Raw genomic sequence first — 68333 nt, 5'->3', positions numbered from 1 at the left:
CCTAATTAGCATATAATTAAGTATAAAAGATGGCAATAATAACCCACTAATTAACTCAAGGTTACCTCTTTTAACCCCCAAGTAATTAGACTTATTAACATTAACCCACTAACTTTATAATTAAAGCAGGAATAGTCCAAAACGCCCCTTAAATTACTAAGCAGAAATCCGACCCAGCCTGGGATTACGCAGCCTGTGACGGCCCGTCGTGCCTGCGACGGTCCGTCCTGCTGCTTCCGTCACAAAGTTCAGAGACTCAATTTCCTTGAAGAGTCTGTGACGGTCCGTCGTGCCCACGACGGTCCGTCCTGCCATGTCGTCACAAAGTTCAGAGAGTCGATTTCAGTACCCAATTTTCAGAATTCTAAGTGTTTTGGAACGAGGCACCCTCGACGGCCCGTCGTGCCCATGACGGTCCGTCGTGGGTTCCGTCGACTTAGACAGTTTTTCCAGAAATAAAATCTGCTACTCAAAACGACTAAACAGGTCGTTACAATTCAACATCATATTAAAATAATGTATTCAACATCAAACTAAATAAACATATATATGAATTTCTAGAATCTACAAAATCTGAAAAATTAAAAGGGAATCACAAAAAAATTTGAAAATTATAAATATATGATGAATATTTAAAACAAAATCACCTGAAAATTTGAAAAATTTGGCGGAAAATCCGTAATGTGTATAATCGGTGCTTTAAACATCAAATCAAAAAAATAATTTTGGATGATGAAAATTACCTTACCAATCGAGAAATCTGTTTGAATCAATAAATAGTTTTAGTTTAACAATAAAGAATTTCTTATTATTTATATGATAACATTCAATATTCATGTGCTAATTGTTAGTATTATTATTTTTGGTATCTAATGGCCAAACGTATTTTCACTTGATTTAGTAGAGAGAATTTTTAATTAATTGACAATTTATTTTAATGAGATTTTTATGACCTTTTATTACACGTTTAGAACCTGTGTTGATAAAGGAATTTTTTTTTATTTGGCAACTTGTTTTCAATGATCTATATTTCTTTTTATAGGGCGTAAAAAATGAGCCTAATTATAGTTAATCCATCTAATCTATTAAAATTTTAGGAAATATTTTCAAAATAATTATATTTTAGTTTTTTGTGGGACTCCTTAGCAACATAATTCATTATTTGTTTAAAATGTTATTTTTTTTAGTTTGTCAAGAGATTAGTTATGTGTTTATTTTATTTTGATTAATTTAAAAGAATACATATAATTAATATCATAACAAAGAAATTCATAGAACAAAAAAATTCAACAAAGGTAAAAAAGATTTTAAATACAAATTAATTACATTCTGAAAATAGCATAAATAGTCATCTTTCTATAAGCGTTTTTTTGCTTTTTTTTTCTTAAGAACATTATTGTGTTTTCCGAATAATTCATCTGATAACTTTCAAATTCATCAATTTTAATACGACATATTTTTATACGAAATTTTTTAAAATTGACGACTATAAATTTGTCACACGAATTTTTTAAAATTGACGACTATAAATTTGTCGCATCCTGAGAATAATAAAAAAACAATCATGTGTTTTTTTTCGATTTTTTATTTCTATGGATGAAATATTCATATGAGTACAAGAGTATTTTTTTTTATCGATTGAATTAGTGAAATCTTTGTATGTTATTGGGATTTATAGCCTTTTTTTAGATATTTTGGATTCAAATTATGATGTATAATGAATGAAATTGTTTATTTTCATTTAGTAGCTGTTTTTTCTATTTGAATGCATACAATAATTTGTATCTCATTGAGTTAATGTAACTAATCGATCATGAACTATACGTTGAATACAATAATATATGAATACAAAAGTGAGATGAAAATACAAAGTTATAAATACAAAATGAAATTAAATATAAAGTCGTGAATACAAAAGAAATACTTTATTCATTTAAAATACAAAGTGACTTTGATAGTGAAATACAAACAAATCGATCATGAACTATATATTGAATACAACAATGTATGAATATTGAAGTGAGATGGAAATACAAAGTTATAAATATAAAATGAGATTGAATATAAAATTGTGAGTACAAAAGAAATACTCTTTTCATTTAAATTACAAAATGACTTTGAAAGGTAAAGTACGCACATAAATACAAAACTTGTTGGTATACAATTAGGTTGAATATAAAATAAAAGAGAAATACAAAACTTGTTCACATATAAATTGAGATTGAAATACAAAATGAATACCCAATAAAATATAAAAATTTTAGGATGAGGTTAGAACAAATAAAAATTAAGAAAGAAATACAAACATGTTGGTACACTAATTGAGATTAAAATACAATGTAAAAGCAAAAAATGTAAAAAAAATTTATATGTAGATAGAATGAATACATAAATAAACAGTTGATTCAGACATTGTAGACAGACAAATATAAATGTACTATAAATCAAACAAAATAAACATATGAATGGATTTGTATATTTTAATAAATCTGAAATATTAAAACTAAATCAGAAAAAAATGAAAAAAAATATTTAATTGACTAAATATCTGAGATACATAAATATTAGATGAATATGTAGATAAACTTGCATAAAAATAGAAAAAAATGATAAAAAATCTGTAATATGTACAATGCGAAATATAAACCATAAACATTGATATTGGAATCCGTAATATGTAGAATTCGAAATAACACCATAATCGATGATTTTAAACATCAAATCAAAATAAATAATGAAAATTACCTTTCCAATCGATAAATCCACTTGAATTAATAAAGAGATTTCGTTTAACAATAGTGAAAATTTCTTAAATTAACATATATATTTTGGTGAACAATTTGTGAGCATCTTGAAGGAAGAGAATCTGAAAATGTGAAAAAAGGATAGAACCGTGAAAGGTGAAGAAGGAAAGTTAATGGGTATTGGTAACTCATTGGTTTAGAATTTGGTTCAATATAGGACTATTTTCATAAATAAAATTAATTTTAAATACTATAATTTGAATATAGATTATTTTTTAAAATATTGTCATTATGATATTTTAAATAATTTTTGTAAAGTATCATTATTTTGACTAAATATGTTAGGTATAATTTTTTTAAAGTATCGTTATTTTGACTAAATATGTTAGGTATTATGATTTAATTGTTAATTTTCTCAAAGTTAAATTGGTGTTGTATTATTGAGGATAGTGTACCACATTTATGAAAGTTTTAGTGATTTTTGATATTTTAATACAACAGGCTTTTTAAATTTAAAATACCAAAATTATGAAAATTTTAGTGATTTTTAATATTTTATAGCAATAGGCTTTTTAAAAGTAAAAGTAATCGAATCAAATCAAATCGATAGTAACAAAATAGATTGAATTATATTTGATTTTAATAATTAAATGTTGAGATTTAAGGATTTAAAAATAATATATATTAAAATAAGGTATAATGTGAATTGATAAATAATAAAGGAAAAAAGGAAGGGAGAAATAAACTTTGCTAACACTTTTAAAGAGTTTAAGAAAAAAGTCTCCCCTGATTATTTTTGTGCAATATTTTTTTTTCAAAAAAGTACAAATATTTTAAAATTTCACGAAATTGTTGACTAACATACACTGCTCTTCACAAACAAGTACTTGTTGACTGTTTAATCAATGACTATAACTTTTGAGGCTTTGTTTGGATTTTGAAAATAAAAAATTAAAAAAAAATGTTTTTTCATTCACTTTTGCACTTTATAAATTTTTTTTCAAAGGCAAAAATGTAAGTGTCCAATGTGATTTTGATCCAATTTGTGGGTTTGTCTGAATTTTGTAATTTGTATTGCCACTATTGTAATAAATTTTTTGTCATTTTATCCTATGAGAGAGTAACTCAATTTCTTGAAATTAAATAGCGAGAGGGTTGTAATCTCTTAAAAATACTCAAGCAAATTGTGAGCTCAAAATATTTAGAATTTTCAGTATTATTGAATATGAACTAGATTTTATAAAAATGTATATGAATTCTATTTAGCATCTACCAAAAACTTATATATACCAAAATGTTATCGAGTGTTTATTATACATACTCATAATACAAAGTTGAGAATAAAAATAGATACTTGAATCAGAATCATATATAAAGATAATTTTATGTATGTATTCATACACATACAAAATTGACATAGTATGTGATTGTTCGGAACAAATTTTCATAAGCACTAAAAGTTAACTGCAAGCAAAATAAAAAATAAATAAATATGATTTTCATTGATGAATCTTTGTGAGTATAATTATGCTCTTCTCTTGATTCTTCTCTCCTAAGTTTCTCCGTGATGCGAGGACCTTCAACAGCGTATTTCTCGAAATGTTAGATGATGTAAACCTCCTTGAGATGTATTTGATCTCCGAGAACGTCGAAAAGGACTTCATTGTTGCAAGTGGATCTCCGGGAAGAACTCTGATGATCACTCCTTCAAAGAGCTATGTAGTTGATATGTAGCTTATGTAGACCTCCTCGAGATGTGTTTGATCTCTGGAAACGTCAAGAAAGCATTTCGTCGTTGCAAGTCGATCTCCGGAAGAACTATGTTGATTACTCCTTGGAAGAGCTATTCTCCAATTGCAGAATGCTTGTTGAAGAGTTTTCTTAATCCCCTCAGAATGTCATCTCCATCCCCTATTTATAGTCATTGGAGGTGAACAAGATTGTGTATTGACCAAAGGATGTCATTTTGACAGTGCATATTGTGATTGGTTCTTGCACTTGATTGAGACTCATTTGGACACTCGACATCACCTTGTTGGTCTTGGATTCCTAGTCACTGTGACATGTGATATGAGTTTGGACTTCAAGGTGAAATAAACTCTGGACTTGAATTTAATAAAAACTGACTTATTTATTTTTAAAGCCCCAAAGTAATCATTCAACCCAAATAAACATGAATTTAGTCTAAATTTTGTATGAATTAAAACTAATAAAATTTATATATCTACAATGATTCATTAATCAAAACATGGGTTTGCTGCATAGTTATACAATATTTAGTTTGTCATACCCATATATCTAGCGCATTCAGACGTATGTATTTTAGTTATATTTAAAGCATATATATAATTATGTGTACTTTAAAAATAAAATGTAACTGAACCTAAATTTTAAGAGTAGATCACTTGTCTAACAGCTACCTTTTTTTGAATTATATCTCTTATTAAAAGACAATTTCAATAAGGTATCTTGTCAAAATTTCAGTATTATCGTGTATGGATTAAATTTTATAATAATGAATATAAATTATACCTTTTTGCATGTATCTAGAACGTATATATTGTATATAAATGCTATTGAGTATTTACCTTTCATTAAAAAATGTATCTAGATTAGATTATATATATAAGATAATTTGATTTACAGATACAGAATCAACATTGTATCAGATTCATCTAAACTATGATATAAGCTTATTACATGATTATTGTGTATAGTATCAAATTATGTCTGAACAATTTTATATAGTATGTATCAGATTCATAAAGTGTATACGTATCATATCTTAGATACTGCCGCGAATGTATTAGATACATATAAAAATTTGATGAAATACAAATAGATACATATCGGATACATTATTGATTCATGAAGTATGTATCTGCTATGATGTATAATTATAACAATGTCATAATTACCACTTTTAGGAACATTGATAATAACAGTCGAAAAATATATTCAACAATAAAATGTATGTATATACCTGAAATCCAAATCAAAAGAAGGTTTCTTTTAGTAACTTATTGTTGATGTGTTGTACCTCTATTAACAATTATACTGATTAAAGATTTGTTGGCCATCAAAGCAAGTTATCAAAATTTTAAATCAATGAACTTTTAAGGAAAGATTTGCATGACTATTAAAACTTAGAAGAAACTACATAGTAATGACTATAGAAAAATCAGATACAAGACTTAAATAATGGATAAAATGAATTATGAACCTCAAAATTGTATTGCTTTATTTACATTCAAATATTGGTGAGTAATTGAAGAAGTATGTGGAGGGGAAGAAGGAGAAGAAAACTAACATTATCACTCAACATTAATCATTAATTACGTGAGCTGATCTTTAGTTTGTATAGTTAGCCACGTTGTATATGTATAATTCGCGATATTTGTATAATTTGCAACTAACAATTTTTTGTTTGATTTGTATTTGTATACGATAGTTTGTATTTGTATATAACAATGATTTCCTTTGTTTTTCAGATTTGTCATCATATATATTCAATCTTTTTGTATGCAACTTTTTAAAGTTTGTATAAACGTATAGTTTTTGGATTTTGTATAATATAATTTATATAATGTAATTTGTATAATATATTTTGTATAATTATTTAAAGTTCATATGTTTATGTTTGTATCAATTTGTTATTTCGAGTTTTATCATATTTGTATAATTTTAGACTTTATATTACTCGATTATACAAAACAAGGTAATTATACAAATATACCTGCGAATTATACAAAGGAGATGTGAATTATACATATTATTGTCCTCTCTCGCACGCCTCTCTCCTCCCTTTCCCAATCTCGCTCGTCTCTCTCTTCCTTTCCCAATCTTGCTCGCTTCTCTGCTCCCTCTCCCAATCTCGCTCGTTAAAATATACAAAGACGTATGTATAATATACAATTATCTAACTGATATACATATACAATTCACCTTTTTCCAATTCTCTGCCCTATCTCGGTCGTCTCTCTCCTCCCTCTCCCAATCTCATTGCCACTCACCTCCCTATAACAAGTAGCTACAAATCGTAATTAGCAAACTATAGCTATGGCGCATAATTAGGATATTTTTAAGTGATTATATATGAAAGTTCCTCATATTTAAAAGTATAGATTAAATTTGTATATAAGGTATGGATGTTTGTGTTACTATTTAGTTTTATCTTCTTCTTTTTTTTGTATATAGTACAAAATTTCATATATTTGGAGCTAATTGTATCTTATCACGAAAGTTTTTCAATTTACAAAAATTCAAAATTTTCATTGTTCTCAGATACATTCCTTGGTTATCCAAAACACCGCAGATGATACATTACTAAATGAGGGGAATGTATCTGAAAGGGGATAAAGATATATCTAAGAGAGAACATATGTTTAGCAAGAGGGGATAAAGATGTATCGGAGAGAGGATAGTGATGTATCGGAAAGAGTTTTTCGTTATTTTTAAAATCGTCGAGTATTTTAGAGATTATGATATCTTTAGTTGTGTATGTAATATTATTTAAAAAGACCATTAGAAATGGTGGTGTACATCGGTCGGCTCATTTCAGTTTTATGTATTATCGACTTAAATACACTAAATTTATAACCAAATTAAACTAACAAGATTCTTTTTATCGTTTTTTTGATTATTGATTTTGTTCCATAACAGTTCGATTTTCGATTTAACCAATAAGACTTCTTCAAAAATATGACTCGATAAGATAATCTAACTTTACAAATGTTCATAAAATAGAAATAATAATAACTAACATCAAAAGTTCTATAAAAGTGTAACACAAAGAGAAATTAAGAGAAATATAATTTTTAATTAGATTTTCACGTTTTGTATAATGTTGAGTTGTGAACTCAAAGTCAAATTGGAGGCTAAAGAAAAAAGAGAATAACTAGTAAAGTATGAAAATTTATATTTAATATATATGTACAAATAATAAAATAAATTACTATAATTTTAATAGATTGTCAATTTACCCAATAATCTCTTTATATAAAGTAAATGAAGGGCCAAGAAGAGCCAAAAATCTCAAAAAAAATAAAGAACACATTCTTTTGTCTTGATTTTGTTTGAAAGGACTCTTCTATACTCATGACTATGGTCTGATCATTACCCCAACCGAGCCTCTTTTGTTCCAACAAATTTGATTTTGAAAACAAGAATGTTGTAGTATTTCATTTTAATTGAATAGTTAATAGGGAAAAGGGTCTGATATACCCCTCAACTTTGTCATTTAGAGCTGATATACCCCTTGTTATGAAAGTGGCTCATATATACCCCTACTTGTAAACAAATGGCTCACATATACCCTTTTTCTCTAACGGAAATGGAAAAAAAATAATTTTAATCTAAATTTTTATTATTTTTTGCTAAAAAATATAATCCCATATGAGTAAATTTAATCCTTGTCAAACATATTTTTTTTGACTTTATTTTGTTTCAATGACTAATTTATCATTATTATTTTGATAATTAAATTTATTTATGTTTCACTAATATTCTTGTAAAACTAATCGTAGATGACCAAATTTTTTCTTCGAATACGAAATTAAATTACAATACACACAAAAAAAATAGTTTAATTTTTTATTCTTTAAACTAAGGAATGAAAGAAAAAAACAAAATAAGAATAAGAAATTCAAATAATTATAATAAAAGAAGTCAAAAAATAATTTATGGATGAAGAAAATTAAAATATACCTTGAACTTTGATTATAGAATCATATATACCCCTAAAAAAAATTTTAAAAAAAATTAGAAGTAATAAATATAAATTTAAAACTAATTTTTTTAACTTCCGTTAAATGAAGGGTATATGTGAGCCATTTTGTAACGGCAGGGGTATATGTGAGCCGTTTGTATAACGGTAAGGGCATATATGAGCCACTTTTATAACGAGGGGTATATCAGCTCCAAATGACAAAGTTGAGGGGTATATCAGACCCTTTTCCCTAGTTAATATTCAAGCAACAAGAAAAAGATTCTTTTTTTTCCACATTAAGTCAAATAAAATATATGAAATATAAAATTCGATCCAAAAAAGTCTCATTTTTCTTTCTGTTTTTTGATTTTATGTTTACCACCTTGCTAGACTAAAAAGAAGAAGTTGTCGAGTATTTCACAATGCATTTTTTATATTATGATTTTAGTTTCTTTAATGAATCTATCTTAATTACTACAATATCCCTATTTGATAAAAGTTGCATTTGTATACGATAATCAGACTGTAGCGAGTATAGTCTAGTGGTAAAAGCGTGATTTGTTCCATTATCCCTTAAATAGTTAACGGGTCATTTATTGAATTCGTATTGCAATAAAAAACTTTATTTTTAAAAATGATTTAATTATTTTTCTCTCAATAACAAATTCGAGAACAAATACATATTATCGTAATTTGTATCAACTCTTCGCATACAAAAACTAAACCATAAATTGAATCAAATCACAAATCAAGTCTACCCGAAAAGAACCCGATTAATAATTTGATTTGACTTAATTTGATATTGGAACAATTAAGATTTTGCACACCTCTAAGTAGAACATGTGAGGACCGATTGTGTGATTGTGGCCCAAAAAGAACGCCGCCAAGAGGTTAATCGTCGTTGAAGGGCATTTACGTAAATTACAATCCTCCCCGATAAACTTTCTGAATCGTCAAAACTTTTCTTGATAATCAAGACGAGTCTCTCTATTATACAGTGTAAAAAATTGATACCCAAATCGCCTTAGTTTCTTCATCCAAAAACTGAAAAAGAAACCTTCTGAAACAAATCTTGTAGGATGAAAAGTGGTTCATCAGAGACCAAATTGTTACAAGAATTGATTCTTTATGCCGCAAGCGCAGCTCTTAGTTGTCTCGTATTGTTTGTGGGGCTCCGGCAGCTTGACCCGAATCGAGAGGCATCCAAGAAGGCTCTTGAACACAAGAAGGAAATTGCTAAGCGATTGGGTCGACCCCTCATTCAAACCAATCCCTATGAGGTCTGTTTTTCCACATTTAAATTTGATGGGTTTTTAATTCTTGATGGTACGAGCTTATGGGGCTAATTCCGCATTTAAATTTGATGAGTTCAATTCAATTTATAGGTTCTTATAGCTAAACCCATTACATTAGTGAAATTGTGGTTTCAAAATTTAATAATTTTTTAATATGTTAGTAATCTTTCACATGTACCCGTTGAGTGTATCTGCTACGAGAGAAAAGAGCTTAGGTAGGGTACACGCAAGAGTGTGGCCTAGTCGTCAATGATGTGGTTGAGAGCCCTAAGGTGTTAGGTTCAAATCCCAAAATGGAGTCAAAAACACTAGCTGATTTTTTTAATCTTTCTTAACCTTGATGCCTGGTGGGAGGTGACAGTTATTTCCTGGAATTAGTCGAGGTACATGAAAGCTAGCCCGCTCACCACTCAATGATAGAAAAAAGAGCTTACGTAGGTGACATGGTAAAAATGCTGCATCTAATTGCTAGTTGAATAAGAGTAAGCTACTTTCCTAATGTTAGCTGGTAGTTTGATTTTGGATATTTCAGCTCCTTGAAGTTATTGTTTTGGGGCTTAATTGATATCGGGGTTTATTTTTTTTTTTTTAAAAAATGGTTTTTTGGTTTGAGCTTATGTTGAAAGGAACCGTCTTTTCTGCATGCATGTGCTTATTTGTGTGTGAGATGAAGTTATGAGCAATGGCATACCAACCCTTGCAGATGAAAGTTGTGCGGTGATTTCAGTCTTCAAATCTTGATTAATTTGGCAAAGATTAAGATTTAGATGTTCACTTGTTATCAATTAATACTAGTATTTATTTCGTGTAATCCTTCATTACATTGGTGAGACAACTCTTTTGTTAAAGTAATATTGATGGTGTTGGCTGTGTTGAAGAGAGTAACCTAGTTTTCAGAACTTGTGCCCTTATACTTCTTGTGAAATTGTGGTATTTGTGTATCTGACTCAATTTTCTGAAAATTTGGTTTAAATGATATTTTTCAGTTGAAGATGAAAGTGTACTTCTGTTTTTCTCTACCTGTCTGAATTATTTAGAGTATTGAACAATGCACATTATATTTACTTCTGTTATTAAGATCATTTTCCTATTGATTTGTCAGAGCTTCCTCTCGTGCTCCATCTTAGTACCTAGCAGTATGAAAAACCTGTGATATATGAAAATTTAGGTTTAAAAAGACAGATCAGTTTATGTTATAAGGAGTAAATTTAAATTCAAGTAGAATATTTCTTTCTTGGCCTGAATAATTTCAAGAATCAGACTTTGTAGAATCTTCTAGCTTAGTAAAAAATGATCATTTTCATATTGAATTCAATCATTCTCATTATTGAGATGGGATAACTTATGTCTCTTTTGTACATTGTGTCAACAGGATGTGATAGCCTGTGATGTAGTGAACCCTGATCATATAGATGTGGAATTTAATTCCATTGGCGGGTTAGAATCCATTAAGCAAGCATTATGTGAATTAGTAATTCTTCCCATGCGAAGACCTGAGCTGTTTTCTCATGGAAAGTTACTCGGCCCACAAAAAGGAGTCTTGCTTTATGGACCACCTGGGACTGGAAAGACCATGCTTGCCAAAGCAATTGCTAAAGAGTCGGGTGCTGTTTTTATTAATGTGAGAATATCAAATTTGATGAGCAAATGGTTCGGTGATGCACAAAAATTAGGTGAGTGTAGCTTTTGCTTCTAGTCTTGCAAGGTTCATTTCTTAGTATTATTCTATTCTCGGGTGTGTTGCTTGACTTGCTGAAAGTCACATGACTGCATTATATTTTCTAAATATTGTTTCAGTGTTTGTTATTGAAGCGCTCTACAAGCATTATACTGTCCAAAAGAGCATTAGTACTGTGTCATGTAAATATATCTCACAAGGAAGTTGCTTGTTTGCTGGTCCTTTCTACATTCATGATTCATCTACACACTGACATTCTGCATGACCTCAACATGAGAGATGATCTGCTAATTTTAGAAATCTCTTTCAAGATTTTGTGATCGATCGGAGTTCTTTTGCTGTGAACACGCTGTATGAACTAGTGAAGTTGGAGTAGTAAAAAAACTGGAAAGCCTAGCTTTGTTAGTAGTTATTAGGAAAAACTTTCAAGATAATGTCGTCTAAAACTCTAAATCACCGATAGTAGCTTGATGATATTTTTGAGGGATAAACATAAACATCGAATCAAGACTTCTTTCTGTGAATTTTTGGATAGGTCGTGATTCTTGGCTTGCTCTATTGGATTCGTGAAATTGCCTGCTATTGGTTTATATGATGGATCTGAAATAGGAAAAAAAGAAGGCTTGTCACACTCGAGACTAGTTTTAGACTCATTATGGTTTAGCATTGATGTTATCCAACCCTGGAACATTTCAAGCTTTCAATAATGTCTTGTAGCTTTTTTCTTAGCTCATTAAATTGCTTTATTGCAGGAAGTATGTCATTAGCTTGTTGACATGTTTATATATTGTTTGAATTTTAGTTTCATCTTGCAGCTCTTTTTTTACCTTTTAGCAAGACTTACGAGCTTTAGGCATCAGTAAGGTTATCCTTATATAAAATGATGGCTGTTTAAATGGCTTGTGTTAAGTGCAAAGAATGGCAAACCACATCACTAAGGATTTTCGGGAGTAAAATATTGCAAGAATTACAAGAAAAAGTAGATAATAGGATTTGATGTTTTATAGCCTTGTTAATCTACCTTACACGGACACTGGCTCAAGGGATGATATGGGGTATTAAAGGTATTAGTCATTTTTCAAAAAAAAAAAAAAACACTTGAAATTTAAGATATATAGGTATGAATAGTATATATATTATCTTGTATATTACGATATAGTTGTACACTTATCTAGCTTGCTTATCAAAAGAAGTACACTATCCTGGCTTAAGCATTTAATTTTGATTATGAAAATTAAACTGGCTTCTCTTTACCATTTAGTGAATCGTAAGCTTTCGTACTTCCTTGCTTCGTATGTTTTGTTGCTGGAATTAGTTTATACTGTAAGTTCCATGTCTTCTATCAAGCCACCGGCTTACATATAGTCGAATGATAACTCATTCACGGTCATCAACTTATTGCTCCATACAATTTTATTTCCTCACAGAAGTATCAAATCCTCACACACATACCCAAAAAAAATCCTCACAACAGGGATACCTTCGTCTTAAGACCAAAAGTAATGTAAGAAAAGTGGCACCCAAGTGCGCGGCCTAGTGAAGGCAATAAAAAAAGTCAGGTGATTTTTTTTCCATCTGCCTAAGCCCTAGAGAGTTAACCCGCTAGTAGGTACCTGGAATAGTCATTGAACAGAAGGCCCACCATTGTCATCCAAAAAGAAGGTAAGAAAAGTGAAGCATTCATCACCATGGATTCTTTGGCTGATTTGAGGGTTGATTTTGGGTGGAAAGGTAGAGAGTGGAGTTAGACCTGATTCCATTGGTTCTGGTGGAGGGGAAGGGCTGTAGGTAAGAGAATTGCTTTTGTTGAAGAAGCAATAATAAATAAGCTCTTGCTCATTGAATCTCTCTCGACATGTGAAAGCTATAAACAGTCTACTAAGCCAATACAACAGTGCCATGTGCAAATGTGGATGCACACCCAATGGATTATTGGATCCATATTAATGTACTTCGGCCAGATGAAGAAGACTGGAACATACTGAAATAAAGGAGTGTAAATGATGCAGGCTAGATTTAAGGTTGCATTGTCCATGGAGAACCCATGGAAACTAACGGGCTTTCATTTGTCTAAATAGCAATATGGATTCTCGAGGAAGGAGAAGTGTGACCTTTGTCATGCTACAAAACTAGGATGCCTAGAAAATTCGTCTCAGATTCCTCATGAACAGCCCTAAGTTGAGATTATGTAAAGCCTTACACCCATAAGTATCATATCACAGTAATAATTATACGATGAGGATGCCCTTTAACTTGAATTCTCTGTATGATGGCTCATGTGGATGATTTGTATATCCGTCATGTCTTGTAATGTCTTAGAAGTCCTTTAGTTCTATATAGTGTTTCAACATGGTGTTATACTTATCTAATTTTGATGATCTTCTGAAAATTGCAGTTGCTGCTGTATTTAGTTTGGCACATAAACTCCAGCCAGCAATTATATTTATTGATGAAGTTGATAGCTTTTTGGGCCAGCGCAAGGCCACCGATCATGAAGCATTAACAAACATGAAAACTGAATTCATGGCTTTATGGGATGGTTTTACCACAGATCGTAAGTAGACCGCTGAATCATTGAATGCTTTACCAATAGTTTTCTCCCACCTAGCGGAAGAAATACACGCATACATATGTATGTATATAATGTGTGTGTGTGTGTGTGTCCACTGTATATGTATATGCTGTAGAGAGGAACTGATTGGTGAACTTTATATCACTTTATACTCCTCAATCCTAAGATAGTTGGTTTCAGCATATAAATCGTCACTATCCATTTCTTTATTTTGAGGATCCATCATAATTTGAGATGGTCCATCTTTTATCTAAGTTAATGTGGTCTAGCTACTGTGTTTTGTCGGCTTTAATCATTGTCAAATGCCTGATGTAGAGAATGCACGAGTGATGGTTCTTGCTGCAACTAATCGCCCATCTGAGCTTGATGAAGCAATCCTCCGACGTCTTCCTCAAGCCTTTGAGATTGGGTTCCCCGACCGTAAAGAGAGAGCAGAGATTCTGAAGGTGATTCTGAGGGGAGAGAGGGTGGAAGATACCATCGACTATGACCGCATTGCTAGTTTATGTGATGGTTACACTGGTTCAGATCTTTTTGAGCTCTGTAAAAAAGCTGCCTACTTTCCTATCCGTGACCTTCTTAATGATGAGAAAAGTGGAAAGCCTTCCGCGGTTAGTATTGTGTTATTTAATGTTTTGTTGAAATGCTAAGTTGAATTTGTATTGGCTTAGAAATATAAGCAACATATGGCTTATCTTATCCATTGATACTTGTTGCTTAGGGTTCCCAAAAAAATAGAAAAATGAAGGGAAAAAGAAGATGAAGATTGCTTTAAAATATAAATTTATCTTTTGGGGGGTTATGAGGAACCTTGGCTGATCAACTTGAACTGCTCTAGGTTTGAGCTGGTCTGTACACTGCTGACATTGAGGGAGGCATTGATACCTAGAAAAGGAACCTCTTATAGATGTCCGTCCCCCTCCTTCATGGCTCATTAAAAATAGTTTGTGCATATCTGGCCTTGTCATTTTCCTTTAATTTTACCTCAAACCTTTTTTTGTTGACATACCCAGTGGCCAGTGTAATCCTAAAAGTGGGGTCTGGAGAGGGTAGAGTGTATCTTGGGAGTTAGGGAGAGACTTTCTGCTAGACCCTCGGCTTAAGGAGACAAAGCAAATACTATGGAAAGCATGACAAAGTATTCTTGAAAAATAGGAAGGATACTACAACAAAATCGTGCAACAATCGAAGTAGAAGAGATAGTAGAATGTAACAGAAATCGGAGGACAAGAAATTGCAGGAGAAATACTATGACTACTTGTAAGGAAGGATAATCAAGACGACACTCTTCTACCTACTAACCTTCTTACCTCAATCTGTTTCCTCCACAACCTCCTATCTATAAGGTCATGTACTTGGTAAGCTGCAATGCTCTACCAGCCAATTAACCTTCTACCCTACCTTTTACCTCAACTCTGATTTTAATATGTCCTTGAAGAAAAAGAAACACATTATCAAAAAAGGTGGAGAATCCTTTCTTTTTTGTTTTGTTACCTTTACCCCAAAAAAGCAGCAAGTTTGCAACTGCTACTGTGATATAGTTAGTGCTTGACCCTGGATTAGTGGACTTGTAATCTTGAGCTTGATGAATTGTAGCACCTATTTGTGATGTTGATTTCTGTATTGAGAAGATTTGCCAGGAAAAATTGTCAGCAGTGTGTTTGCACGGGATTGTTGGAATATGTTTGTTTTTTCTATTATCTTCACAAGATTGTCATGGGACGAAGCTCTTTGGATGAATATATTTTTATTTTTCTTTTAGCAGGAGCCAAGGCCATTATCAGAATCAGATTTGGAGAAAGTTATAGCTACATCAAAAAAGACACAGGTTGCTGCAAATGAATACAACTCCTTACGTTCACAACTTGTTGGATTGTCAAGGCAAACAGATACAGATGATTATCCAGTCCAAGCTGCTATCAGCGAGCTATCCAAGCTTGTGGTTTCTCAAATTTTGAATCTCCAGGCAGAGAACCAAGATTCTTAACTGCCACTAGCAATTGCCATACAGTACTATGGACTGTAAGATTTTGATAGTTTCTTGGTTATGCCGAGTGCCAATATGCTTTCTTTTCAAGCACCGTGCTGCGTGCTGTTATCTACCTTGTTAAATTTATAACTCTAGTAGTCATTTTATCATTGCTTGATGTTCACTGCAAAGTGTGAACTGTTGTATGCTCATCTAATGTGTCACAAGTACCCGAGCTATACATAGGCGGTTAATCTTATTTTTCACTTCATTTTGGTGGTGCCAGGGACTTGCATGCATATATGGGAAATTGCACGGTTCTTTACGGCTCTGCTGTGTCTTGGAGAATGTCGTATTCAGGTTTTCTGCTAGTGTATTATAGAGGGTATTGATTGACAGACTCTATTTTTGCCAGGTGAAGTTAATGTTCAAGCTATAATGTACAATATATTAGGCTACCTAATATAGTTAGGTCTTGCATCCTCTATTAAATGAATGATGTTGTAGCTCTACAGTCTAATTCAATATCTCATTTCTCCCCTTGTAGATGTCCTATCTTTTATTTTATTTTTACAAATACATCTAAGTTACAATATAGCTGCAAAGAATTAGGTTAAATTTTTTTCTTTACACTAACAATGAAAAAAATAAATAAATAAGAAACTCGAATAATGATAATCAAAAAAGTCAAAAAATAATTTTTGTATGAAAAAAATTAAAACATACCATAATCTTTGCTAGAAGGATTATGTATATACCCTTACATGAATTTTTTAAAGTTAAAAGTCAAATAAATAAATTTTAAACTAGTTTTTTCACTTTCATTAGATAAAGGGTATGTGTGAGCTTCTTTTGTAATAATAAGGGTATATGTGAGCCATTTGTATAACGATAAGGATATATATGAACCACTTTAATAACGAGAGGTATATCGATTCTAAATGAGAAAATTAAGGAATATATCAGAACTTTTTTTTTTTAAAACTATTTTTTCAAAAAAAAAAAAAGAAGATTATAGTCAGTACTGTCTTCTAAGTTAGAAAATGCCATTTCGGCCTAACCATAAAAAACAGACAGCCCCCTGTCCCATTCTTCATCTGCTACTTTTTGGGGGAATGGATAGAAAATATGATCCAATTTCCAAGCATATACATGTAAAACTTTTAGAATTTAGAGGTGTTTTTAATTTGCTAAAGTTTACCAATCTTTCCTGATGTCAGACTCTATACCGAATTTCAGCCTACTCTTAGTGGAAGTAGTTCATGTTGAAATGGACAAAGTGACCAATATAGTTTCCGAATGAAATGAGCCTGTAGTGCTTGATTTGAATTTAGTCAGAGCTCCAATGTGGATCTCGGAGGAAAAAGAAAAAAATGGACAAAGTGCATGCATGCAGTTGAAACTTGATTATGTGGTCAAACAATTCCGTCCATTTCGCAATATAATATTTGTGTTGTTTTAGTGTTTAGTGATGGTTGTTGACTAGTTAAATAGAAAATTTTAAGGAAAAGCTTAGCACATGCCAAAGCTATCGTGAAAATCATGGTCTTTAACTCTTAAATATGTCAAAACAAATTAGAAGAGTATGCCAATAATTAAGGATCTAATAAGAAATTTACAGGTGAAAAGTTCTTAAAACATAAAAAGTGTGATTCCCTTTTAAAACGGTAATTTAAATTGCAACAATTATAGGTTATATAAATGATTGAAAAATCATAGTAAAAATATAATAAACAACTACTTTATCTTAAAAGGTTGATATAAGCCTTTAACCTATCATTCTTTCTTAAATCCCACTTCGGGTTTATTGAGTATGTATTGTTTTGACGAATGAAAAAACTAAGTACCAATGATTGAAAAAAGACGTATAAAATTTAAATTTGGTCGACTATATATAACATGCTATAGTCAATACGGACGAGTATGAAATTAAAAGTATCAAATATCAATGTATAAAAAACGTGATTAAACTTTAAAACTGGAAGTAGCTGTATATATAGCTGCTGAAATAGAAAAAAATGCTCCTATGTACATCCTGGTCACAGTCAAATTGGTCTAAATACGCTACGTAACGATGAAAATTCTGCTCATCTAATTATTAGGAAAGAAACTAGAAAACACATTTATTGTCCTACTATAAACAAGAATTTTCCAGTAGGAAAACACTGACCATAAAAATGAAATTATGTTCATCGTATTAATTGTGTAAATAATTTGTATATCACCTGAGTTAAAATTTTATAGATCATCAATGCATATAATTTTTTACGCTATTAAATCATTTAAAAGAATATTTCTAAAATTTGATATCTCAAAAATAAATGTATTACAATCTTATAAATGCACTCACTTTATTTCATATTAATTGAATTTGTGAGACAATAGACATATTAAAAAAAAATTTAAAAATATAATTTGAACCATAATTTTCAATTGCTTTTTGTGAAATCATACATATTAACTTTGTAATTAGTACTATAATTTATCTTGAATATATAAAAACATTGAACATCAAATAATGAAAAATATAATAAAGAGAGTAATATAAAAATTAGACTAAAAAGAAAGTATAGATATATATAGTCAGATAAGCACGGCTAGTGGCCGCTAGTGTACAGAGATATTAAAAAATTAGAAAACTATATGAAAGACAAAATCCATATTCCTTATTTGACTATTTAAACCTACCAATTCTTTTGAATACATTAATTAAAAAAGAATTAGCAAACCAAACACCTAAAGCCATTAAAAAATACTCCCAACTTTTCATTATTCAACATGGCACTTCACTAAATTCTTTAATACTTTGGTTTTATCACTCTTAATTATCTGCCCATCATTCTAGTTCATCCCACTTTTTTGTGTGTGATTATTCATCATGTTTCTGTATTTGTTAGCAATTATTCCTTTGTTTTTGCTTGTGAAATTTGTATCAAAAACATCTGTACTTCATATTTTCAAGAAATGGTTGCGTTTGTTGGAAGATAAATTCTATGTTTACCAGTTCTACAAGGTTCCCCAATTCAACCACAACATGCAGGAAAATCAACTCTATCGGAAAATCAGTACTTACCTGAATTCTTTACCTTGTGTTGAGGATTCCGATTTCACCAATCTTTACTCCGGAAGCAAATCCAATGATATCAACCTCGTTCTCAACGCCGATCAGAAAATCGTTGATAATTTCCTCGGTGCCAGAATTTCTTGGATCAATGAGAAGGATGAAAAAACCGGTGTCAGATCTTTTGTTCTGAAGATAAGGAGGAAAGACAAGCGTCAAATTCTTCGGACTTATCTTCAACATATTCACTCGAAATTCGACGAAATTGAGCAGAGGAGAAAGGAGGTGAGATTGTTTGTCAATGTAAACGATGAATCGAACGGAAACGGAAATGGAAACAGACGGTGGATATCAGTGCCGTTCACTCATCCGGCGACATTTGACACTGTTGTAATGGAACAGGATTTGAAGAACAAGGTCAAATCCGATTTGGAAACGTTCCTAAAATCAAAGCAGCATTATAATCGAATTGGCCGGATTTGGAAACGGAATTATTTACTTCACGGACCTTCCGGTACAGGAAAATCAACGTTCATTGCAGCAATGGCAAATTTCCTAAGTTACGATGTGTATAACATTGATTTATCAAAACTTTCAGACGATTCAGATCTGAAACTACTTCTATTGCAGAGCACGAATAAGTCTTTGATTGTTATCGAAGATCTCGACAGTTACCTGTGTAACAACTCAACAGCTCTAAGCTTCTCTGCGATTCTCAATTTCATGGACGGAATTTTTTCATGCTGCGGTGACGAACGAGTTATGATATTCACTATGAACAGCAAAGATCAAATTGATCCATCAGTTCTAAGGCCTGGAAGAATTGATCATCACATACACTTCCCCTTATGTGATTTCAACGCATTCAAAAGTCTAGCTAACAGTCATTTGGGAATGAAAGATCACAAGCTTTTCCCAAAGGTAGAGGAAAATTTTCAAACCGGGTCGGTTTTAAGTCCGGCTGAAATCAGTGAAATCATGATTTCAAATCGGAGTTCACCGAGCAGGGCATTGAAATTAGTGATTTCTACTCATCAGAGTAAAAGCAAGCTCATCACTTTGAGGACATCCGATAAAATTGAAACGATAAACAGTAACATTGAGACCGATGTAGCTCCTAAGCATCCACTATGGTTGAGCAAATCTAGATCGGTTCGACCCGTGGAGAAATCGGGTGAGTTGGATAAGTATCCACAAGGATTGATCAAATCTAAATCGGTTCGACCCATGGTGGAGTCGGGTGAATCGGGTACATTTGGCAAAGAAAGTGTAAACGATCTTAGAAAGTTTTATGGACTTATAAGGATAAAGAGTAGTAGGAAGAAATCTTTAGATTTTGATACCTCAGAAAAATAAATTCTAGGCAAGATATTGGTTAGCTAGTTAGCATGAAGATGCATTTGTTCAATTAGGTGTGACATCAATTTTAGTTTTGGGGTTCCAACAATTAATGGATCCTTTGTTAGAGAATCATCAATTTCATTAGTGTTATTCAATAATGAAAAGTAAATTTAGAGCGAGAGTTTTAGAAACTTATTGATGTGTTTGATGTATTTGAACCTATGGTCTTTCGAAAATCGTTTTTCTACTAAGATCTACATACATTCTACCCTATTCAAATCACCACTTAGTGATCTTTCACTGAATATGTTGTTGTAGTACTGATAGCTCTATATAGTATTACCTCCTTTTAGTTAAGTAAATGAACTTTATGTTAAATTCATCCCATTTTTTGGTCAACTTTAGCTATTCAATTGTTACAAACAATTGTTAAAAAGGAATAGTAATTGGAGTTGAAATAAAAAATTTGGTGGTTGACAAATTGGTAAGATTTGCAACCATTTTTTACTTTGCTATATTTACCTATGTCATTAGTGACATAAGCATGGTTTTATCCTTCTATGAATAGAGTATTCTTGCTCATTTGTAGAATACATTGCTCATTTGTAGAATACACCAAGTTAGAGAGAAAAAGTCATTTTGAGAGCAAAGTGAGGTATTCCATAGACTATACAAGAAAAATAGTCTGTGAAGAAAAATAGAGTGTGAACGATATTTTAGTAAGGTGGAAACCAAAAGAGTGTTGTTCCTTTTGAGTGTGTAGTAGTCACTTTGAGTATTGTATTTGTGACTACACTGTGTGAAATTCCTTACTATAGTGATATCAATTACTCCTCTTGGCCCGTGGTTTTTTCCCTTATTGAGAAGGGTTTCCACATAAATTTCTAATTGGTGTCGTTATTTTCTCATTTTATTTCCATTACTTTTACCATATATATTGTTGTGTTTATCCGCATTTTTCCAACAAACTGGTATCAGAGCCAAGGTTTTATCTGAGTATGCTCTGTGGTTGCAGCACAGTCTGAACTTCCACATCAGAAAAGATTTACTTTGATTTGCGATAACAATATTTTTTGAGGTAAAACAATGGAAGCCAACACAAGTAGAATGGTTACTTTGAATGGTGTTAATTATGCCATTTGAAAGGGAAAAATGGAAGATCTGCTTTATGTCAAGAACTTTTACAAACCAGTATTTACCACTGTAAAGCCTGATAATAAAACAGATGAAGAGTGGAATCTGTTGCACAGACATGTTTGTGGATTCATTAGGCAATGGGTCGACAATAATGTGTTGAACCATATTTCTGGGGAGACACATGCTCGAACCCTATGGGAGCATCTTGAAAGTTTGTATGCTTGGAAGACTGGCAATAACAAAATATTCTTAATAAAGCAGATGTTGAGTTTAAAGTATCATGATGGTTCTCCGATGACAGACCATCTGAATAATCTTCAGGGGATCATGAATCAATTATCTGTTATGGGCATCAAATTTGATGAAGAAATTCAAGGCTTGCTTCTACTTGGTTCCCTTCCAGACTCTTGGGAAATATTTAGAACTTCATTGTCAAATTCTGCTCCGAATGGTGTGATCTCTATAGATTCCGCCAAGAGTAGTGTCTTGAACGGATAGATGAGAAGAAAAACTCTAAGTTCTTCTTCATCCGATGTCCTGATAACTGGCCCCAGGGGGGGAAACAAAACTCGTGGTTCTCAGTATAGAGAACAAAATAAGAGCAAATCCAGAGACAGACTTAAGGATATTGAGTGCTATCATTATGGCATGAAAGGGCACACAAAGAAGTTCTGCAGGAAGTTGAAGAGGGAAGACAAAAAAAAAGAGGAAACTAAAGAAGTTGGCAATGAAAATTGCCTAGCCACCGTTACCACCGAAGATCTTGTTATTGTCCTTGATGCTGATATGATAAATATTGCTAGTGATGAGTCAAGCTGGGTTGTGGACACTGGTGCCGCATCTCATGTGACATCAAGGAAGGATTTTTTTCTTATACTCCTGGTGATTCTGGAACCTTGAGTATGGGTAATAAGACTGTTTCTAGGGTGGTTGGTATTGGTACAATTTGTTTGGAAACTAGTGTTGGAACTAAACTAGTTTTGAACAATGTGAAACATGCTCCTAATGTTCGTCTGCACCTAATTTCTGTTGGTGTTTTAGATGATGAAGGATATGTTAGTACCAACTGTGATGAAAAATGAAAGCTCATTAAGGGTTCCTTAGTTGTGGCTCGTGGTAACAAACGTAGTGGTCTATACTGGACTACGACATCTGCTTGTGTTGATATGGTGAATGCGGTTGAGAGTGATAACTCCTCAACGTTATGACACAAGAGACTTAGCCACATCAGCGAGAAAGGACTTAATGTTCTAGCCAAGAAGAAATTTTTGTCAAATTTCAAAAGTGCTAAATTAGAAAAGTGTGAGCATTGCTTGACTGGTAAACAAAATAGAGTTTCCTTTAAGTCCTACCCTCCTTCGAGAAAGACAGAGTTGCTTGAGTTGGTGCACTTTGATTTATGTGGTCCAATGAAGACAAAGACATTGGGTGGTGCACTCTACTTTGTCACTTTCATTGATGATTGCTTGAGAAAACTTTGGGTCTATGTCTTGAAGACTAAAGACCAAGTGTTAGGTGTCTTCAAGCAGTTCCAGGCTTCAGTTGAAAGAGAAATTGGAAAGAAACGGAAATGTATTCGTACTGATAATGGTGGTGAATATTGTGGACCATTTGACAAATACTGCAAGCATCAAGGTATTAGATACCATAAGATTCCTCCCAAGACTCCTCAGCTTAATGGTTTGGCTGAGAGAATGAACAGGACCTTGATGGAAAGAGTTAGATGTTTGTTTTCTGAAGCAAAGTTGCCGAACTCATTTTGGGGTGAGTCTTTATTGACCACTGCACATGTTATTAATCTATCTCCGGCTGTTGCTTTGCAAAGTGATGTACCAAATAGTGTTTGGTACGGAAAGTATGTTTCCTATGACCATTTGAGAGTATTTGGTTGCAAAGCTTTTGTACATGTGCCAAAAGATGAGAGGTCAAAGTTAGATGCCAAGACAAGACAGTGCAACTTCATTGGATATGGCCTTGATGAATTTGGTTACATGCTATATGATCCAATTGAAAATGAACTTGTGAGAAGGCGTGATATTATTTTCATGGAGAATCAAACAATTGAAGATATTGACAAAGCGGAGAAGGTAGAATCTTCAAGTTTTGATGGTATAGTTCATTATGATGACGTTCCTCACACAAGTGTGCATGATGTTGTTGGGCTTGATAATCATTGTGACGCCCAGAATCATGTATCGAATCAACATGTTGATGTTGATAATAACAATGATATTGTTATTGATGATCCTGTTGCTCATGAAGTTGTGGACGTTCAAATATTCCGCTTCGGAGGTCCACAAGACAACAGTTTCTTTCCTCCCGTTATTCACCCAATGAGTATGTGTTACTCACTGACGGGGGAGAACCTGAATGTATAAGGAAGCCATGGAAGATGAGCACAAGGATCAATAGATTGAAGCCATGCAAGATGAGATGAAGTCTCTGCATGAGAACCACACTTATGAGTTGGTAAAATGGTCTAAGGGCATGAGAGCTTTGAAAAACAAGTGAGTGTTCAAAGTAAAGTTGAAGAACACAACTTGAAGCCCAGATACAAAGCTAGATTGGTTGTTAAGGGATTTGGTCAAAGAAAGGATATTGACTTTGACAAAATATTTTTTCCTGTTGTGAAAATGTCCTCGGTTCGCACAGTTCTATGTTTGGCTGCTTGTATTAATTTAGAGATTGAGTAGATGGATGTGAAGATGACTTTCCTTCACGGTGACCTAGATGAAGATATTTATATGGAACAACCTGAGGGTTTCAAAGTAGAAGGTAAAGAAAATTTTGTATGCAAACTCAGAAAGAGTCTATATGGCTTAAACCCCTCCTAGACAGTGGTATAAGAAGTCTGAATCTGTTATGGGGGAGTAAGTCTATAAGAAAACTTCTTTAGATCATTGTGTATTTGTACAAAAATTTTCTGACAATGATTTTATCATCCTTTTGTTGTATGTGGATGATATGTTGATTGTGGGTAAGAATACTTCCAAGATTGACGAGCTGAAGAAAGAGTTGTGTAAGTCCTTTTCTATGAAAGACTTGGGCCATGCCAAGAAAATTTTGGGCATGAGAATTACTCGTCTCAGAGATAAAAGGAAGATTTATTTGTCCCACAAGAAGTACATTGAACGTGTACTTGAGCGCTTCAATATGAAGAATGCTAAGCCTGTTAGAACACCTCTTGCTGGTCATATCAAGTCGAGCAAGAAGATGTGTCCTACAGCTATGGAGGAAAAATAGAACATGGTCAAAGTTCCATATTCCTCCGTTGTCGGAAGTCTAATGTATGCAATGGTATGCATTAGACCTGATATTGCTCACACAGTTAGTGTTGTCAGCAAATTTCTCGACAATCCGGAAAAGGAGCATTGGGAAGCTGTGAAGTGAATACTCAGGTATCTTAGAGGAAGCTCATATGAATGCTTGTGTTTTGGAGCATTAAATCCAATCTTGAAAGGCTGTACAGATGCTGATATGGCAGATGACCTTGATAACAAAAAATCCACCATTGGATATTTGTTTACTTTTTCATGGGGAGCGATATCATGACAGTCGAAGTTGCAGAAGTGTGTTGCACTATCTACAGCTGACGCTGAGTGTATTGCGGCTACTGAAGCCGGCAAGGAGATGATATGCTAAAGCGATTTCTTCAAGAGCTTGGTTTAAATTAGATGGAGTATATTGTCTGTTGTGACAGCCAGAGTGCAATAGAGTTGAGAGAGAAAAATCATTTTGAGAGCAAAGTGAGGTATTCCATAGACTATACAAGAAAAATAGACTGTGAAGAAAAATAGAGTGTGAGCGATATTTTAGTAAGGTGGAAACCAAAAGAGTGTTGTTCCTTTTGAGTGTGTAGTAGTCATTTTGAGTATTGTATTCGTGACTACACTGTGTAAAATTCCTTACTATAGTGATATCAGTTGCTCCTCTTGGCCCGTGATTTTTCCCTTATTGAGAAGGTTTTCCACGTAAATTTCTCGGTGTCGTTATTTTCTCATTTTATTTTCATTACTTTTACCATATATATTATTGTGTTTATCCACGTTTTCCCAACACTTTAATCACCTTTTTGAAGCATTATATCAACTCTTAATAATGTTAATTATTTTACATGACTTAAGAATTGCAAATTATATAAAATCAAAAAGTAAAAGTCTTGCAAAGGAGTACATATTTTACCTTTTGAGTCCAATATATAGACTTCCGTAACCTTTCATTTGGTACTAATTTGAACCAAAAAGGTCACAAGTCAAGTATATAATTTAGTATTGACATGTTGAACAAGCTAGCTTGTTTGTGTTTGACAATTATTCTGAATGCGTATGTCAAATTTGACTCACTCTATGCACTTTAGTTATATATAAAGAGAAGGACTCGTCAAAGTCGGGGAATTAAGATCTCTTACCCACCAACAACATTAATAGAAAAAAATAGTCTTTTTAGATCTCTTATATGTAAAAATGAAAAGTTGTTATAATTAAGACATAAACTAAAAAAAGTAATTATAAGTGGACTACAAAACCAGTTCTCTTGATGATCCAAAAGGAACATCATCAACTGATACATTTGGGATAGTTAATTTTAATATTCATTTGTTCCACAAGGCTTAGAAATTTTCCTACAGAAAATAGCTCCATTGAAGTTTGATCATTTCATGCCCATCATATTGACCTAATTATTTTTGGGAAAAATTACTTGGATGAAATCGAAACTCGATATATAAAATGGTACAGCAGGTAGCATTTTTATCCGATAGAGTTTAGGTGGTTGAACTTCATTCTTCTGAAGCTGCTGGTAATTCTTCTTTGTACCAGTTATAGATTCCTCCCTCCAAGTGAAATACATTAGTGTAACCATTTAGAACTAGCAAATATGCAGCAATAAGTGACCTGCAAAACGTGAATAAAATTTACAACTCTTTATTTATGACACATGAAAATGAAATGTTACAAAAACATCCCAAAATCAAATTAGACGGCCTAATTCATATTTCAAAAGCCAGCTCAAAGTGAGGAGTATTGTCCAAGCTTTATAAGGAGCTTAAGGCTGGTCTGATGTGTAATCACCATCCCTCACACCTAGATATGAACATCCATTGTCCGCTCCGATGTGTGCACAATCATGAATCGAGAGTATATTCAAAGCCTTCTCAATGTTTGGGGTGGCCACATTGGAACAAATGAGTCTGACTCTTATACCAAGTCAAATTTAGTATTAGGTCTATCTCACACCCGAAAGGTAGCTGAAAGAGAGGAGGATTGCTGAATTCTTATAAAGAGCCCAAGGTTCTCGTCCCGGTCCAATGTAGGATCATTCTCATGTCAGTTACATTCATACTATCAGAAAGATCTTGAGTTTTCAAATTTAGGTGTCCAAAACTGTTGAAGGATCACTAAAATGCCCCCATCCACCTTTGATATGGTATTATCATGGTTTGTGAGTGTAGATAACTTGTTCTGTGAGTTTCTCTTCTATCAACTTTCTTTTTGACACTCAACTAATTAAGTTGTTTGCGATTTAATAGGAGTAATAAAGATGTTAACCCCAGTAAAATACGAAAACGCATAAAGGAGAAGTATAAAGAAGATTAAGAAACCTTGATTGTTGGCCCTCGGGAAGATTTTGGGTAGGCTTCATTGTACCACCGGATGAGCAAGCGACTATAATCTTTGCATCCTTATTTATTTTTGATTCAACAACTGCTTGAGTATATCAACTTGTTAGTTCTTTGGATGTAACACAAAAATTAATACCCATACGTTACTTATCAGGAAACATTATAAGCAGTGGCGAAGCCAAGAATTCAAACAAGGGACTTAAAAAAGAAATGGAGTATTTTTTTATGCCACGAGGATTTGATAATTCGTATATATATGCAAAAGAAATTATTTGGACCCTGTTGCACCACTCTGTCTCCGCCCCTGACTATATGAAGAGTATTCTTACGTCGTATGAATTCAGGATTTTCTTCAGTTCCAGAAAATATGCCAAAAAATGCGAATGCAGCCCTCCTAGCAATGTCCCAAGCTGTCCATTCCTTTATTAGCCTATATATCTGGACATTAATAGCTCCTTCTGGATGAGCCTGAATTCCAAAAGAGCAACTAACACAGTTAGCAAAGTCTAGTTCATATTAAATCATATTATCTTTGGGATAGTTGAGCTGCTCTTGTTTTTGTTTCCTCTGCTTTCGTTATCGCTTGAAGGTGGTAATTGATCACAGTATCATGATTTATATTAGGGGATAGGGTAAATATCACCCCTCTACTTTCATTTATAGTCAGCTTTATCCTATGAAAGTTACATTATATGCTAAAATTCATGGGACTGTACCTCTTTGAACTCGGCTTCAGGTCGTACATCAAGGATCACAAAATTGTTCTCTTTCTGAAGTCTAAATGCTTCTTTTGCCTCTACACTCCTTACCTGAAATTTATATACTATCCCTTGTTAGATTCTCTAAACTAATAGGCATGAATGACAAAAAGTTGGATTCTCAATTCTTTTATGCATTAATTAATTGATGATCATAACTTGTAGTGTTTCCTTTTGTTGATAATATACAAAAATAGAGAAAAAGAGAGATTGTTTTACCCTTTTCTCAAGCAATTTTGCTCTTTTAGTTGACCACTCTTCTTCAGCTACTCCACCAAAAAAAAACAATGGTTATAATAGTAAAAACACACAAAAAGAAGTCTTTAATCATAGGCAGGGGCGAAGCCACTTAGGCGAAGGGTAGTCTAGTGCACATCCTTTGTTAGAAAATTATGTGAGGGTTAAAAGTTGACTAATTATGAGTGTATATTTAATATTGTACATCCTTGGCTAAATTAGTGGCGAATTATCTTATACCTGGTGATTTAGCAGGTTTAGTAGCTGCACATCTGATTCTGAGGGTTGTTGAAGAGTTGTTGCTCAAGGAGAATGATCTTCTCTTGCCTGTGGTAGCTAAGCTACATGTAACAGATGCTAATTCTATGGGTGTTGAGTAAAATCGATGCTGCAAAGAAGCAGAAGTTGAGCCTGCGCTAACTGAAGTTAGTGCAGACATTTTTTTAATTAATGTTAGATGCTATAGATTATGATTTCTAATTATTGCAGCACAGATTGAAAGATGCAAACTTGATGTGTTCTGGTTTATTCTCTCTCTCTCTTTTTTTTTTGGTCTGGAAATATCATTGTAAATGTGGATATTTTTGGCAATCTGAGTTTGTGGTGATAGTTTAAAGGCAGTGGGGTTATTTGGATTTCATTATTGCCATGTCATCTGTCTTTTCTCTCTCAAAGATTATACTTCTTCCATTTCATTTATGATTTTTTTTAAAAAAAAATTTATGTATAAATTCCTAATCAAACTTAAATTGTTTGACTCGAATAATGAAAAATACTAAGACATAAGGAGTATAATCCATGTCCATGTGGATTCACCATTTCAGGAGTAATTATTACTCCATGCATTTAAAAAAGAATGACTTCCTTTTTTTAGTCCGTTTAAAAAAGAATGACCTTCTATTTTTTTTTTGGTAACTACTTTCCACATGACATGTTTAAGATCACAAGAATAGAGGACAATTTTGTACATTTAACATAACTTTAATGTAGGATCACATGATAAAAAATCTTCTTTATTTTCTTAAACTTCGTACCAAGTCAAACTCGATCATTCTTTGTGAAACGGAGGAAGCGTTATTTATCGTGTATTATTATAAATTTAAGTAAGGGTGCGAGTGAATTCAACTTGTATAGAACCGAAGTATCCCTAAATTGTAATATTGGGAATTTGAACTTGTCATTTATAGTACTCCAACGTTTGCTTGTCACTTTTGAGTTCATATTCATTAAAAAAGTCTGTTGATATAAGTATTTTATTAAATTATGTCTATTAAATGATATTTAATATTAAATCTTAAAAAATAATGTGAAGAAAGAGTATTTAATGTTAAGGGTAAATATAAAAAAATATAATTATCTTTTCTTGATATTGTCAAAAGTGACACAAAACCGAAAATTCATGTCTATGCAGTATAACTTCTTTTAATAAGAGGATTTTACTAGATAACTCTATTAAAGTGAAAATCATTGACCAAAGACTCTCTTTTCAACTTTGAGCCATAGACATTTCCCCGATTACATTTTAAGTAATGTCTCTATATAATGAGTTTGAAGTCAAATTGCAAAAAAAAAATAAAAAAAATAAATTTGAGTTACATTTCTAAAAAGGGCATTAAAATAAAGTACGAAATCAAAAAGGTTAGATTTCAACAACTCCATCCAAATGTTGTTGTTTAGTATATATAACAATTCCTGAGATTGCTCATAATCTTACATTAAGTTTTAGCATAGGTTCAGTTAAACTATCTTAGGAATTGGCTAGAGATTGGCCACTGGGCTACCAATGTATTATTTTGACCTGCAGTCCATTAAGACCAAAGCTTAAACTAGAATTGGCAGGGGCTGCGCGAACGCAGGCCCCCTCAGCAACAAATTATGACGTAAGCTCGACCATTTGGGCCGACCTTAGGCAAGCACCCATCCAAAGTGCAATGGATGTCACAAGCCTAGGCCATGGATCTTCATATCCAAGTTTTCATTGTTGAATGGATTAGTTTATTAAAAAAAATAAAATTGTAGTCTTACCCAACAACAAGAGATAAACACTCTTTAAATTACGAACTATTATAAGTACGGATTACAAAATATAAGTAAAATAATGAATTTACTTAAAATGAAAATCTTCTATATTATTAAGTAAAGGTAGAAGTATCACAAGTTGCCAAGTGGCAGCCTAATGTTAACAACAGTGGTGATGATTGTCTAATTAACAAATTATGCATATTAAAATACACTTTGAGAATAAAAAAAGAAATCGTTACTTTTTTATTTTTTTATTTCGTTACTTTTAGATTCATGTTATTAACACACGATTCAAAGATTAAAGATAAAATATTTTTCACAAAATCATTTTAGGAAAAAGGTTGAATGAATAACTCTCCTTTTTACTTATTTCTAATATAGGTATAATTTTCTTTTCACACTAAATCATTTCAGGAAAAAAAAGAATGACTAATCATCCATTACTCATCTCTAATATATGAATTGTTTTCACAATTTTTATTATATTTGAATATGCCAAAGAAAATTTATGTAAATTAAATGGTTTGTATAAGTAACAAACCTAATTTTTTAAATTTGATACGAGCGCCCATCACTGATATATCTTCACTTTCTATTAATTTGATGAATTTAAGGTTAGAATAGAAAACTTTATGTCTTCTCTTATAGGCGAAGCTAAATAAAGAATTCACTTAAAATGAAAACTTTTTTATATATGAGAGATTGTGTTCACCTCAATCTAAAATTACTTATAAATACCTAATTATTAAAAACAAAAAAATAATACTACTATAGTGCAGGTTTATTTATTACAGAGTACTTTTAGTTTCTTAAAAACTATAAAATTGTTGAACGTGCATTATGTGCTTATATTGTAGTCATGATTTTTTTGGACAATAGAAACAATGTGACAAAATAGATCTGACTAAAGAAAAGTATAGACTATAAATAACTTTAGATTTCAGTACAGTTAAATCGATAAATTACTGTTACTTTTATATAATGTGTGATATGTGTTTGATAAAAATCTTGAGTACTCAACCATTAAAAAACTATTATTTCAGATGTGTGATATGTGTTTGATAAAAATCTTGAGTACTCAACCATTAAAAAACTATTATTTCAGTCTATACAATTTACCGTGTTCTTTTTATAACTCAAAGCAATCCAAACTGAAGATAAAAAATTATATGAATTGTGTTTGGTGGAAAACAAAAATTATTGATGAAGTTCTTGATCGATGATAAACTCGTTAGATTGAGCAAAAATGATGTACCTGACTCACTAAATTTTTTTTGTTAGTTGCTTCTTTAAGTTTTGTACGCCCTTTGAAAAATGTTGGCTCCACCATCAAGGGCGGACCTACAGTTGGTCGAGTGAGTTCATATGAACCCACTTCATTATATATTACATTTTTTACTCTATTTTGCATAAATGTGATGCTTTGCCTTTAGCAGAGAAGAGGGTTCATTTTGTCCACCAACACTTAGGAGTGTACAAAATCGAATCGAAATTCAAATCAAACCGCAAATTGAGTCAAATGAGAAAAAGAACTCGGCTAGTGGTTTGGTTTGATTTGGTTTTGATATCGAAAAAAGAACTTTACTATATATTGAAAAAAGGACTCTCTATATCATGATTTACCTTATTAAAACTATTGTTAGCTTTAGCATAGGTTCAGTTAAAACTATCTTAGCAGTAGTCATATTCAGATCATGATATATGTTCTACCACGCTGGGCTAAAGAGTGGCCACTAGGAAACAAATGTATTATTTAGATCTACAGCCCACCAAAGATTAAACTAGAATTGGCAGGGGCCGCGCGAACGCAGGCCCCCTCAGCAACAAATTACAACGTAGGCTCGACCACTTGGGCCGACCTTAGGCAAGCACCCCTCCAAAGTGCAATGGAGGTCACAAGCCTAAGCCATGGGCCTTCATGATCACCCATTGACTCAGTCCAGGTAAGTATGTCATTTCATCCTACTTGGCCCAATATTATACCTCCTCCTTCCATCTCCATCTTCTCTATTTGTCGATGTGGGATAACTAGATTCTTCTGTATACATATCAAAATTATCATTGTTGAATGGATTAGTTACTAAAAAAACAAAATTGTAGTCTTAGCTAACAATAAGAGATAAACACACTTTAAGTTACGAACTACTATAAGTACGGATTACAAAATATAAGTACTTCATGATTCGTGATCCCAAACAATTATTACTTCCTCTCATGTTTGTAAACTGATTCAATTAAGGCTTGTTGAATTTCATAATGACTTATTTTTTTAACTGATTTATATATGAACGTAGGATTAGAAAGTCTAATGACTTCTTCAAGGTTTTGCACAAACTTGACCTGTATAATTTAAGTCTTTAATTAAAACTACTCTTTTTAACCAAATTTGCATTGCATATTCTTTATATTAACTTGCCATATTGCTAAAGCATCTCTATTAATCCCATGTTTTATTTTAAGGAAATCACATTTCAGAAAGTAAATAGTTTCTGGATAACCAAAAGAAAGTATAAGATATTAATATCATAGATGATAAAGGAAATTAGATATGGTCATCTTTTCTTTTAATTGAGTTGGAAAATCATCACATATACTCATATCATTTTTTTCACGCGTATTTTCATATTTATGTGTCTATTTTTAAAAATCGTGTAAATTTCTCAATTTTTCATGTGTATTAGCTCATGGATCTGGTGCTTAGAGCACCCAAATCATTTTTTCTCAAATTAATTTATTAGCACCTCCGTATTGAGTGGGGAAACAATCACTTATACTCACACAATTTTTTCATGTCCATTTTTGTATCTACAAGCCCTCTTTTAGGAATCACGCAAATTCTTCAATTTTTTGTGTATTAGCCCATGGATTTGACGCCCGGAGTACCCAAGTTTTTTTTTTCTCAAAAACCTTTTGACGACCTCTATGTTGAGTTGGGGAACAATCACGTATCTACTCGCACCAATGAATTTATTCTAAAAGGAATTATGAGGACCTACTTATTGAGTCGGAGAACCCACATGTACACTCACACCATTTTTTCAAGATCATTTCCTTATCTGCAGAATTCCATTTTAGGAATTGCATAAATTTCTCAATTTTTCGTGTGTATTAGCCCATGGATTTGGCTTCAGAAGCACCTAAAAAAGTTTTCTAATAAAACTTTATGAGGACCTCTGCATTAAGTTTGGAAACCATCAGATATACTCACACAAATTTTTTTCACGTCTATTTCATCATCTACAGACCCATTTAAGGATCGCACAAATTTCTCAATTTTTTGTGTATATTAGCTTATGGATCTGGCGCCAGGAGCACCCAATTTTTTTTCTCGAAAAACTTTATGAGGAGCTTAGTATGGAGCTGGAGAAACATCACGCATACTCTCACCGTTTTTTCATGCCCAGCTCTGCATCTACATACCCTTTTTTGGGAATCATATAAATCCCTCAATATTTTGTGTATATTAGCCAATGGATCTAGTGCATGGAGCATCCAATTTTTTTCTTCAAAAAACTTTACGAGGACCTCCGTATTGAGTTGGGGAACAATCACGATACTCACACCATCTTTTCACTCCCATTTCTGCATATACATGCCCTTTTTAAAAATTAAACAAATTTCACTATTTTTAGATTGTATTAGCCCAAAGTTCTAGTTCTCGGAGTACCCAAAATTTTATTATCAAAAAACTTTATGAGGACCTCCTTATTGAGTTGGGGAACCATCACGCATACTCACACTATGTCTTTCTAGACCATTTCCGTATTGACAGGCCGTCTTTTAGAAATTACGCAAATTCCTCAATTTTCATGTATATTAGTCCATGATCTGGCGCCAGGAGCACCTAAATTTTTTTCCTCAAAAGAAATTTATGAGGACTCTGTATTTAGTTAGGTAACCATAATGTACTCTTGCACCATTTTTTCACGCTCATTCTTGCATTTACAGGTCTTTCTTAGAAATCGTACAAATTGCTCAATTTTTCGTCAGTATTAGCCCATGGATCTGGCGCTAGAGCACCTAAAATATTTTTTAAAAAAATAACTTTGAACCTCTATGTTGAGTTGGGAAAAATCACGTATACTCGCACCATTTTTTAAGTTCAGTTCCCCATTTATAGGCCCTAAATATATGAATTGCGCAAATTTCTTAATTTTTCGTGTGTATTAGCCCATGGATCTAGCGCTAGGCGCAGCCAAAAATTTATTTTCAATTTTTTTATGAGGACCTACGTATTGAGTTCGGAATTATTAAATATACTCGCATCATTTTTTTATGCTCATTTTCGCATTTACATGTTTTTTTTTGGAAATCGCGCAAATGCCTCAATTTTTTTTATATATTAGCGCATGGATCTAGCGTCTAGAGCAGCCAAAATAATTTTTCTCTATATAATTTATGAGGACCTCTTTATTTAGTTATGGAACCATCACGTATACTCACACAATTTTTTATGTCCATTTACGCATGTACAACCTCTCTTAAGAATCACACAAATTACTTAATTTTTCACGTGTATTACGCCTAAGGAACCCAAAAAAATTTCTTTAAAAAATATTATGAGGACCTCCGTTATCGACTTGGGGACAATCATGTATAGTCACACTATTTTTTTCACACCCATTTCCGCATCTATACGCCATTTATTAGAAAATAACACAAATTCCTCAATTTTTCCTGTGTATTAGCCCACAGTTCAGGTGCCGAGAGCACCCAAAATTAACTTCAGTAGGACCTCATTATTGAGTAGGGGAACCATCATGTATTCTCGCACCATTTTTCAAGCTCATCTTCGCACATATAGGTATTTTAGGAAATTTCTCTATTTTTCATGTGTATTAGACCACGGATTTGGCTTCCGAAAATGCAAATTAATTTTATTCAAAAAGCTTTATGAAGTCCTTCGTATTGAGTAACCATCATGTATACTCACATCATTTTCATGTCCTTTTCTACATCTAGAGGCCACTCTTTAAAAATCGCGCAAATTCCTCAATTTTTCATGTGTATTAGCCAATGGATCTAGTTTCTGGAGTGCCCAAATATTTTTCTCAAAAAATTTATGATTACTTCCGTATTAAGATGGGGAACAATCAAATATACTCACACCATTTTTTCACATGCATTACTGAATCTACATGCCATTTTTAGGAATCGCGCAAATTTCAAAATTCTCCGTGCGTAGTAGCCCACGGTTTTGGAACCTAGAGCACCCAAAATTTTATTCTGAAAAAACTTTATGAGGACCTCCTTTTTGAGTCGGATAATCATTACATATACTCACACTATTTTTTCAAGTACATTTTCGCATTTATAGGCCCTTTTTTAGAATTGCTCAAATATCTCCATTTTTTCACGTATCCCATAGATTTGGCGCTTGTAGCTCCCAAAAAAATTCTCAAAAATTTTATGAAAACCTTCTAATTGAATTGGGGAACATCACGTATTCACATACCATTTTTTCACGACCATTTTTACATCTACAAGGAATCACGCAAATTTCTCAATTTTTCGTGTGTATTAGCCGATGAACTGGTGCTTGGAGAACCCAAATTAATTTTCTCAATAACCTTATGAAGTCCTCTGTATTGATTTGGAGAGCCATCATCTATACTCACATAATTTCTTTTACGCTCATTTCCGCATCTAGAGACCCTCTTAGTAATCACGCAAATTCCTCAATTTTCGTATGTATTAGCCCATGGATCAAATACTTAGAGCACCCATTTTTTTTTTACAAAAAACTTTATGAGAACCTCCGTATTGATTTGGAGAACCAACACGTATACTCAAACCATTTTTCCTGTCATTTCCGCATCTATAGGCTTTTTTTAGGATTCATGCAAATTCTTCATTTTTTCATGTCATTAGCCGATTGGCGCCCGAAGCGCCCTAATTTTTTATAAAAAACTATTACGAGGACCTCTGTAGTGAGTTGGGGAACCAACACGTATACTCAAATCATTTTTTTCATGCATGTTTCCGCATCTAGAGGCCCCTTAATAGAAATTGTGCAAAGTCCTTAATTTTTCGTGTGCATTAACCTATGGATCTAGTGCGTAGAGCACCCAATTTTTTTTCTCAAAATAACTTTATGAGGATTTCCTTATTGGGTTGGGAAACAATCACATATACTCGCACTTGTATTTCACTCCAATTTCCACATCTTCGGGCCGTTTTTAGGAATCGCCCATAATCCTTAAGTTTTCTTGTGTATTAGCCAACGGATCAACGGCCTGAAGCACCAAAAAACTATTTCTCAAAAATTCTACGAGGACCTCTTTATTAAGTTGGGTAACCATTATGTATACTCACACTATTTTTCAAGCACATTTTTGTATTTACGGATCCCTTGTTAGGAATTGCTCTAATTCCTCAATTTTCGTGTGTATAAGCCATGGATCTGGCGCCCAGAGCACCCTAAATTTTTCTCATAAAACATTATGAGGACCTTCATATTGAATTGGGGAACCATCACATACTCGCACCAGTTTTTTCACGCCCATTTCTAAATTTATAGGCCCTTTTTTAGAAATCGCAAAGATTCCTAAATTTTCCTATGTATAAGCCCATTGACTGGCGCCCAAAGCACCTAAATTTTTCTTACTCAAAAAAAATTGTGAGGACCTCTGTATTGATTTGAGGAACCATCAATTATACTCACACCATTTTCCCCGCCAGTTTCTTCATCTACAGGCCCATTTTTAGAATCACACAAATTTCTCAACTTTTCTTATGCATTAGCCCGTGTACCTGACACCCAAAACACCCAAATTCTTTTTATAAAAAAATATTATAAATACATTAGTATTGAGTTTTAGAAACATCAGATACGTATACTCACACCATTTATTTCACGCACATTTCCGTATCTAGAGGCATGCAAATAATCAAACTTTGATGTGTATAGTTCACAGATCTGGCGCCTAGAGCACCCAGAATTTTTTCTTAAAAAATATTATGAGGACCTCTTTATTGAGTTGGGAAACATTCATGTATACTCACACCATTTTTTAATGTCCATTTCCTCAATTACTGGCCTCTTTTTTAATAATTGCATAAATTCCTCAATTTTCTATTTTTATTAGTCGATGGATCTGGCGCCCAGAGCACCCAAACTTTTTTTTTTCCAAAAAACATTATGAGAACCTCCGTATTGAGTTGGTGAACCATCACGTATAATCAGATAAATTTTTCACGCCCACTTCTGCATCTACAAGCCCTTTATTCGAAATCGCGCAAATTCTTTAATTTTTTGTGTATATAAGCAATGGATCTGGCGCCAGGAACTCCAATATTTTATTCTCAAATAACTTTATCAGGTACTCTGTGTTGAGTTTATGAACCATCAGGTATATTTACACAACTTTTTTCATGCCCATTTCTGCATTTGATGGACCTTTTTTTGGAATCGCACAAATTTCTTAATTTTTTTTGTGTATTAGCTCATGGATCTAGCGTCTGAAGCACCCAATTTTTTTCTCGAATTTTTTATGAGGACGTATGTATTGAGTTGGGGCACCATCCCGTATACACACACCAATTATTTTCACGTTCATTTACGCATTTAAAGGACCTTTTTTGGAATCACACAAATTTCTATATTTTTTCGTGTGTATTAGCCCATTGATTTGGCGCCTAAAGCACTTAAATAATTTTTCCTCAAAAACCTTTATAAGGAATTCCGTATTAAGTTGGGGAACCTTCACGTATATTGAAACCATTTTTTACACCTATTTTAGCATTTAGAGACCCCTTTGTAGGAATGTGCAAATTACTCAATGTTTTGTGTGTATTAGCCCATGGAATTGGGATCCAAAGACTCGTTTTTTTCTCAAAGAAATTTATGAGGACTTTCGTATTAAGTTGGGGAACCATCATGTATATTCACACTTTTTTTCACTCTTATTTTCGCATTTACATTCCATTCTTAGGAATTGCGTAAATCTCGTATGTATTAGCCCATGGATATGGTGCCCGGAGCACCCAAATTTTCCTTTCAAAAAATTAATAAGGACCTCTATGTAGAGTTAGGGAACCATCATGTATACTCATATCATTTTTTTTCATGTCCATTTCCTTATCTACATGCCCTTTTTGAGGAATCATGCAAATTCCTTAATTTTTCATGTGTATTAATCAGCCGAAAAATCTAGCGCCCGAAGCACCCCCAAAAAATTTCTCAAAAAAACCTTTTTGAGGATCTTTGTTTTGAGTTGGGGAACCATCAAGTATACTCACACCATTTTTTAATCTACTTTCCTTTTTTTAGGAATTGGGCAAATTCCTTAATTTTCTGTGTGTATTAGTCATGGATCAAGTGCTCGGAGAACCAAAATATTTTTCTCAATAAAATTTATGAGGACCTCTGTATTGATTTGGGGAATTATCACGTATAGTCACACCATTTCACGTCCATCTTCTTATCTAGAGTCACTGTTTAGGAATCACACAAATTCCTCAAATTTTCGTTGCTATTTAAGCCATGGATTTGGTGCCCTGGAGCACCTTAACTTTTTTTGTCAAAAAAATTTATGAGGACCTCTATATTGAGTTGGAGAACCATCACATATACTCATATCTTTTTTCATACTCATTTCTGCATCTAGAGGCCTTTATTATGAATAGCGCAAATTTCTCAAATTTTCGTATGTAATGCCTATAGATCTGGCGCCCGTAGCACCCTAAATTTATTCTAAAAGTACTTTATGATGATCTCTATATAGAGTTGGGAAACAATCATGTATACTCATACCATTTTTCACGCTCATTTCCGCATATACAAGCCCTTTTTAGGAATCTCTCAAATTCCTCAATTTTTCATGTGTATTTACCCATGAATTTTGCGCTCGGAGCACCCGATTATTTTCTCAAAAAACTTTAGGAGGACCTCTATTTTGAGTTGTCCAACTATCATTTACACTCACACCATTTTTCACGGCCCTTACCGCATCCAGATGCTTTTGTTAGGATTCGTTCAAATTCATCAATTGATTGTGTGCATTAGCCCATGAATTTGACGCTGATAGCACCCAAAAGATTTTTCTCAAATACTCTATGCGTACCTCCATTTTGAGTTGGAGAACCATCAAGTATACTCCCATTTCCACATCTACATTTTTTTTTTTATGGAATTACGCAAATTCCTCAATTTTTCGTGTGTATTAGCCCATAGATATGGTGCGCGGAGCACCCTGAATGCTGTTTCTCTAAAATCATTATGAGGACCTCTGTATTAAGCTTCAGAACCAAAATGTATACTTACACCATTTTTTCACGCCCTCATTTCTGCATCTACAAGCCCTTTTTTGAAATTGCGCAAATTAGTCAAGTTTTCCTGTGTATTAGCCTATGGTTCTTGTCTTCGGAGTACCTAAATTTTGTTTTCTCAAAAAACTTTATGATTACCTCCATATTGAGTTTTGGGAACCATTACGTATTATCGCACCATTTTATTCACGCGAATTTCCGCATCTAGAGGCCATTTTTTAAAAATCGCGTAAAATTCCTCAATTTTTCGTGTGTATTAGCAAAAAGTCAACCGACCGGATCACCTCAAATATCTTTATCAAAATTTCTTATAAGGAACTCCCTATTGAGTTTGGAAACCATCACGTATACTCACACCATTTTTTTCACGTCGTTTCTCCATCTATATGCCCTTTTGTAAGAATCTTGCAAATTCCTCAATTTTTCATGTGCATTAGACCACGGATCAGGCACCCGAAGCACCTTAAATATTTTACTCAAAAAACTTTATGAGACCTACTTAGTGAGTTGAGGAACTATCAGGTATACTCACACCATCTTTTTTCATGCCCATTTCCGTATCTAGAGACAGTTTTTTAGGAATCATACAATTTCCTAAATTTTTCGTGTGTAATAGCCCATGGGTTTGGTGCCCGATACACCATATATTTTTTTCTCAAAATATTTTATGATGACTCCGAATTGAGTTGGGAAACCATCACATATACTCACACCATTTTTTCAAACCCATTTGCACATTTACATGCTCTTTTTAGGAATCACGTAAATTTCTCAGTTTTTGTGTGCACTAACCATTGATTTGGCGCCCAGAGCACCCAAATTTGTTTCTCAAAAAACTTTATCAGGACCTACGTAGTGAGTTGATAACCATTACGTATATCCACACTATTTTTTCAACCCCATCTTCGCATTTGCTAGACCTCTTTTTGGAATTGCACAAATTCCTTATTTTTTCGTGTGTATTAAGATTTCGCACGGACTGCTTGATTCCTTATTCAGATTCCAAACTGTTATCAAGAGGTCGTATCTTTCCTTTTTTCCTGAGGCTGTAAGGCGGGTCGTCCCTTTTCATTTTGAACATCGTGAGCAAGTAAGTCGTGGTGTACTTCTTCCCCACCTCAGGATAAAAATCTTCTTAACCGTTTCGAACTTCGAGTGCTTTCAAAGATTAGGGTTGGTGGGGACTTACACCCGAATTTATTGGAATTCATTCAATGTGTAGACAGATCAGGGTCTATTAGCTCATGGATTATGCGTCCAGAGCATCCAAAAATTTTTCGTCAAAATTTTTTAGGACCTACGTATTTAATTAGGAAACATTATTGTATATTCACACCGTTTTCACACCCGTTTGCGCATTTACATGACCTTTTTTTGGAATCACGCAAATTCCTAAAATTTTCGTGTGTATTAATTAGTCCAAAAATCAAGCGCTCGTAGCACCCAAAATTTATTTTCAAAAAAACTTATGAGGACCTTTATACTGTGTTGGGGAACAATCATGTATACTCATATCATTTTTATCACACCAATTTCCATATCTATATGCCCTTTTTAAAGAATTGCGCAAATTTCTCAATTTTCCGTGTGTATTAGCCTATAGATTTGGTGCCAGGAGCATCATAAATATTTTTCTCAAAAATTTTTATAAGGACATCCGTATTGAGTTGAGAACAATCATGTATACTCACAACATTTTCAATGTCCATTTTCGCATCTACAGACCCTATATTAGGAATCACGCAAATTCCTCAAGCTTTAATATGTATTAGCCTATGAATTTGACGACCCTAGAACCTATTTTTTTCTCAAAAAAAATTATGAGTACCTCTGTATTGAGTTGGCGAACCATCACATATTCTCACACCATTTTTTCAAGCCTATTTCCAAATCTAGACAGTCTTTTTTAGAAATAACGCAAATTTCTCAATTTTTTGTGTGTAACCCAAGATTCAACCACCCGGAGCACCCCTAATTTTTTTCTCAATAAACATTATGAGGAGCTGAGGACCTCTGTATTGAGTTCAGAGACTATCACGTATATTCACACCATTCTTCCACGCCAATTTCCACATATACATGCCTTGTTTAGGAATCGCGCAAATTCATAAATTTTTTGTATGTATTAGCTCATGGATATCGCGTCCGGAGAACCTAAAACATTTTTCTCACAAAACCTTATGGGAACCTTCGTATTGAGTTTTGGAACCATCACGTATACTCACACCATTTTTTTTACGTTGTCTCTCCATCTACATGCCCTTTTGTAGAAATCTTTCTAATTCCTCAGTTTTTCATGTGCATTAGACCACGAATCAGGAAACCGAAGCACGAAAAATATTTTTCTCAAAAAAGATTTATGGGGACCTCTGTATTGATTTGGGAAACCATTAGTTATACTCACACCATTCTTTTCATGCCCATTTCCGTATCTAGAGGCTTTTTTAAGGAATCACACAAATTCCTAAATTTTTCATGTGTAATAGCCCATGGTTTAGTGACCAACACACCCTATATTTTTTTCTCAAAATATTTTATAATAACTCCATATTGAGTTGGGAAACCATCATATATACTCATACCATTTTTTTCAAATTCATTTCCACAATTACATGCCTTTTTTAGGATTCACGCAATTCCTCAGTTTGTGTGTACTAGCAATTTATCTGGCGGCCAGAGCACCGAAATTTTTTTCTCAAAAAACTTTATCAAGACCTATGTATTGAGTTTGAGAACTATAACGTATATCCATACCATTTTTAAAGCCTATTTTCGCATTTGCTAGACCTCTTTTGGAATCGCGCAAATTCCTTAATTTTTTGTGTGTATTAGCTCATAGATCTGGCATCCGGAGCACCCAAAATTTTTTACTCAATTTTTTTAGGACTTCCATATTGAATTAGGGTACAATATTGTATACTCATACCATTTTTTCACATCCATTTCCATTTTTGCAATAGTAATCGCGCAAATTCCTTAATTTTTTGTGTGTTTTTAGTTAGCCCAAAAATCTGGCGCATGTAGCACCCAAAATTTATTTTCAAAAAAACTTATGAGGACCTCTATTTTGAGGTGGGAAAAATCACGTATACTGACATCTTTTTTATCACGCCAATTTTCATTTCTATATGCCCTTCTTTAAGAATTGTGCAAATCCCTCAATTTTTCGTGTATACTCACAATATGTTTTAATGTCTATTTTTGCATCTACAGACCCTATTTTAGGAATCTCACAAATTCCTTAATTTTTAGTATGTACTAGCTTATAGATTTGGCGACCCTATCACCTAATTCTTTTTCTCAAAAAAATTATTTTTCACACCATTTTTTCACGCCTGTTTCCAAATCTAGACGCTCTTTTTTAGAAATGACAATAATTCCTCAGTTGTTTATGTGTAGTCCATGATTCAACCGCCCGAAGCACCCCTAATTTTTTTTCTCAATAAACATTATGAGGAGTTGAGGACTTCTATATCGAGTTCTGAAACTATATGTATATTCACACCATTCTATCACGCCAATTTCCACATCTACATGCCCTTTTTAGGAATGGCGCAAATTCATAAATTTTTTGTATGTATTATAGCAACGGGAGCACCTAAAACATTTTTCTCACAAAACTTTATGAGAACCTTTGTATTGAGTTGTGGAATCATCACGTATACTCACACCATTTTTTTCTGGTCGTTTCTCCATCTACCTGCCCTTTAGTAGGAATCTTTCTAATTCCTCAAGATTTCTTGTGCATTAGACCACAGATCAGGCAACCAAAGGACCAAAAATATTTTTCTCAAAAACCTTTATGGGGACCTCCGTATCGAGTTGGTAAACCATTAGATATACTCACATCATTCTTTTTATGATCATTTCCGTATCTAGAGGTTGTTTTAAGGAATCGCGCAAATTCCTAAATTTTTCATGTTTAATAGCCCATAGTTTGGTGCCCGACGCACCCTATATTTTTTTCTCAAAATATTTCATGATGACTCCGTATTGAGTTGGGAAACCATCATATATACTCACATCATTTTTTTTCAAATCCATTTCCACAATTACCGGACCTTTTTAGCATCGCGCAAATTCCTCGGTTTTTGTGTGTACTAGCCATTGATCTGGAGCCTGGAGCACCAAAATTTGTTTCTGAAAACACTTTATCAAGACATACGTATTGAGTTTGGGAACTATCACGTATATACATACCTTTTTTCAAGCCTATTCTCGCATTTGCTAGACCTCTTCTTGGAATTGCACAAATTCCTTAATTTTTTTGTGTGTATTAGCTTATAAATCTGGAATTCAGAGCACCCAAAATTTTATCCTCAATTTTTTTTGAGGACCTCCGTATTGAATTAGGTAACAAGATTGTAAACTCACACCATATTTTCACATATATTTCCGCATTCACAATAGTATGGCGCAAATTCCTTAATTTTTCGTATGTATTAATTAGCCCATGGAGCATGTAACACCCAAAATTTATTTTCAAAAAAACTTATGAGGAGCTCTATATTGAGTTGGGGAACAATCACGTATACTCACATCATTTTTATCACGCTAAATTTCATATCTATATGCCTTTTTTAAGAATTGCGCAAATCCCTCAATTTTTCGTGTATACTCACAACATTTTTAATGTCTATTTTCGCATCTACAGACCCTATTTTAGGAATCACGCAAATTCCTCAATTTTTAGTGTGTATTAGCCTATGGAATTGGCGACCCTATCACCTAATTCTTTTTCTCAAAAAAATTATGAGAACCTCTGTATTGAGTTGGCGAACCATCACGTATTTTCACACATTTTTTTTGCCTATTTCCGCATCTAGACGCTTTTATTTTAGAAATGGCGCAAATTCCTCAATCTTTTTGTGTGTATTAACTTATGATTCAACTGCCCGGAGCACCCCTAATTTTCTTATAAATAACCATTATGAGGAGTTGAGGACCTCTATATTGAGTTCGGAAACCATCACGTATATTCACACCATTTTTTAATGAAAATTTCCACATCTACAGGCCGTTTTTAGGAACTGCACATATATTTTTTTGTATGTATTAGCTCATGGATATGGAGATTGGAGCACCCAAACATTTTTCTCACAAAACTTTATGAGAACCTTTGTATTGAGTTGGTGAACTATCATGTATACTCATACCATTTTTCACGCACATTTCATTATTTACATGTCATTTTTGTTTTAATTGTTCAAATTCCTTAATCTTTCGTGTTTATTAGTCCATGGATCTAGCTTTCTAAGGACCTAAACTTTTTTCTCAAAAAACTTTATAAGGACCTTTGTATTAAGTTGGGTAATCATCATGTATACGCATACCATTTATTTTACGCCTATTTTTGCATCTACAGATCTTTTTTAAAGAGTCAGACAAATTGTTCAATTTTTTGTGAGTTTTAGCCCATGTATCAACCGACTCGAGCACCCTAAATTTATTCTCAAAAAATATTTTGAGTTGGGGAAACATCGTTATATTCACACCATTTGATACACCCATTTCGGCATATATCAACCCTCTTTTAGAAATCATACAATTCCTCAAGCTTTTGTATGTATTTGTCCATGTATCTGGCGCCTGGAGTACCCAAAACTTTTTTCTTAAAGATATTTATGAGGACCTCCATATTGAGTTGGAGAACATCACATATACGCACACTAGTTTTTCACGCCATTTCCTTGTTCACATGCCCTTTTTATATAAATCACGTAGATTGCCCAATTTTTCATATGTATTAGCCCATGAATCTGGCGTCTTAAGAACCCAATTCTTTTCTCAAAATACTTTATGAGGACCTCCGTATTATGTTGGCGAACCATCACGTACACACAAACTATTTTTTCATGCCCATTTTCGTATCTACAGGGCTTTTATAGAAATCGCGTAAATTTTTCAAATTTCGTGTGTATTTAGCACATGGATGTGGCGCTCGGAGCACTCAAAAGATTTTCTCAAAAAAATGTTCTTGTATGTCAATCACTAACTCTGCTGTAGACCTTCAATCAGAAATCAGGCATAAGTTCTTCAAAAAGTTAGTTAGCTATTTTGTTCAAGTAAGTCAGAATGATATCCATCGATCGACAAGAGAGTTAAGAGGGAAATTTTAGCTTGTTGCTGCGTGCAGATTCAACAGAACCCATTGCTAATATTTATATTTAGATATATAGAATTAGGTGCACGGAAAAAATAGATAGTTTGGACTATGTATTTTCTTCTTCTTTTTCTTTTCCTCAAGTATTTCATTCATGGCGAGGTAAAAGTCGTCACGTTTTTCACTAGAGACCGTAAACGGAGGTCATTAAGAATGGTTTCATAGACTTCAAATAAAAATCTTCAAACCATCACCATCACCAAGGATTTTATTTCTACAATTAAAAAGTCTCCTGACCTGAATGACAGCAATCAGACACTAAACAACAGAGCACAAGTTCATAATGTCATAAGTTGTAGCAAATTTTAAAAAGAAATTTAAACTATTATATTTGATCTGACAAGCAACTTTATCTTCAAACTGCTAAGCACCAGCTACAGTTAATATACATGATCAGAGAAACACGCTTGCAGCATGATGTCGCTCTCCAAACATGGCAAGTCCTACACAAAAGTATAGTTCCACAATTTAGTAACTTTGTATAACCGTATGTTATGGTCATCGATAATAAAAGGGTCAAGCGCACCAAAGGTTTGTACCTGTAAATACACATAGTTTCAACAATCCCCTCCAGCTGACGTCACACCAGGATTGCGAGCAAATTGCAGCATTAAGTTGCCTGAATCATGCTCATCAAGGTCGAATTTATAACCTGCAAGATTTGATTAGTTTTACTACACCATTATCCCAACAAATTTCTCTTTCCTAGATCGATGTACACTAGCAAATTGTCCGACAATTTTCTGTCAAGCATTCATGAAATGTCCTTCAACTTGTACGAAAATTTTAGAATATTCACACAACATTGATTTTGTTTAGTACTCTGATTAATTATAAATTGAGCATTCATAATTATGAGGTAGAAAAAAGAGAGTGTGAAGCTCACCTTGTAAGGCATCCATTGCAGCAGCTGCATCAAGCGGACTCACAAAATCAACAAAGCAATGAATCAAGGTATTGACTCCAGGCTGCATATAAGTTGATAATCAGTAGACAGAATTTTTAATTAGTAGATGATGATGTGAAACGTATATATTCTTACATATATTGATGGTTCTGGTACGAGCCTAACTTCTTTGTAACCTCCAAAATGGCGGAATATGTCTGCAAAAACTGAAGTAAAGGGAAAAACTAGAATGGGCCATAAATAAAACAATAAGCTAATTTCCACACAAGAAAAGGATACGTGCCACCTCTCTTGTTGTACAGTCCTCAGGCAAACCCTCTACATACAATGTACTGCTAGCATTTGGAGGAAGCATATCTTCTGGAGCTTCTAAAAAGGGGAAAATCAGCACAAACAAATATCATTTAGCACTGAAACCAAACAAGAAAAGAATAGTAAAATTAAGTGCAACAAATATTAGCATCAACCTAAGATAACCAAATTAGGTTTTGTATGTGTCTATACACCCTGGAAAAACCCCTAGATCCACCCTTGGATTGCTAAAGTCTCTATTTTAATACTGATTTTTCTTGTATTTTGAAGAATTTTGTGATACATATATTAGCATTTAAATTGAAGATTTGCTTATATGTATTGTCATTGTACAAGGTCTATTTTAGTCTTTCTTTAAAGTGTGTGCTAGTCTTTCTTTCTTTATAAAGTATGCTCCACTTTGGGGAAGCAAACACTTTGCTTCACTCAAAGTGAAGCAAGACATTGTTGATCTTTTTTTTCGCTTCATGCTCCCTTCAACACTAGTTCTAACTACCTAGCCCTAATTTGAACTGTCTTGGACTATCGTCTTTTATCATTATCTGCCCATTATGATCGAAATCATTTCCTAGCTATCTTGCAGAACATCAGGGGCTGATGTGAATTGTTTATGATGCAGGAATTCCTCTTTTTAGCTAGTTTTACACTGACTATCAGCCTCAATGAGATACTATAGATTTACCACTACAAAATAAGGCCTTACACCAAAAGGTTCATCTAATGTATAAAAGCTACAAAAATAGCTCTAATATTGAGCCCCGAAAAATTGATTTGCCCTATTCACGCGGACTACAAACATATACTACAACTTTTATTTTTATTTCCTCCACTTACTTCAGTAATAGCAAAGACTTTCTTGATAAGTATACAAGACATTCTTGGTGAGTATTCTCGATTCCTATCATAACTATATTACACCAACCACAGCAAAAAGCATACAAATTAAGTTTTTAATTGAAAAGGCAAATAACAAACTCTATTTTCGACAAGCCATAAAATTTAATTTTTGACTGATTTAATAAACCCCAGTATGTACAACTCATAAGAATTAAGTTTCTGACTAAAAAAGTATATGAATAAATCCCAGTTTCTACAAGTCATAAAAAGTAAATTCTTAACTAAAAAATAAATGTAAAAACCCTAATTTCTACAGATCCACCCTATTGAGCAAAAAATATGTTGAAATCTTAAATCGTCTCTTCTTTCTCGATAGGATTTTAAAAGATACAACGTTGATTTGATACCATATTCGTTGAGAGGGATTTCCGCGAAGACGGGAGTAAGATCCGGCGACATCACTTCCAGCTGCACAGTGTTGGTGTCCTTCCGGTAAGCACCCACCGCCATATGTTAGTCCACCGGAGAGAAGATGAGTTTCCACTAAAATTGAAAGAGAAAGGAAAAGGGCAAGAGTATTTGGTTGGACGTAGTTCAGAATCGATGTAATTGAGGAGTGCTCATTATTTAAGGAAAGACAAAAAATTGCATTGTAAAGAAAGATCCGCCCAAGTACAATGATGAATTTACTTAAAATGAAAATCTTCTATATTAAGTAAGGGTAGAAGTATCACATGTTGCCAAGTGGAAGCCTAATGTTAAAAGAATTGGCGATGATTGTCTAATTAAAAAATTATGCATATTTAGATATACTTTGTAAATAGAAAAAAATTCTTTATTTTTTTACTTTTTTATTTCATATTATTACTTTTAGCTTAATGTTATTAACATGCGATTCAAAGATTAAAAATTAAATAATTTCACAAAATCATTTTATNTTTCTATTTACACTAATCATTTCAGGAAAAAGAATGACTAACCATCCATTACTCATCTCTAATATATGAATTGTTTTCACTATTTTTATTATATTTGAATATGCCAAAGAAAATTTATGTAAATTAAATGGTCTGTAAATGTAACAAACCTAAATTTTTAAATAAGTCAATTCCTAGCAAAAAAATTCTTTTGTTGACTATTCATATATTAGTTGCGATAGAGATTCTATGAACAAATATTTTTAAAAATTGTTTTTGATTACACTAGTTTAATAATAGTTCTTCTATTTTTGGAAGATGATAAACTTATTTGAAGAACCTATGGATGAGATATATAAAAATTAGCTAAAGCTTATTATTCATTTGTCATAAACTATTAAAATACATAAATTATGGGTCAATAGTTAGTTAAATAGCAATTTTCACTAGATTATATTATTTCACAATGCAAATTATGTAACCAACCACCATATTACGTGACAAAGAGAAAAATATACGAGCACCCACCAGTGATATACCTTCACTTTCTATAAATTTAATGAATTTAAGGAGAGAATAGAAAACTTAATGTCTTCTCTTATAGGCGAAGCTAAATAAAGAATTCACTTAAAATGAAAACTTGTTTATATATGAGAGATTTAATTTGTTCAACTCAATCTAAAATTACTTATAAATAACTAATTATTAAAAACACAAAAAAAATACTCCTATGGTGCAAGGTTTATTTATTAAAAAGTACTTTTAGGTTCTTAGAAACTATAAAATTGCTGAACGTTCATATATATAATTACTAAGGTTGCTCATGTTCTTACTTGTTGTTAGTTTTAGCATAGGTTCAGTTAAAACTATCTTAGCAGTAGTCATATGCTGATGATGATATATGTTCAGCCACGCTGGGCTAAAGAGTGGCCTCTGAGCAACACATGTATTATTTAGATCTACAGTCCACCAAAGATTAAACTAGAATTGGCAGGGGCCGCGCGAACGCAAGCCTCTTCAGCAACAAATTATGACGTAGGCTCGACCACTTGGGCCCACCTTAGGCCAGTACCCCTTCAAAGTGCAATGGAGGTCATAAGCCTAGGCCATGGGCCTTCATGATCAACCATTGACCCCGTCCAGGTAAGTATGTTATTTTATCCTACTTGGCCCAATATTATACCTCCTCCTTCTGTCTCCATCTTCCCTATTTGTCGATGTGGGATAACTGGATTCTTCTGTATATATATCAAAATTTTCATCATTGAAATGGATTAGTTACTTAAAAAACAAAATTGTAGTCTTAGACAACAATAAGATATAAACACACTTTAAAATACGAACTACTATAAGTACGGATTACAAAATATAAGTACTTGATGATTTTGTTAGATTTTATTTGTCCTGATTTCTTACCATAAATAGGTTTTCCTTTTAGAAAAAGGTTTTGCATTGACAAATCCTTTTTCTGATAGGAAAAGGCTTTGTACTCTATAAATAGAGGCATGTGCCTTCTAACTCAATCAAACAATGTAGTCTAAGGGCTTTGAGAGTTTTGGTTAGGGAGATAATTTATGGGTCACAAGCTTGATATGCTATCACTTGTGCGAACCTCCCATGTATCTTTGTGTCTTTTTGGTGTATTTCTCGTTATCTTCTTACTCGTGGTCTTTCGAGGTTTGCTTTGCTAGCTTCCGCATTTACACCTGCTTATTTTTGATCCTAACATATTCGTGCTCCCAAACAATTATTATTTCCTCTCATGTTTGTAAATTTGATTCAATTAAGGCTTGTCGAATTTCATAATGACTTGTTTTTAACTGATTTATATATGAACACAGGATTAGAAAGTCTAATGAGTTCTTCAAGGTTTTGCACAAACTTGACCTGTATAGTTTAAGTCTACAATTAAAACTACTCTTTTTAACCAAAGTTGCATTGCATATTCTTTATATTAAATTGCAATGTTGTTAAAGCATCTCTATTAATCCCATGTTTTATTTTAAGGAAATCACATTTGAGAAAGTAAATAGTTTCTGGATAACCAAAAGAAAGTATAAGATATTAATATCATAGATGATAAAGGAAATTAGATAAGGTCATATTTTCTTTTGATTGAGTTGGAAAATCATCACATATACTCACATCTTTTTTTTCACACGTATTTCCGTATTTACATGTCCTTTTAGAAATCGTATGAATTTCTCAATTTTTCTTGTGTATTAGCCCATGGATCTGACACTTAGAGCACCTAAAATCTTCTTTTCTCAAAATAATTTATTAGCACCTCCGTATTGAGGGGTAAACTATCACTTATACTCGCACAAATTTTTCATGTCCATTTTTGTATCTACAAGCCCTTTTTTCGGAATCACGTGAATTCTTCAATTTTTAGTGTGAATTAGCCCATGGATCTGACGCCCGAAGCACCCAATTTTTTTTTTTTATCAAAAAGCATTATGATGACCTCTATATTGAGTTGGGAACACTCACGTATATACTCACACCATTTTTTCATGCCCATTTTTGCATCTACAAGCCCTTTTAAGAAATCACACAAATTTCTCATTTTTTCACGTGGATTAGCCAACGGTTCTGGCGCCTAGAGCACCAATGATTTTATTCTAAAAAAATTATGAGGACCTACTTATTGATTCTGGGAACCAACAGCTATACTCAAACCATATTTTCAAGATCATTTCCTCATCTACAGACCCCTTTTTTAGGAATTGCACAAATTCCTCAATTTTTCGTGTGTATTAGCCCATGGATCTAGCGCCAAATACACCCAAAAAAAGTTTTATAAAAAAATATTATGAGGATATCCGTATTAAGTTTGGGAACCATTACATATATTTACACCAAATTTTTTTCACGTCCATGCCATCGTTTACAGACCCTTTTAAGAAATCACGCAAATTTCTCAATTTTTCATTTATATTATCTTATGGATCTGGCGTCGAGAGCACCCAAATTTTTTTCTCAAAAAACTTTAAGAGGATCCCCTTATGGAGTAGGAGAAACATCATGTATACTCATACCATTTTTTCATGCCAAGTTCCGCATCTACGGGCGCTTATTTGGGAATCATATAAATCCCTCAATATTTCGTGTGTCTTAGCCTATTGATCTAGTGCCTGGAGCACCCATTTTTCCCCCAAAAACATTATAAGGATCTTTGAATTGAGTTTGGAAAAATTATTTATACTCGTACTATTGTTTTCAAGTTCAGATTCGCATTTACAGGCCCTTAATATATGAATTGTGCAATTTTTTTAATTTTTCGTGTTTATTAGCCCATGGATCTGGCAGCAGTAGCAACTAAAAATTTATTCTCAAAAAATTTTATGAGGACCTCCGTATTGAGTTGGTGATTATTAAATATACTCGCATCATTGTTTTTACACTCATTTTTGCATTTACATGTACTTTTTTCGAAAACGCGCAAAAGACTCAATTTTTCTATGTATATTAGCCCATGGAACTAGCGCCTAAAGCACCAAAATAATTTTTTCTCAAAATAACTTATGAGGACATCCTTATTAAGTTAGAAAATCATCACGTATACTCACAAAATTTTTTATGTCCATTTACGCATGTACAAGCTCTTTTAAGAATCACGCAAATTACTTAATTTTTCATGTATATTACACTTGGAGCACCAAAAACAATTTTTTATTAAAAACTTTATGAGGAACTCCGTTATTGACTTGGAACAATCACATATAGTCGCACTACTTTTTTTAACACCCATTTCTGCATCTACACACCATTTACTAGGTATCACGCAAATTTCTCAATTTTTCGTATGTATTAACCTATGGATCTAGTGCCTAGAGCACCCAAATTTTTTTTCTCACAAAAACTTTATGAAGACCTCCGTATTGAGTTGAGAAACAATCATATATACTCGCACATGTTATTTCACTACATCTTTAGGCCCTTTTTAGGAATCGCCTAAATTCCTTAATTTTTTGTGTGTATTAGTCAATGGATCAAGGGCCTGGAGAACCAATCAATTTCCTCATATTTTATGTGGAACTCCTTAAAAAGATGTGTAAATATTTTGTATTTACAGATCTTTTTTTTAGGATTTGCTCAAATTCCTCAATTTTTCGTGTGTATAATCCCATGGATTTAGCGCCCAGAGCATCCATAATTTTTTTCTAAAAAAACATTATGAGGACCTTCTTACTGAGTTGGGGAACCATCACGTATACTTGCACCAATTTTTTCACGTCCATTTATGAATTTATAGGTCCTTTTTTAGAAGTCGCATAAATTCCTAGATTTTCCTATGTATAATCCCATTGATCTGGAGCCCGAATCACCCAAATTGTCTTTGTCAAGAAAATTTACGAGGACCTACATATTGATTTGGGGAACCATCACTTATACACACACTATTCTTTTCACGCCAATTTCTTCATCTACAGGCACATTTTAAAAATCGCACAAATTCCTCAATTTTGTGTGTGTATTAGCCCGTGTATCTGATGCCCGAAGCACTCAAATTATTTTTCTTAAAAAACATTATGAAGACCTTAGTATTGGGTTTGGGAACAATCACGTATATCCACAACATCTCTTTCACGCATATTGCCATATCTAGAGGCCCTTTTATTGGATTCGTGCAAATTTCTCAATTTTTCGTGCATATTAGCCTACGGATATGGAGCCTAGAGCATCAAAAAAATTTCTTAAAAAACATTATTAGGACCTGTATTGAGTTGGGAAACAATCACGTATACTCACACCATATTTTGAAGCTCATTTTCAAATTTACATGCCTTTTTGAGAAATCGCATAAATTCATCAATTTTGCATGTGTATTATCCCATGGATCTGACTCACGAAGCACCCAAAATTGTTTTTTCAAAATAATTTATGGGGACATACGTATTGATTAACCATCATGTATATTGACATAATTTTTTTCATGTCCATTTCCTCAACTACTGGCACTTTTTTATTAATTGCATAAATTCCTATATTTTTGGTTTGTATTAGCAAATGGATGTGGCGCTTGGAGCACCCAAACTTTTTTTCCAAAACAGTTTATGAGTACCTCTGTATTGAGTTGAGGAACCATCATGTATAATCACACTAAATTTTTCATTCCCATTTCTGCATCTACAATCCTCTTATTCAAAATCGAGCAAATTCATCATTTTTTTGCGTTTATAAGCCTATGGATCTGGCGCTAGGATCTCTAATATTTTTTTCTCTAATAACTTCATCAGGACCTCCGTATTGAGTTCGAGAACAATCACGTATACTCACACTATTTTTTTCCACGCTTATTCAGCATTTGATGGACCTTTTTTGGAATCACGGAAATTTCTCAATTTTTGAGTATATTAGCTCATGGATATAGTGTCCGAAGCACCCAAATTTTTCCCAAAAAAATTTATGAGGACGTCTGTGTTGATTTGAGGAACCATGACGTATTCTCACACCAATTTGTTTTCACGTCCATTTCCACTTTTTCAGGATCTTTTGGAATTGCACAAATTCCTATATTTTTTGGTGTATTAGCCCATTGATCTGGCGCACAAAGCATTCAAATAATTTTTTCTCAAAAAGATTAATGAGGACTTCCCTATTGAATTGAGGAACCGTCACGTATATTCAAATCATTTTTTCACATCCATTTCAGCATCTAGAGGCCCATTTTTAGGAATTACGCAAATTACTTAACTTTTTGTGTGTATTAACCCATGTATATGGGGACCGAAACACTAATTTTTTTCTCAAAGAACTTTATAAGGACTTTCGTATTAAGTAGGGGAACCATCATACATAGTCACACCTTTTTTAACACTCTTATTTTTGCATCATCATGTCATTTTTAAGAATTGCGTAAATCCCTCAATTTTTCATATGTATTAGCCCATGGATATGGTACCCGGAGCACCCAAATTTTTCTATCCAAAAGTTTGTAAGGAGCGAATTAGGGAACCATCATGTATACCTACATCATTTTTTATGTCCATTCACATGTCTTTTTTTAAGAATCACGCAAATTACTCAATCATTCGTGTGTATAAATTAGCCCAAAAATGTGGCTCCCAAAGCACTCAAATTTATTTATTAAAAACTTTATGAGGACCTCTATATTGAGTTGAGGAACTATCAAGTATACTCATACAATTTTTAAATCTACTATCCCTTTTTAGGAATTAAACAAATTCTTTTATTTTTTGTGTGTATTAACCATGGATCTGGCGCCCCGGAGTACCCAAAATTTTTTGGTCAAAAAATTTATGAGGACCTCTATATTGAGTTGGAGAACCATCACATATACTCGTACCTTTTTTTCACGCTCATTTCTGCATTTAGAGTCCTTTTATAGGAATCACGCAAATTCTCAATTTTTTGTATGTATTAACCCATAGATCTGGCGCCGGTAGCACCCTAAATTTATTATGAAAATACTTTATGAGGATCTCTATATATAGTTGTGGAACAGTCATGCATACTTATACCATTTTTCACGCCCATTCCCGCATATACAAACACTTTTTAGGAATCTCTCAAATTTTCGTGTGTAAAACCATGAATTTGGCACTCGGAGCACCCAATTCTTTTCTCAGAAAACTTAAGGAGGACCTCCATTTTGAGTTGGGGAACCATCACGTTTACGTACACTAGTTTTTCACGCCATTTCCTTGTTTACATGCCCTTTTTATATAAATCACGTAGATTGCTCAATTTTTCGTGTATATTAGCCCATGAATTTGGCGTCTTAAGAACCCAATTCTTTTCTCAAAATGCTTTATGAGGACCTCCATATTATGTTGGCGAACCATCACGTACACACGGACTATTTTTTCATGCACATTTTCGTATCTACAGGGCTTTTTTAGAAATCGCATAAATTTTTCAATTTTCATGTGTATTTAGCACATGGATGTGGCGCTCGGAGCACTCAAAAAGATTTTCTCATAAAAATTAATGAGAACCTCTGTATTGAAATGGGGAACCATCACATATAGTCACGTTATTTTTTCACGTCCATTTTCGCATATACATACCATTTTTTTAGGAATCGTGCAAATTTCTTATTTGTTCGTGTGTATAAGCCTATGGATAAAGGCGTCTGGAGCACCAAAAAAGTCCCAAAAAAATTTATGAGGACCTTCATATTGAGTTGGGCAATCATCATGTATGCTAACACCATTTTTAATGCCCATTTCCACATATATGGTCCCTTTTTTAGGAATCACGCAAAATACTCAAATTTTCGTGTATATTAGCCCATGGATAAAGGCGCCTGGAGCACCAAAAAAATTTCTAAAATAAATTTATGATGACCTCCGTATTGAGTTGGAAAACTATTGCGCATGTACTCACACCATTTTTTCCATGCCCCTTTTCGTATTTAGAGGCCATCTTTATAGGAATAGCGTAAATTCCTTAATTTTTCGTGTGTATTAGCCCATTAATTTGGTCTCCAGAGCATTCCAAAAAAAACTTTTCTCGAGAAACTTCGTGAGGACCTCTGTATTGTGTTGGGGAACCATCACGTATACTCGTACTAATAAACATGCCTATTTCTGCATCAAAAGTGCCTCTTTTCGGAATCACCCAAATTCCTCAATTTTTCGGGAGTATTAGCACAGGAATTTGATGTCCAGATCACCCAAAAAATATTTCTCAAAAAACATCATGAGATAGAAGAAAGTTTTTATTTATTTGTCTATTTTCTTATTTCATATTATTACTTTTAGCATGATGCTATTTGTAGGAGATTCAAAAATAAAGATAAGATATTGTCCACGAATCATTTTAGGAAAAAGTTTCAATGGATAACTCTTACTGTACTTTGAAAAACTATTGATGAAATTAATCAACACCAGAAAAAGAGAGCAAGAGAGAAAAATTCATCCGAATAGCACAGCTCACTGCAGGTAGGCCAAAATGTTCTTGTATGTCAATCACTAACTCTGCTGTAGACCTTCAATCAGAAATCAGGCATAAGTTCTTCAAAAAGTTAGTTAGCTATTTTGTTCAAGTCAGTCGGAATGATATCCATCGATCGACAAGAGAGTTAAGAGGGAAATTTTAGCTTGTTGCTGCGTGCAGATTCAACAGAACCCATTGCTAATATTTATATTTAGATATACAGAATTAGGATGCACGGGAAAAAATAGATAGTTTGGACTATGTATTTTCTTCTTCTTTTTCTTTTCCTCAAGTATTTCATTCATGGCGAGGTAAAAGTCGTCACGTTTTTCACTAGAGACCGTAAACGGAGGTCATTAAGAATGGTTTCATAGACTTCAAATAAAAATCTTCAAACCATCACCATCACCAAGGATTTTATTTCTACAATTAAAAAGTCTCCTGACCTGAATGACAGCAATCAGACACTAAACAACAGAGCACAAGTTCATAATGTCATAAGTTGTAGCAAATTTTAAAAAGAAATTTAAACTATTATATTTGATCTAACAAGCAACTTTATCTTCAAACTGCTAAGCACCAGCTACAGTTAATATACATGATCAGAGAAACACGCTTGCATCATAACTTCGCTCTCAAAACATGGCAAGTCCTACACAAAAGTATAGTTCCACAATTTAGTAACTTTGTATAACCGTATGTTATGGTCATCGATAATAAAAGGGTCAAGCGCACCAAAGGTTTGTACCTGTAAATACACATAGTTTCAACAATCCCCTCCAGCTGACGTCACACCAGGATTGCGAGCAAATTGCAGCATTAAGTTGCCTGAATCATGCTCATCAAGGTCGAATTTATAACCTGCAAGATTTGATTAGTTTTACTACACCATTATCCCAACAAATTTCTCTTTCCTAGATCGATGTACACTAGCAAATTGTCCGACAATTTTCTGTCAAGCATTCATGAAATGTCCTTCAACTTGTACGAAAATTTTAGAATATTCACACAACATTGATTTTGTTTAGTACTCTGATTAATTATAAATTGAGCATTCATAATTATGAGGTAGAAAAAAGAGAGTGTGAAGCTCACCTTGTAAGGCATCCATTGCAGCAGCTGCATCAAGCGGACTCACAAAATCAACAAAGCAATGAATCAAGGTATTGACTCCAGGCTGCATATAAGTTGATAATCAGTAGACAGAATTTTTAATTAGTAGATGATGATGTGAAACGTATATATTCTTACATATATTGATGGTTCTGGTACGAGCCTAACTTCTTTGTAACCTCCAAAATGGCGGAATATGTCTGCAAAAACTGAAGTAAAGGGAAAAACTAGAATGGGCCATAAATAAAACAATAAGCTAATTTCCACACAAGAAAAGGATACGTGCCACCTCTCTTGTTGTACAGTCCTCAGGCAAACCCTCTACATACAATGTACTGCTAGCATTTGGAGGAAGCATATCTTCTGGAGCTTCTAAAAAGGGGAAAATCAGCACAAACAAATATCATTTAGCACTGAAACCAAACAAGAAAAGAATAGTAAAATTAAGTGCAACAAATATTAGCATCAACCTAAGATAACCAAATTAGGTTTTGTATGTGTATATACACCCTGGAAAAACCCCTAGATCCACCCTTGGATTGCTAAAGTCTCTATTTTAATACTGATTTTTCTTGTATTTTGAAGAATTTTGTGATACATATATTAGCATTTAAATTGAAGATTTGCTTATATGTATTGTCATTGTACAAGGTCTATTTTAGTCTTTCTTTAAAGTGTGTGCTAGTCTTTCTTTCTTTATAAAGTATGCTCCACTTTGGGGAAGCAAACACTTTGCTTCACTCAAAGTGAAGCAAGACATTGTTGATTTTTTTTTTCGCTTCATGCTCCCTTCAACACTAGTTCTAACTACCTAGCCCTAATTTGAACTGTCTTGGACTATCGTCTTTTATCATTATCTGCCCATTATGATCGAAATCATTTCCTAGCTATCTTGCAGGACATCAGGGGCTGATGTGAATTGTTTATGATGCAGGAATTCCTCTTTTTAGCTAGTTTTACACTGACTATCAGCCTCAATGAGATACTATAGATTCACCACTACTAAATAAGGCCTTACACCAAAAGGTTCATCTAATGTATAAAAGCTACAAAAATAGCTCTAATATTGAGCCCCGAAAAATTGATTTGCCCTATTCACGCGGACTACAAACATATACTACAATTTTTTTTTTATTTCCTCCACTTACTTCAGTAATACCAAAGACTTTCTTGATGAGTATACAAGACATTCTTGGTGAGTATTCTCAATTCCTATCATAACTATATTACACAAACCACAGCAAAAAGCATACAAATTAAGTTTTTAATTGAAAAGGCAAATAACAAACTCTATTTTCGACAAGCCATAAAATTTAATTTTTGACTGATTTAATAAACCCCAGTATCTACAACTCATAAGAATTAAGTTTCTGACTAAAAAAGTATATGAATAAATCTCTGTTTCTAGAAGTCATAAAAATTAAATTCTTAACTAAAAAATAAATGTAAAAACCCTAATTTCTACAGATCCACCCTATTGAGCAAAAAATATGTTGAAATCTTAAATTGTCTCTTCTTTCTCGATAGGATTTTAAAAGATACAGAGTTTCTTTGATACCGTATTCGTTGAGAGGGATTTCCGCGAAGACGGGAGAAAGATCCGGCGACATCACTTCCAGCTGCACAGTGTTGGTGTCCTTCCGGTAAGCACCCACCGCCATATGTTAGTCCACCGGAGAGAAAATGAGTTTCCACTAAAATTGAAAGAGAAAGGAAAAGGGCAAGAATATTTGGTTGGACGTAGTTCAGAATCGATGTAATTGAGGAGTGCTCATTATTTAAGGAAAGACAAAAAATATGCATTGTAAAGAAAGATCCGCCCAAATACAATGATGAATTTACTTAAAATGAAAATCTTCTATATTAAGTAAGGGTAGAAGTATCACATGTTGCCAAGTGGCAGCCTAATGTTAAAAAAATTGGCGATGATTGTCTAATTAAAAAATTATGCATATTTAGATACACTTTGTAAATAGAAAGAAATTCTTTATTTTTTTACTTTTTTATTTCATATTATTACTTTTAGCTTAATGTTATTAACATGCGGTTCAAAGATTAAAAATAAAATAATTTCACAAAATCATTTTACAAAAAAGATTGAATGAATAACTCTCCATTACTTATTTTTAATATAGGTATAAATTTCTTTTTACACTAATCATTTCAGGAAAAAGAATGACTAACCATCCATTACTCATCTCTAATATATGAATTGTTTTCACTATTTTTATTATATTTGAATATGCCAAAGAAAATTTATGTAAATTAAATGGTCTGTAAATGTAACAAACCTAAATTTTTAAATAAGTCAATTCCTAGCAAAAAAATTCTTTTGTTGACTATTCATATATTAGTTGCGATAGAGATTCTATGAACAAATATTTTTAAAAATTGTTTTTGATTACACTAGTTTAATAATAGTTCTTCTATTTTTGGAAGATGATAAACTTATTTGAAGAACCTATGGATGAGATATATAAAAATTAGCTTAAGCTTACTATTCATTTGTCATAAACTATTAAAATACATAAATTATGGGTCAATAGTAGTTAAATAGCAATTTTCAATAGATTATATTATTTCACAATGCAAATTATGTAACCAACCACCATGTTACATGACAAAGAGAAAAATATACGAGCACCCACCAGTGATATACCTTCACTTTCTATAAATTTAATGAATTTAAGGAGAGAATAGAAAACTTAATGTCTTCTCTTATAGGCGAAGCTAAATAAAGAATTCACTTAAAATGAAAACTTGTTTATATATGAGAGATTTAATTTGTTCAACTCAATCTAAAATTACTTATAAATAATTAGNTTATATATGAGAGATTTAATTTGTTCAACTCAATCTAAAATTACTTATAAATAACTAATTATTAAAAACACAAAAAAAATACTCCTATGGTGCAAGGTTTATTTATTAAAAAGTACTTTTAGGTTCTTAGAAACTATAAAATTGCTGAACGTTCATATATATAATTACTAAGGTTTCTCATGTTCTTACTTGTTGTTAGTTTTAGCATAGGTTCAGTTAAAACTATCTTAGCAGTAGTCATATGCGGATGATGATATATGTTCAACCACGCTGGGCTAAAGAGTGGCCTCTGGGCAACACATGTATTATTTAGATCTACAGCCCACCAAAGATTAAACTAGAATTGGCAGGGGCCGCGCGAACGCAAGCCTCTTCAGCAACAAATTATGACGTAGGCTCGGCCACTTGGGCCGACCTTAGGCAAGTACCCTTCAAAGTGCAATGGAGGTCATAAGCCTAGGCCATGGGCCTTCATGATCAACCATTGAACCCGTCCAGGTAAGTATGTTATTTTATCCTACTTGGCCCAATATTGTACCTCCTCCTTCTGTCTCCATCTTCCCTATTTGTCGATGTGGGATAACTGGATTCTTCTGTATATATATCAAAATTTTCATCGTTGAAATGGATTAGTTACTTAAAAAACAAAATTGTAGTCTTAGACAACAATAACATATAAACACACTTTAAAATACAAACTACTATAAGTACGGATTACAAAATATAAGTACTTGATGATTCTGTTAGATTTTATTTGCCCTGATTTCTTACCATAAATAGGTTTTCCTTTTAGAAAAAAGTTTTGGATTGACTAATCCTTTTTCTGGTAGGAAAAAGTTTAGGACTCTATAAATAGAGGCATGTTCCTTCTAACTTAATCAAACAATGTAGTCCAAGGGCTTTGAGAGTTTTGGTTAGGGAGATAATTTATGGGTCACAAGATTGATATGGTATCACTTGTGCGAACCTCCCATGTATCTTTGTGTCTTTTTGGTGTATTTCTCGTTGTCTTCTTACTCGTGGTCTTTCGAGGTTTGCTTTGCTAGCTTCCGCATTTACACCTACTTATTTTCGATCCTAACATATTCGTGCTCCCAAACAATTATTATTTCGTCTCATGTTTGTAAATTTGATTCAATTAAGGCTTGTCGAATTTCATAATGACTTATTTTTAACTGATTTATATATGAACATAGGATTAGAAAGTCTAATGAGTTCTTCATGGTTTTGCACAAACTTGACCTGTATAGTTTAACTCTTCAATTAAAACTACTCTTTTTAACCAAATTTGCATTGCATATTCTTTATATTAAATTGCAATGTTGTTAAAGCATCTCTGTTAATCCCATGTTTTATTTTAAGGAAATCACATTTGAGAAAGTAAATAGTTTCTGGATAACCAAAAGAAAGTATAAGATATTTATATCATAGATGATAAAGGAAATTAGATAAGGTCATATTTTCTTTTGATTGAGTTGGAAAATCATCACATATACTCACATCTTTTTTTTTTCACACGTATTTCCGTATTTACATGTCCTTTTAGAAATCGTATAAATTTCTCAATTTTTCATGTGTATTAGCCCATGGATCTGACACTTAGAGCACCTAAAATCTTCTTTTCTCAAAATAATTTATTAGCACCTCCGTATTGAGGGGTAAACTATCACTTATACTCACACAAATTTTTCATGTCCATTTTTGTATCTACAAGTCCTTTTTTCGGAATCACGTGAATTCTTCAATTTTTTGTGTGAATTAGCCCATGGATCTGACGCCCGAAGCACCCAATTTTTTGTTTTATCAAAAAGCATTATGATGACCTCTATATTGAGTTGGGGAACACTCACGTATATACTCGCACCATTTTTTCATGCCCATTTTCGCATCTACAAGCCCTTTTAAGGAATCACACAAATTCCTCAATTTTTCATGTGGATTAGCCAACGGTTCTGGCGCCCAGAGCACCAATGATTTTATTCTAAAAAAATTATAAGGACCTACTTATTGATTCGGGGAACCAACAGCTATACTCAAACCATATTTTCAAGATCATTTCCGCATCTACAGACCCCTTTTTTAGGAATTGCACAAATTCCTCAATTTTTCGTGTGTATTAGCCCATGGATCTAGCGCCAAATGCACCCAAAAAAAGTTTTCTAGAAAAATATTATGAGGACCTCCGTATTAAGTTTGGGAACCATTACATATATTCACACCAAATTTTTTTCACGTCCATGTCATCATTTACAGACCCTTTTAAGGAATCACACAAATTTCTCAATTTTTCATTCATATTAGATTATGGATCTGGCGTCGATAGCACCCAAATTTTTTTTCAAAAAACTTTAAGAGGACCCCCTTATGGAGTAGGAGAAACATCATGTATACTCGTACCATTTTTTCATGCCCAGTTCCGCATCTACGGGCGCTTATTTGGGAATCATATAAATCCCTCAATATTTCGTGTGTATTAGCCTATTGATCTAGTGCCTGGAGCACCCATTTTTTCCCCAAAAACATTATAAGGATCTTTGAATTGAATTTGGAAAAATCTTTTATACTCGTACTATTGTTTTCAAGTTCAGATTCGCATTTAGAGGCCCTTAATATATGAATTGTGCAATTTTTTTTAATTATTCGTGTTTATTAGCCCATGGATCTGGCGGCAGTAGCAACCAAAAATTTATTTTCAATAAAATTTTATGAGGACCTCCGTATTGAGTTGGTGATTATTAAATATACTCGCATCATTGTTTTTACACTCATTTTTGCATTTACATGTACTTTTTTCGAAAACGCACAAAAGACTAAATTTTTCTATGTATATTAGCCCATGGAACTAGCGCCTAAAGCACCAAAATAATTTTTTCTCAAAATAACTTATGAGGACATCCTTATTAAGTTAGAAAATCATCACGTATACTCACAAAAATTTTTATGTCCATTTGTGCATGTACAAGCTCTCTTAAGAATCACGCAAATTACTTAATTTTTCATGTATATTACACTTGGAGCACCAAAAATTTTTTTTATTAAAAAACTTTATGAGGACCTCCGTTATTGACTTGGAACAATCACATATAGTAGCACTACTTTTTTTAACATCCATTACTGCATCTATACACCATTTACTAGGTATCACGCAAATTTCTCAATTTTTCATATGTATTAACCTATGGATCTAGTGCCTAGAGCACCCAAATTTTTTTCTCACAAAAATTTTATGAGGACCTCCGTATTGAGTTGAGAAACAATCATATATACTCGTACATGTTATTTCACTACATCTTTAGGCCCTTTTTAGGAATCGCCTAAATTCCTTAATTTTTTGTGTGTATTAGTCAATGGATCAAGGGCCTGGAGAACCAAACAATTTCCTCATATTTTATGTGGAACTCCTTAAAAAGATGTGTAAATATTTTGTATTTTACAGATCTTTTTTTTTAGGATTTGCTCAAATTTTTCAATTTTTCGTGTGTATAATCCCATGGATTTAGCGCCCAGAGCACCCATAATTTTTTCTAAAAAAACATTATGAGGACCTTCTTATTGAGTTGGGGAACCATCACGTATACTTGCACCAATTTTTTCACGTTCATTTATGAATTTATAGGTCCTTTTTTAGAAGTCGCATAAATTCCTAGATTTTCCTATGTATAATCCCATTGATCTGGAGCCCGAATCACCCAAATTGTCTTTCTCAAGAAAATTTATGAGGACCTACATATTGATTTGGGGAACCATCACTTATACTCACACTATTCTTTTCACGCCAATTTCTTCATCTACAGGCCCATTTTAAAAATCGCACAAATTCCTCAATTTTGTGTGTGTATTAGCCCGTGTATCTGACGCCCGAAGCACTCAAATTATTTTTCTTAAAAAACATTATGAAGGCCTTAGTATTGGGTTTGGGAACAATCACGTATACCCACAACATCTCTTTCACGCATATTTCCATATCTGAGGCCCTTTTATTGGAATCGTGCAAATTTCTCAATTTTTCGTGCGTATTAGCCCACGGATATGGCGCCTAGAGCATCAAAAAAATTTCTTAAAAAACATTATTAGGACCTGTATTGAGTTGGGAAACAATCACGTGTACTCACACCATATTTTGAAGCTCATTTTCAAATTTACATGCCTTTTTTAGAAATCGCATAAATTATCAATTTTTCATGTGTATTATCCCATGGATCTGACTCACGAAGCACCCAAAATTGTTTTTTCAAAATAATTTATGGGGACATACGTATTGATTAACCATCATGTATGTTCACACAATTTTTTTCATATCCATTTCCTCAACTACTGGCACTTTTTTAGTAATTGCATAAATTCCTCAATTTTTGGTTTGTATTAGCAAATGGATGTGGCGCTTGGAGCACCCAAACTTTTTTTCCAAAAAAGTTTATGAGTACCTCTGTATTGAGTTGAGGAACCATCATGTATAATCACACTAAATTTTTCATGCCCATTTCTGCATCTACAAGCCTTTTATTCAAAATCGAGCAAATTCATCAATTTTTTGCGTTTATAAGCCCATGGATCTGGCGCCAGGATCTCTAATATTTTTTTCTCAAATAACTTTATCAGGACCTCCGTATTGAGTTGGGGAACCATCATGTATACTCACACTATTTGTTTCCACGCCTATTCAGCATTTGATGGACCTTTTTTGGAATCACAGAAATTTCTCAATTTTTGAGTGTATTAGCTCATAGATATAGTGTCCGAAGCACCCAAATTTTTCCCAAAAAAAATTATGAGGACGTCTGTGTTGATTTGAGGAATCATCACGTATTCTCACACCAATTTGTTTTCACGTCCATTTCCACTTTTACAAGACCTTTTGGAATCGCACCAATTCCTATATTTTTTGGTGTATTAGCCCATTGATCTGGCGCACAAAGCATTCAAATAATTTTTCCTCAAGAAGATTAATGAGGACTTTCCTATTGAATTGGTGAACCGTCACGTATATTCAAATCATTTTTTCACACCCATTTCAGCATCTAGAGTTCCATTTTTAAGAATTACGCAAATTACTCAACTTTTTCTGTGTATTAACCCATGGATATGGGGACCGAAACACTAATTTTTTTCTCAAAGAACTTTATAAGGACTTTTGTATTAAGTAGGGGAACCATCATAAATAGTCACGCCTTTTTTTTCACTCTTATTTTTGCATCTTCATGTCATTTTTAAGAATTGCGTAAATCCCTCAATTTTTAATATGTATTAGCCCATGGATATGGTGCCCGGAGCACCCAAATTTTTCTATCCAAAAGTTTGTAAGGACCGAATTAGGGAACCATCATGTATGCCTACATCATTTTTTCATGTCCATTCACATGCTTTTTTTTAAGAATCACGCAAATTACTCAATCATTCGTGTGTATAAATTAGCCCAAAAATGTGGCTCCCAAAGCACTCAAATTTTTTTATTAAAAACATTACGAGGACGTCCTTATTGAGTTGAGGAACCATCAAGTATACTCATACAATTTTTAAATCTACTCTCCCTTTTTAGGAATTAAACAAATTCTTTAATTTTTTGTGTGTATTAGCCATGGATCTGGCGCCCCGGAGTACCCAAAATTATTTGGTCAAAAAATTTATGAGGACCTCTATATGGAGTTGGAGAACCATCACATATACTCATACCTTTTTTTCACGCTCATTTCTGCATTTAGAGTCCTTTTTTAGGAATCGCGCAAATTCTCAATTTTTCGTATGTATTAACCCACATATCTGGCGTCGGTAGCACCCTAAATTTATTATGAAAATACTTTATGAGGATCTCTATATATAGTTGTGGAACAGTCATGTATACTTATACCATTTTTCACGCCCATTCCCGCATATACATACACTTTTTAGGAATCTCTCAAATTTTCATGTGTAAAACCATGAATTTGACACTCGGAGCACCCAATTCTTTTCTCAGAAAACTTAAGGAGGACCTCCATTTTGAGTTGGGGAACCATCACGTATACTCACACAATTTTTCACGCCCATTACCTCATCATCCAGAGGCTGTTTTTTAGGACTCGTTCAAATTCCTCAATTATCGTGTGTATTAGCCAATGGATCTGATGCTAGTAGCACCCAAAAGCTTTTTCTCAAATACTCTATGAGGATCTCCGTTTTGAGCTGGAGAACCATCAAGTATACTCCCATTTCCACATCTACACGCTTTTTTTTGGAATTACGCAAATTCCTCAATTTTTCGTGTGTATTAGCTCATAGATTTGGAGCGCGGAGCACCCTAAATACTTTTTATCTAAAAACTTTATGACAACCTCTGTATTGAGTTGGGGAACCATCATGTATACTTACACCAATTTTTTCACGCCCATTTCCCGCATCTACAAGCCCTTTTTAGGATTTGCGGAAATTAGTCAGGTTTTCGTGTGTATTAGCCTATGGTTCTGGCCTTCGGAGTACCTAAATATTTTTTTGTCAAAAAAATTTATGAGTACTTCCATATTGATATTGAGTTTATGGAATTATTACGTATTCTCGCACCATTTTCTTCACGCCAATTTCTGCATCTAGAAGCCATTTTTAAAAATCGCATAAATTCCTCAATTTTTCGTGTGTATTATCACATAGACCTACCGACTGGAGCACCTTAGATATCTTTCTCAAAAAAACGTTATCAGGAACTACGCATTGAGTTGGAAATTATCACGTATACGCACACCATTCTTTTCACGTGCTTCTCCATCTACATGTGGGAATCTTTCAAATTTCTCAATTTTTCATGTGCATTAGACCACAGATCAGGGAATCAAAGCACCAAAAATATTTTTCTCAAAAAAAATTATGGGGATCTCTGTATTGAGTTGGGAAACCATCATATATTCTCAAACCATTCTTTTCATGCCCATTTTCGTATTTAGAGGCAGTTTTAAGGAATCACGCAAACTTCTAAATTTTTTGTGTGTAATAGCCCATGGTTTGGTGCGCGACACACCCTATATTTTTTTCTTAAATTATTTTATAATGACTCCGTATTGAGTTGGGAAACCATCATATATACTCACACCATTTTTTTCAAACCCATTTCCACAATTACAGGCCCTTTTTAGGAATTTCGCAAATTCCTCAGTTTTTGTGTACTAACCATTGATATGGCGCCCGGCGCACACAAATTTGTTTCTCAAAAAACTTTATCAAGACCTACGTATTGAGTTTGGGAACTACAAATATCATGTATATCCATGAAAATTTTTTAAAACCATTTTCGTATTTGCTAGACCTCTTTTTGAAATCGCGCAAATTCCTTATTTTTTCGTGTGTATTAGCTCATAGATCTGGCATCCGGAGCACCCAAAATATTTTCCTCAAATTTTTTTGAGGACCTCCATATTGAACTAGGTAACAATATTGTATACCACACCATTTTTTCACACCCATTTCCGCATTTACGTGACCGTTTATAGTGATCGCGTAAATTTCTCAATTTTTCGTGTGTATTAATTAGCCCAAAAATTTGACGCATGTAGCACCCAAAATTTATTTTCAAAAAAACTTATGAGGACCTCTATATTGAGTTGGGGAATAATCACGTATACTCATATCATTTTTATCACGCCAATTTGCATATCTATACGCCCTTTTTTAGGAACTGTGCAAATTCCTCAATTTTCCGTGTATACTCACAACAATTTTTAATGTCTATTTTTGCATTTACAGACCCTATTTTAGGAATTTACGCAAACTCCTCAATTTTTAGTATGTATTAGCCTATGGATTTGGCGACCCTAGCACCTAATTCTTTTTCTCAAAAAAATTATTTTTCACGCCTATTTCCAAATCTAGACGCTCTTTTTTAGAAATGACGCAAATTCCTCAATTTTTTGTGTGTAGCCCATGATCCAATCGCCCGAAGCACCCCTAATTTTTTTCTCAATAAACATTATGAGGAGTT

At 33.2% G+C, this 68333-nt stretch overlaps 5 protein-coding genes, 3 non-coding genes and 1 pseudogene across 9 annotated transcripts; 2 read left to right on the top strand and 7 right to left on the bottom strand.

The window, feature by feature from the left end:
- The first annotated feature begins 9323 nt into the window (after positions 1-9323).
- LOC107023677 (ATPase family AAA domain-containing protein 1) lies at positions 9324-16513 on the top strand. Of its 2 annotated transcripts, none has more exons than XM_015224444.2 (6): positions 9324-9731; positions 11119-11419; positions 13820-13978; positions 14312-14607; positions 15759-16018; positions 16252-16513. In XM_015224444.2, the coding sequence occupies exons 1-5, from the start codon at positions 9531-9533 to the stop codon at positions 15981-15983; spliced, it is 1182 nt and encodes a 393-aa protein (XP_015079930.1). In that variant the 5' UTR covers positions 9324-9530; the 3' UTR covers positions 15984-16018; positions 16252-16513. The 2 variants fall into 2 exon arrangements, with proteins under 2 accessions (XP_015079930.1, XP_015079932.1); XM_015224446.2 differs by having other exon boundaries at positions 9327-9731; positions 15762-16018.
- Positions 16514-18402: 1889 nt separating this feature from the next.
- Positions 18403-20560, top strand: LOC107021791 (AAA-ATPase At2g46620-like). The gene has a single exon (XM_015222497.2). It carries the CDS (start codon positions 18844-18846, stop codon positions 20380-20382), a length of 1539 nt encoding a protein of 512 aa, XP_015077983.1. The 5' UTR covers positions 18403-18843; the 3' UTR covers positions 20383-20560.
- Positions 20561-25962: 5402 nt separating this feature from the next.
- On the bottom strand, positions 25963-28671 carry LOC107023506 (rhodanese-like domain-containing protein 14, chloroplastic). The gene is made up of 6 exons (XM_015224218.2): positions 28360-28671; positions 28102-28148; positions 27841-27933; positions 27454-27592; positions 27104-27206; positions 25963-26396 (listed from the first exon to the last, which is right to left on the bottom strand). The coding sequence occupies exons 1-6, from the start codon at positions 28556-28558 to the stop codon at positions 26282-26284; spliced, it is 696 nt and encodes a 231-aa protein (XP_015079704.1). The 5' UTR covers positions 28559-28671; the 3' UTR covers positions 25963-26281.
- Positions 28672-29954: 1283 nt separating this feature from the next.
- LOC114077719 lies at positions 29955-30098 on the bottom strand (annotated as a pseudogene).
- A 1833-nt stretch (positions 30099-31931) lies between these two features.
- Positions 31932-32092, bottom strand: LOC114077709. Its single transcript, XR_003579082.1, has one exon. It is a non-coding gene; the product is annotated as a U1 spliceosomal RNA (small nuclear RNA).
- A 13754-nt stretch (positions 32093-45846) lies between these two features.
- Positions 45847-48242, bottom strand: LOC107022889 (RNA-binding protein 1-like). Its single transcript, XM_015223466.2, has 6 exons — positions 48038-48242; positions 46761-46850; positions 46617-46678; positions 46461-46542; positions 46114-46226; positions 45847-46017 (listed from the first exon to the last, which is right to left on the bottom strand). Exons 1-5 carry the CDS (start codon positions 48138-48140, stop codon positions 46132-46134), a joined length of 432 nt encoding a protein of 143 aa, XP_015078952.1. The 5' UTR covers positions 48141-48242; the 3' UTR covers positions 45847-46017; positions 46114-46131.
- Positions 48243-49537: 1295 nt separating this feature from the next.
- On the bottom strand, positions 49538-49698 carry LOC114077711. The gene has a single exon (XR_003579084.1). It is a non-coding gene; the product is annotated as a U1 spliceosomal RNA (small nuclear RNA).
- Positions 49699-56865: 7167 nt separating this feature from the next.
- LOC114073857 (RNA-binding protein 1-like) lies at positions 56866-59229 on the bottom strand. Its single transcript, XM_027917948.1, has 6 exons — positions 59127-59229; positions 57851-57940; positions 57707-57768; positions 57551-57632; positions 57204-57316; positions 56866-57107 (listed from the first exon to the last, which is right to left on the bottom strand). Exons 1-5 carry the CDS (start codon positions 59227-59229, stop codon positions 57222-57224), a joined length of 432 nt encoding a protein of 143 aa, XP_027773749.1. The 3' UTR covers positions 56866-57107; positions 57204-57221.
- Positions 59230-60737: 1508 nt separating this feature from the next.
- On the bottom strand, positions 60738-60897 carry LOC114077712. Its single transcript, XR_003579085.1, has one exon. It is a non-coding gene; the product is annotated as a U1 spliceosomal RNA (small nuclear RNA).
- Positions 60898-68333: the final 7436 nt, after the last annotated feature.

Source organism: Solanum pennellii, chromosome 6 (assembly GCF_001406875.1).
Source record: "Solanum pennellii chromosome 6, SPENNV200".
In the NCBI taxonomy this organism is placed as follows: domain Eukaryota; kingdom Viridiplantae; phylum Streptophyta; class Magnoliopsida; order Solanales; family Solanaceae; genus Solanum; species Solanum pennellii.
Note: the sequence above shows the minus strand (reverse complement) of the source record. Positions and strands in the feature narration are given on the sequence as shown.

Excerpts from the sequence above, each read along its gene's own strand:
- LOC107023677 (XM_015224444.2), top strand. The coding sequence starts at position 9,531 with ATGAAAAGTGGTTCATCAGAGACCAAATTGTTACAAGAATTGATTCTT. Across the intron at positions 11,420-13,819 it reads CGGTGATGCACAAAAATTAG|TTGCTGCTGTATTTAGTTTG; the intron begins GTGAGTGTAGCT and ends TGAAAATTGCAG. Across the intron at positions 14,608-15,758 it reads AAAGTGGAAAGCCTTCCGCG|CAGGAGCCAAGGCCATTATC; the intron begins GTTAGTATTGTG and ends TTTTTCTTTTAG.
- LOC107021791 (XM_015222497.2), top strand. The coding sequence starts at position 18,844 with ATGTTTCTGTATTTGTTAGCAATTATTCCTTTGTTTTTGCTTGTGAAA.
- LOC107023506 (XM_015224218.2), bottom strand. The coding sequence starts at position 28,558 with ATGTCTGCACTAACTTCAGTTAGCGCAGGCTCAACTTCTGCTTCTTTG. Across the intron at positions 28,149-28,359 it reads TAAACCTGCTAAATCACCAG|CTGAAGAAGAGTGGTCAACT; the intron begins GTATAAGATAAT and ends TTGGTGGAGTAG. Across the intron at positions 26,397-27,103 it reads CCCGAGGGCCAACAATCAAG|GTCACTTATTGCTGCATATT; the intron begins GTTTCTTAATCT and ends CACGTTTTGCAG.
- LOC107022889 (XM_015223466.2), bottom strand. The coding sequence starts at position 48,140 with ATGGCGGTGGGTGCTTACCGGAAGGACACCAACACTGTGCAGCTGGAA. Across the intron at positions 46,679-46,760 it reads TACAACAAGAGAGGTGGCAC|ACATATTCCGCCATTTTGGA; the intron begins GTATCCTTTTCT and ends CAGTTTTTGCAG. Across the intron at positions 46,227-46,460 it reads TGCAATGGATGCCTTACAAG|GTTATAAATTCGACCTTGAT; the intron begins GTGAGCTTCACA and ends CAAATCTTGCAG.
- LOC114073857 (XM_027917948.1), bottom strand. The coding sequence starts at position 59,229 with ATGGCGGTGGGTGCTTACCGGAAGGACACCAACACTGTGCAGCTGGAA. Across the intron at positions 57,633-57,706 it reads TACCAGAACCATCAATATAT|CCTGGAGTCAATACCTTGAT; the intron begins GTAAGAATATAT and ends ACTTATATGCAG. Across the intron at positions 57,317-57,550 it reads TGCAATGGATGCCTTACAAG|GTTATAAATTCGACCTTGAT; the intron begins GTGAGCTTCACA and ends CAAATCTTGCAG.